We start from the raw sequence: 72,089 nt of genomic DNA, 5'->3' as shown, positions 1-72,089 counted from the left end.
CCAATACAGGAGCACCCAGATACATAAGGCAAGTTCTTAATGACTTACGAAGAGACTTAGACTCCCACACAATAATAGTGTGAGACTTTAACACCCCATTGTCAACATTAGACAGATCAACCAGACAGAAAATTGACAAGGATATCCAGGACTTGAACTCAGACCTGGACCAAGCAAACCTAATAGACATCTACAGAACTCTCCACCCCAAATCCACGGAATGTGCATTCTTCTCAGCACAACATCACACCTACTCTAAAATTGACCACATAATTGGGAGTAAATCACTCCTCAGCAAATGCAAAAGAACGGAAATCGTAACAAACAGTCTCTCAGACCACAGTGCAACCAAGTTAGAACTCAGAATTCAAAAACTAACCCAGAACCGCACAGCTTCATGGAAACTGAACAACTTGCTCTTGAATGTTGACTGGATAAACAATGAAATGAAGACAGAAATAAAGATGTTCTTCTAAACCAACGAGAATGAAGACACAACATACGAGAATCTATGGGACACATTTAAAGCAGTCTCTAGAGGAAAATATATAGCAAATAGTGCCCACATGGGAAGCAAGGAGAGATCAAAAATTGACACTCTATTGCCAAAATTGAAAGAGCTAGAGGAGCAAGATGAAAAAAACTCGAAACCTAGCAGAAGACAAGAAATAGCTAAGATCAGAGCAGAACTGAAGGAGATAGAAACACAAAAAACCCTTCAAAAAATCAATAAATCCAGGAGCTGGTTTTTTGAAAAGATCAACAAAATAGACAGACCACTAGCCAGATTAATAAAAAAGAAAAGAGAGAATATCCAAATTGATGCAATAAAAAGGATAAAGGGGATATCACCACAGATTCCACAGAAATTCAAACCATCATCAGAGATTATTACAAACAACTCTATGCACACAAACTAGTAAACCTGAAAGAAATGGATAAATTCCTGGACACTTGCCTACTCCCAAGCCTAAACCAGGAAGACGCAGAAACCCTGAACAGGCCCATAACAAGGTCTGAAGTTGAGGCAGCAATTAAGAGCTTAACACCCAAAAAAAGCCCAGGTCCAGACGGGTTCACAGCTGAATTCTACCAGACATACAAAGAGGAGCTGGTACCCTTCCTTCTGAAACTATTCCAAACAATACAAAAAGAGGGAATTCTTCCCAAATCATTTTATGAGACCAACATCATCCTGATTCCAAAACCCAGCAGAGGCTCAACAAGAAAAGAAAACTTCAGGCCAATATCCATGATGAACATAGATGCAAAAATCTTCATAAAAAACTGGCAAGCCAATTGCAACAGCACATCAAAAAGCTTATCCACCATGATCAAGTAGGCTTCATCCCGGGGATGCAAGGCTTGTTCAACATACACAAGTCTATAAATGTAATTCACCACATAAACAGAACTAAAGACAAAAACCATATGATTATCTCAATTGATGCAGAGAAGTCCTTTGACAAAATTCAACAACCCTTTATGCTAAAAACCCTCAATAAGCTAGGTATCGATGGAACGTATCTCAAAATAATAAAAGCTATTTATGACAAACCAACAGCCAATATCATACTGAATGGGCAAAAACTGGAAGCATTCCCCTTGAAATGTGGCACCAGACAAGGATGCCCTCTCTCACCACTGCTATTCAATATAGTATTAGAAGTTCTAGCCAGAGCAATCAGGCAAGAAAAAGAAATAAAGGGTATTCAAATAGGAAAGGAGGAAGTCAAATTGTCTCTATTTGCAGACGACATGATTGTATATCTAGAAGACCCCATCGTCTCAGCCCCAAACCTCCTGAAACTGATAAGCAAGTTCAGCAAAGTCTCAGGATACAAAATCAATGTGCAAAAATCACATGCATTCCTATACACCAATAACAGACTTAAAGAGAGCCAAATCAAGAACAAACTTCCATTCACAATTGCCACAAAGAGAATAAAATACCTAGGAATACAACTAACAAGGAACGTAAAGGACCTCTTCAAGGAGAACTACAAGCCACTGCTCAACAAAATAAGAGAGGACACAAACAGATGGAGAAACATTCCATGTTCATGGTTAGGAAGAATCAATATCGTGAAAATGACCATACTGCCCAAAGTAATTTACAGATTCAACGCTATCCCCATCATGCTACCAATGACCTTCTTCACAGAACTGGGAAAAACCACATTAAACTTCATATGGAACCAAAAGAGAGCCCGCATAGCCAAGTCAATTCTAAGCAAAAAGAACAAAGCGGGAGGCATCACACTATCAGACTTCAAACTATACTACAAGGCTGCGGTAATCAAAACAGCATGGTACTGGTACCAAAACAGAGATATAGACCAATGGAACAGAACAGAGGTCTTGGAGGCAACACAACATATCTACAACCATCTGATCTTTGACAAACCAGACAAAAACAAGCAATGGGGAAAGGATTCCCTGTTCAATAAATGGTGTTGGGAAAGCTGGCTAGCCATGTGCAGAAAGCAGAAACTGGACTCCTTCCTGATGCCTTACACTAAAATTAACTCCAGATGGATTAAAGACTTAAACATAAGACCTAACACCATAAAAACCCTAGAAGAAAATCTAGGCAAAACCATTTAGGACATAGGTGTAGGCAAGGACTTCATGACCAAAACACCAAAAGCATTGACAACAAAAGCCAAAATAGACAAATGGGACCTAATCAAACTCCACAGCTTCTGCACAGCAAAAGAAACAGTCATCAGAGTGAATTGGCAACCAACAGAATGGGAAAAAATTTTTGCAGTTTACCCGTCTGACAAAGGGCTGATATCCAGAATTTACAAAGAACTAAAACAGATTTACAAGAAAAAAACTAACAAGCCCATTCAAAAGTGGGCAAAGGATATGAACAGACACTTTACAAAAGAAGACATACATGAGGCCAACAAACATGAAAAAATGCTCATCATCACTGGTCATCAGAGAAATGCAAATCAAAACTACATTGAGATACCATCTCACGCCAGTTAGAATGGCGATCATTAAAAAATCTGGAGACAACAGATGCTGGAGAGGATGTGGAGAAATAGGAACACTTTTACACTGTTGGTGGGAGTGTAAATTAGTTCAACCATTGTGGAAGACAGTGTGGCGATTCCTCAAGGACCTAGAAATAGAAATTCCATTTGACCCAGCAATCCCATTACTGGGTATATATCCAAGGGATTACAAATCATTCTACTATAAGGACACATGTACACGAATGTTCATTGCAGCACTGTTTACAATAGCAAAGACCTGGGACCAACCCAAATGCCCATCGATGATAGAATGGACAGGGAAAATGTGGCACATATACACCATGGAATATTGCAGCCATCAAAAACGATGAGTTTGGGTCCTTTGTAGGGACATGGATGAACCTGGAAACCATCATTCTCAGCAAACTGACAGAAGAGCAGAAGATCAAACACCGCATGTTCTCACTCATAGGCGGGTGTTGAACAACGAGAACACATGGACACAGGGAGGGGAGCCCTACACACTGGGGTCAGTTGGGGGGAAATAGGGGAGGGACGGTGGGGGGTGGGGAGCTGGGGAGAGATAGCAAGGGGAGAAATGCCAGATGTAGTTGATGGGGAGGAAGGCAGCAAATCACACTGCCACGTGTGTACCTATGCAACAATCTTGCATGTTCTTCACATGTACCCCAAAACCTAAAATGCAATCAAATAAATAAATGGGAAAAAAAAAAGTAAATCTTACCATTTGCTACAGGATGATGAACGTGGAAGACATGTACTTAGTGACTTAAGTCAATCACAGAAGGAAAGTACTGTATGATTCCACTTTTAGGAAAGGTATCTAAAATATTTAACCTACAGAAGCAGAAAATACAATGGTGGTTGCCACAGCATGAAGGGAAGAAGAAGTGGGCAGTTGTTTTTGAGTGTGTATGAAGTTACAGTAATAAAAGAGGAATAAGTCCTAGAGATCTACTGCACAACATAGAACCTATAGTTAACAATACGGTGTTGTACACTTGAAAGTTTATTAAGAGGGTAGATCTCATGCAATTGTTCTTCCCAAAGAAAAAAGGAAAAGGGACGAAAGGAAACTTTTGAAGGTGACGAATATGTTTGATATTTTGATTTTGGTGATGGTATTATATGTAAGCACATGAACAAACTCATTATATTTTATATATTAAATATGCATAGTTTTTGGTATATCAATTATACCTCAGAAAAGTATAAATTAATTAACTGCTGCTTCAGAAAAATTCTTACAGAGCATTGTCATAATTTCATTTGCATGTTATGGCAACGCTAAGGGTTGAGTAATAAAATATTATTAGTGTGTATTTTACCTTCTGTACACAATTTCTTAAAGAAATTATTGACCAGGGGTGTAAATGCAGAAATGCATAGAATTTATAATAAAAGTGGACTTGTATCCTCTCTGCTATTAAATAACCGTGCAAATTACCAAAACAAATCTACCTTCTCAGAACATCAGTTTTCTCAAGTTAAAAAAGAATAACATTTCCTACCTGAAAGAATTGTTATAAAAATTAAAGATGATGAAAATTAATTTGTAAGTTATAATTAGTCAGAATTGGTTAAGTTTTCTGTAGCAACAATCAACTCCAAAAAAGATTTTATTGTTCACAATGCTTGACTCAGGCAAATTGACAGGGGGCTCTGCTTCATGTAGTCATTCAGGCACCCAGGATTAAGAAGCTCGACCATTTTAATAGCTGTACTGCCTGGAACATGTAAACTTCCGAGTCACCAGAGCAGAGGATAAAAGACTACAAAGTTACACATGGACATTAGCTGCTTAAGTGCATTGGTTAAAACTAGTCACATAGTCCTGCCTCACTAAAAGGAGCCCATTAAAGATAAAAGAAAAATGTTACATTGGCTAAGCAATACTGACAGTCCTATGGTTACAATTATTAACATTCCAAAAAATCATGAATAATCAGATTACTTTTTTATTGTTCATTTTATTTCCTACAAATCACTCCTCCCATATTTGGGGAAATTGTTATGTTTTTCCTGTACAAAAGCTTATTCCGTATTGGCAAAATTTACTTGTTTTTGGATACCTCAGATGGTACTGGAGAAGATTTGGAAAAAAGCAACTTTAGGGGTAGGGAATAAAGTCTTGTTTTGGGTATGTTTTACACACACACACAGACACACACATACACACACACAAACACACCCACAAACTACCAGCCAACTGAGAGCTGGCCTTTCTTCATCTCTCATCCTTCTTATTCTTTGTCCAGGGGCTTCTTTCTTTTCTTTCTTCTCTACTTCTTCAGTTCATATGGCAGGGGTCATGGCCTTGGACAAAATACAGGTTTCATATATTTTAGTTTTACTCAGTATACATTTTTTCATGTTTTTGGATTTAGCTAGTAAAGTGTTTTAGACTACATTGTATTTCACTAATAATATTCCCAGAGGAGGACTCTGATTAATTCAGTTTGGTTTAGATGCCAATGCATGTTTCAATGAAATGTGGCCTGGTAGAAAGAATATTGTATACAAATGACTACTCCAAAAGTATCCATGCTGCTGACACATGCACATGCACAATCCTAGCCTAAGAACCAGTCCAGTGAGCCCACCCCTGGCAAAGCCACACCCCGATTACTACAGTCTAACCCACTGAGACACTCACGAACACTACTAAATAGATTATAGCTGAAGAAACTGCTAAAGCACACTATTGTGCTTACCCGGAATCAAAGCCAGTGTACCCCTGCCCAGTTGACATCCTAGGACCCATTTATAATAATAATTCTTTCCTTATGAAAGCTACTCCAGTAAACTGAAAGAGGTAACTATTCCACCAGATGCACTGATAACATAGCAGCATGAGAAACATTAAAAAATTGAAAAAGAAATGATGTCTCTGAAGGATCACAGTAATTTTCCATTAGCAGACCTCAAAAAAAAAGAAAATTTATGGAATTCCAAAAAAAACAAAATAATAATCTTCATGAAATTTAGTGAAATACAAGAAAATATACATATATAATTAAACAAAATTAAAAAATTCATGATCTGAGTGAAAAAATTAACGAAGAGATAGATGTCATAAAAAAGTAATGAAAAAGAAATCTTGAATGCTAATAAAGTTTGGCTTTGTCCCCACCAAAATCTCATCTTGAACTGTAATTCCCATAATCTCTGCATGTTGTGTTAGGGGCTTAGTAGGAGATAACTGAATCATGGGGGTGTTTACCTCCATGCTGTTCTCAGGATAGTGATTGGATTCTCATGAGATCTGATGGTTTTATATGGGGGTTTCCTCCTCTTCACTCTGCACTTCTCCTTGCTGCTACCACGTGAAGCAGGACATGTTTGTCTCCCCTTCTGCCATGATTGTAAGTTTCCTGAGGCTTCCCCAGCCCTTTGGACTGTGCATCAATTAAACATGTCTCCCTTATAAATTACCCAGTCTCAGGTATGTACGTCCTTATAGCAATGTGAGACTGGACTAATATAGATGCAAAGAATTCAATGAATCAAATCAAATCATATAAACAAGTGAGAGCTTCGATAATAGATTAGATCAAGCAGAAGAAAGAATTTATGAATATGAATACAAGTCTTTAGAAATAATCCAGGCAGACAAAACAAAGAATAAAAAAGAATGAAGAACACTTACAGAGTTATGGCACACCACTAAGTGAACAAATATTCCAAATATTTACACTACAGATGTTAAAGAAGAAGAAGAGATGGAGGGGAAATGTAGAAAACCTATTTAATGAAAGAATAGCTGAAAATTACCCAAGTCTTGAGAGAGATATGAACATCTAGATCCAGGAAGCTTAAAAGCCCATAAATAGATTCAACCCAAAAGATCCTCTCCAGGTCACATTTTAGTCAAGCTTTTAAAAGTCAAAGAGAATTCTTAAAACAGCAGGAGAATATGTCAAGTCACATATAAGGGAATCCCCATTACACTAACATAAGACTTCTCAGCAGAAACCTTGAAGGTCAAGAGAATATAGAATAACATACTCAAAATGCTAAAAAAAGAAAAAAAAAAAAAGAGAAAGAAAGAAAGAAAAAAAAACCTGTCACCCAAGAATACTGTACCCAGCAAAGCTTTTCTTCAGAAATGATAGGGAAATAAAATATTTTCAGGAAAGAAAAGACTGAGGAAATTTATCTACACCAGACTGGCTTTACAAGAGAAACTTAAGGGAGTCTCACATCTGGAAGTGAAAGGACAATAACTACCATCATGAAAACACACGAAAATATAAAACTCACAGGAAGAGCAGATACACAAAGGAGAAAGAGAAAGGAATCCAACATTGTCAGTATAGAAAAATGCTAAACTGCAAAGATAAATAATGAGAGGAAAAAAGTTAAAAAGAGTATACAAAACAACCAGAAAACAATTGACAAAATGACAGAGGTCCTCACCTATCAATAATAATCTTGAATGTAAATAAATGAAATTATCTAATTAAAAGAGATACACTAGCCAAATTGGAAACAAAGAAAAAAAGACCTAACTATAGGCTATGGATCAAAAACTTAAATCTAAGATTCAAAACTGTAAAAATTCTGGAAGGTAACCTAGGAAGCCTCTTCGGGACATTGACCTGGGCAAAGAATTTATGACTAAGACCCCAAAACCAAATGCAACCAAAATAAGAATAGATAAATGGGACCTAATTAAACTTAAAGGCTCTGTACAGCAAAATAAATAATTACCAGAGTAAACAGACAACCCACAGAATGGGAGAAAATATTTAAAACTACATATCTAACAAAGAACTAATAACCAGAATCTACACAGAACTCAAATCAGAAAGAAGGAAAAACAAGTAATCTCATCAAAAAGTGGGCAAAAGACATGAATAGACATTTCTCAAAAGAAGATTTATAAATAGCCAACAAACATGTGAAAAAATGTTCTCACTAATCATCAGAGAAATGCAAATTAAAACCACAATGAGATACTACCTTATCAGAACCAGAACAGCCATTATTAAAAAGTCAAAAAACAATAAACATTGGCATGGCTGTGGCAAAAAGGGAATGCTTACACATTGCTGGTAAAAATGTAAATTACCTCAACCTCTATGGAAAACAATATGAAGATTTCTTAAGGAACAGAACAAGACCCTATCTCACGTATATATATATACTCTATATCTATATGTTTATTTATTTATAAAAATATAAATTTATGTATAGTCATTCTATCATATTATCAAAAACTAGAACTTAATTATTCTATCTAACTGTATTTTTGTACCCATTAACCAACGCATCATTTTCTTCCAACCCCACTACACTTCCCAGGTTCTGATAACCACCATTCAACTCACTACTTCCATGGTATCAATTTTTTAGCTCCCACATATGAGTGAGAACATGTGACAGTTATCTTTCTATGCCTAGCTTATTTCACTTAACATAATGTTCTCCAGTTCCATCCATGTTGCTGCAAATGAAAAAATTTTATTCTTTTACATGGATAAACAGCCATATAAAATTCCATTGTGTATATACACCATGTTTTCTTCATCCATTCATCCATTGATGACCACCTAGAATTCTATACTCGGTAAAAATATCATTTAATAATAAATTCTGGATAGACTTCTTCATATAAATTGAAGCTGAGTGAAATCGTTTCCGTAAGACCCAAACTATAAGAAATATTAAATACAAATATAAGCATACAGAAAATAAATATAAAAGAAATAGTGCCAAATGAATATTTTTATCTATAGGAAGGGGAAAAAACACCATAAAGAGTAAACATCTGTAACATAAAAGACTGCTTTTTCAAATTTTTAAGAAACTATTGATTGTCTAATTAAAATAACAATTTATGGTAAAGTTTATGACACATACAAAAGCAACATATATGTTAATTATAGCACAAAGAACAAAGGGAAAAAGTAAATGGAATTATACCATCATAAGATTTTTACACTGAACATAAAATGGTATAAAATTAACTCAAAGCAATCTATAATAAATTAATAATATGTATTGCCATTTTTAGAGTGACCACTATGTAATAAACAAAAAAATAGACATATATTGTCTAGAGATCCTTCCCTTGAGAGTTAGAGTCTACTTCCCCAATTTTTGAATCAGGGTTGTCCTACACTGACCAATAAATGTGGCAAAGTGATGTTGTATGAGTTCTGAGCCAAGGTCTCAAGAAGCCTTACAGATTCTGCTCTCACTCTCTTGAAATGCTGCTCCAGGCTTAGCATTCTTAATGATGAGACACTACCTGGAATGAGAGACCTAGCCAATCCAGCCCACCTAGCTTTGTCACCAGCCTATACTATGTGGAAGAGAAACTAAGGCACCCCATCTAATGTGATTCACAAAATATTACAAGTCAATAAGTGCATGCCATTTTAAGTCACTAAATCTGGGAGTAGTTGATAGTCGCCAAAAGGATGTATGTTGTAACTTAAAAGCAGATATTAAAAAAAAATGATACAACAAGTATGGCTAAAAAGACAAAAGACAAGCTAAAACAAAATACTAAGAAAAAAACTTGATTAATTCAAAATAAAGGAAAAGAGAAACAAGAAAATAAAGAGAAAATCTGGCAAATAGGAAATCGCCAGATTAAAAAAACTTAAACTGATTCATATCAGTAATTCCATTAGATACAAATGGATGAAGCAGATCAACCAAAAGATAAAGATTGCCATACTACTAAAAATAAGAAGATCCATCGATATGCTATTTACAAGGGACACAGTTCAAAGAAAAGGACACAATTGGGTTGAAAATGAAAGAATGGAAAACTATATGCCATGCAAACACTAAGCATAAGAAAGCCAGGGTGCCTATATTAATGTTAGACAAAAGAGACTTTGGAGCAAAGAATATAACCAGAGATAAAGAAAAACATTTCATGATGACAAGATGATGACTTTATCAGGTAGACACAACAACCTTACATATCTGTGCACCCAAAAACATAGATTCAAAATACAATAATGTATAATGTACAGAAATAACATGCCATATATTATACATATTATGTTACATATTATATGTTATATGTTTTATATATTATGTTATATATAATATATATGTTATATATTATATATAATGTATAGAAATATATATAGAAAAAGTAGGCAAAAACATCATTTAGGATAATAAGATTTGAGAAACACTATTAAGCAACCTTGCCTAATTGATATATAGGAAATGCTACATCCCAAACCATCAGACTTCAAGTTCCATTCAAGTGTATAGAATACTCACCAAAATGGATTACATGTTGGTCAGGTTTAATAAATCACAAAGGATTGAAATCAAACCAAATATGTTATTTTACCAGAATGAATAAAACTAGTAATATAAGTAATTAATAATAAAAAGAAATTGAACAACACACTCCTAAATAACTCAGGCATGGATGAATAAATCATGCACAGGAATAGGAAAATACTTTAAAATGAACACTAGTGAAATAAACATGAAAATTCATGGGATGATGCTGAAGTAGTGTTTAGAGTTCTAAATAACTATAAAAAAGGAAAGAAAAATCTAGAATCAATAATCTAAGCTTCCAACTCAAGAAGCTAGAAAATCAAATTAAATCCAAAGAAAATCAAATAAAAGAAAGAAGAATGAGAAAACATAAATAAAACAGTAAACAGATAAATGTCAATTATACCTCAACAAAGCTGCTAATAAAAATAGATTATTGAAAATCCAACAAAGTCCATTTTTGTTCCTTGAAAAGATTAGTAAAAGTCATAATAACCGAAAATATAAATGAAAAAGTGTTTTACTACAGATTCTATTTATATCATAGAATATGAGATAACTAGCATGACAAAAAATTTGACAACTTAAAGGAAACAAATTCCTTAATAAAGTTAACTTTCACAAACTAAAACAAGAAGAAGTAGAATCTGAATAGTCATATATCTGTTAAAGAGTCATATATCCTGTTAAAGAAATTGAATCTATAATTAAGAACACTTCACTCCCACTCCATCCCCATGGTGGGATAAAAAACCCTGGGTGCAGATGATTTCTTTTAAACATAAACGGAAAATGCCAGTTCTATACATATTTCTTCAAAAAATAGAAAAGGAAAGAACAATGTTCAACTTATTTTTTTAGTTAGCTTTATTGAGATTTAATCGATGTGAAGAGTTTTGCCGCATATATACACCATCACCACAATCAACATAAACGACATATCCATCACTCCAAAAAGTTTCTTCATGCACCTTGATAATCCATCTCCCTCCCATCTTCCATTTTCTTTTTTTTTTCCCCCATTTATTTATTTTATTGCATTTTAGGTTTTGGGGTACATGTGAAGAACAGGCAAAATTGTTGCATAGGTACACACGTGGCAGTGTGATTTGCTGCGTTCCTCCCCATCACCTACATCTCGCATTTCTCCCCTTGCTATCTGCCCCAGCTCCCCACCCCCCACCGTCCCTCCCCTATTTCCCCCCAACTGACCCCAGTGTGTAGTGCTCCCCTCCCTATGTCCATGTGTTCTCATTGTTCAACACCCGCATATGAGTGAGAACATGCGGTGTTTGATCTTCTGCTCTTCTGTCAGTTTGCTGAGAATGATGGTTTCCAGGTTCATCCATGTCCCTACAAAGGACCCAAACTCATCGTTTTTGATGGCTGCAATATTCCATGGTGTATATGTGCCACATTTTCCCTGTCCATTCTATCATCGATGGGCATTTGGGTTGGTCCCAGGTCTTTGCTATTGTAAACAGTGCTGCAATGAACATTCGTGTACATGTGTCCTTATAGTAGAATGATTTGTAATCCCTTGGATATATACCCAGTAATGGGATTGCTGGGTCAAATGGAATTTCTATTTCTAGGTCCTTGAGGAATCGCCACACTGTCTTCCACAATGGTTGAACTAATTTACACTCCCACCAACAGTGTAAAAGTGTTCCTATTTCTCCACATCCTCTCCAGCATCTGTTGTCTCCAGATTTTTTAATGATCGCCATTCTAACTGGCGTGAGATGGTATCTCAATGTAGTTTTGATTTGCATTTCTCTAATGACCAGTGATGATGAGCATTTTTTCATGTTTGTTGGCCTCATGTATGTCTTCTTTTGTAAAGTGTCTGTTCATATCCTTTGCCCACTTTTGAATGGGCTTGTTAGTTTTTTTCTTGTAAATCTGTTTTAGTTCTTTGTAAATTCTGGATATCAGCCCTTTGTCAGACGGGTAAACTGCAAAAATTTTTTCCCATTCTGTTGGTTGCCAATTCACTCTGATGACTGTTTCTTTTGCTGTGCAGAAGCTGTGGAGTTTGATTAGGTCCCATTTGTCTATTTTGGCTTTTGTTGTCAATGCTTTTGGTGTTTTGGTCATGAAGTCCTTGCCTACCCCTATGTCCTGAATGGTTTTGCCTAGATTTTCTTCTAGGGTTTTTATGGTGTTAGGTCTTATGTTTAAGTCTTTAATCCATCTGGAGTTAATTTTAGTGTAAGGTGTCAGGAAGGGGTCCAGTTTCTGCTTTCTGCACATGGCTAGCCAGCTTTCCCAACACCATTTATTGAACAGGGAATCCTTTCCCCATTGCTTGTTTTTGTCTGGTTTGTCAAAGATCAGATGGTTGTAGATATGTTGTGTTGCCTCCAAGACCTCTGTTCTGTTCCATTGGTCTATATCTCTGTTTTGGTACCAGTACCATGCTGTTTTGATTACCGCAGCCTTGTAGTATAGTTTGAAGTCTGATAGTGTGATGCCTCCCGCTTTGTTCTTTTTGCTTAGAATTGACTTGGCTATGCGGGCTCTCTTTTGGTTCCATATGAAGTTTAATGTGGTTTTTCCCAGTTCTGTGAAGAAGGTCATTGGTAGCATGATGGGGATAGCGTTGAATCTGTAAATTACTTTGGGCAGTATGGTCATTTTCACGATATTGATTCTTCCTAACCATGAACATGGAATGTTTCTCCATCTGTTTGTGTCCTCTCTTATTTCATTGAGCAGTGGCTTGTAGTTCTCCTTGAAGAGGTCCTTTACATTCCTTGTTAGTTGTATTCCTAGATATTTTATTCTCTTTGTGGCAATTGCGAATGGAAGTTTGTTCTTGATTTGGCTCTCTTTAAGTCTGTTATTGGTGTATAGGAATGCATGTGATTTTTGCACATTGATTTTGTATCCTGAGACTTTGCTGAACTTGCTTATCAGTTTCAGGAGGTTTGGGGCTGAGACGATGGGGTCTTCTAGATATACAATCATGTCGTCTGCAAATAGAGACAATTTGACTTCCTCCTTTCCTATTTGAATACCCTTTATTTCTTTTTCTTGCCTGATTGCTCTGGCTAGAAATTTTAGCACTATATTGAATAGGAGTGGTGAGAGAGGGCATACTTGTCTAGTGCCACATTTCAAGGGGAATGCTTCCAGTTTTTGCCCATTCAGTATATTGGCTGTTGGTTGGTCGTAAATAGCTTTTATTATATTAAGATATATTCCGTCAATACCTAGCTTATTGAGGGTTTTTAGCATAAAGGGCTGTTGAATTTTGTCAAAGGCCTTCTCTGCATCAATTGAGATAATCATATGGTTTTTGTCTTTAGTTCTGTTTATGTGGTGAATTACATTTATAGACTTGTGTATGTTGAACAAGCCTTGCATCCCCGGGATGAAGCCTACTTGATCATGGTGGATAAGCTTTTTGATGTGCTGTTGCAATTGGCTTGCCAGTTTTTTATGAAGATTTTTGCATCTATGTTCATCATGGATATTGGCCTGAAGTTTTCTTTTCTTGTTGAGCCTCTGCTGGGTTTTGGAATCAGGATGATGTTGGTCTCATAAAATGATTTGGGAAGAATTCCCTCTTTTTGTATTGTTTGGAATAGTTTCAGAAGGAAGGGTACCAGCTCCTCTTTGTATGTCTGGTAGAATTCAGCTGTGAACCCGTCTGGACCTGGGCTTTTTTTGGGTGTTAAGCTCTTAATTGCTGCCTCAACTTCAGACCTTGTTATGGGCCTGTTCAGGGTTTCTGCGTCTTCCTGGTTTAGGCTTGGGAGTAGGCAAGTGTCCAGGAATTTATCCATTTCTTTCAGGTTTACTAGTTTGTGTGCATAGAGTTGTTTGTAATAATCTCTGATGATGGTTTGAATTTCTGTGGAATCTGTGGTGATATCCCCTTTATCCTTTTTATTGCATCAATTTGGATATTCTCTCTTTTCTTTTTTATTAATCTGGCTAGTGGTCTGTCTATTTTGTTGATCTTTTCAAAAAACCAGCTCCTGGATTTATTGATTTTTTGAAGGGTTTTTTGTGTTTCTATCTCCTTCAGTTCTGCTCTGATCTTAGCTATTTCTTGTCTTCTGCTAGGTTTCGAGTTTTTTTCATCTTGCTCCTCTAGCTCTTTCAATTTTGGCAATAGAGTGTCAATTTTTGATCTCTCCTTGCTTCCCATGTGGGCACTATTTGCTATATATTTTCCTCTAGAGACTGCTTTAAATGTGTCCCATAGATTCTCGTATGTTGTGTCTTCATTCTCGTTGGTTTAGAAGAACATCTTTATTTCTGTCTTCATTTCATTGTTTATCCAGTCAACATTCAAGAGCAAGTTGTTCAGTTTCCATGAAGCTGTGCGGTTCTGGGTTAGTTTTTGAATTCTGAGCTCTAACTTGATTGCACTGTTGTCTGAGAGACTGTTTATTATGGTTTCCATTCTTTTGCATTTGCTGAGGAGTGATTTACTCCCAATTATGTGGTCGTTTTTAGAGTACGTGTGATGTGGTGCTGAGAAGAATGTATATTCTGTGGATTTGGGATGGAGAGTTCTGTAAATGTCGATTAGGTTTGCCTGGTCCAGGTCTGAGTTCAAGTCCTGGATATCCTTGTTAATTTTCTGTCTGGTTGATCTGTCTAATATTGACAATGGTGTGTTAATGTCTCCCACTATAATTGTGTGGGAGTCTAAGTCTCTTTGTAAGTCATTAAGAACTTTCTTTATATCTGGGTGCTCCTGTATTGGGTGCGTATATATTTAGGATCAGTAGCTCTTCTTGTTGTATTGATCCTTTTACCATTATGTAATGTCCTTCTTTGTGTCTTTTGATCTTTCTTGCTTTAAAGTCTAATTTATCAGAGATGAGAATTGCAACTCCCGCTTTTTTTTGCTCTCCATTTGCTTGGTAAATCTTTCTCCATCCCTTTATTTTGAGCCTTTATTTGTGTATCCTTGCATGGGAGGTGGGTTTCCTGGATACAGCACACCAATGGGTTTTGGCTTTTTATCCAATTTGCCAGTCTGTGTCTTTTGATTGGGGCATTTAGTCCATTTACATTTATGGTTAATATTGTTATGTGCGAATCTGATACTGCCATTTTGGTGCTAGCTTGCTGTTTTGCCTGTTAGTTGACGCAGATTCTTCATTGTGTTGATTCTCTTTACCATTTGGCATGTTTTTGGAGTGGCTGGTACTGGTTGTTCCTTTATATGTGTAGAGCCTCTTTCAGGAGCTTTTGTAAAGCTGGCCTGGTAGTGACGAAATCTCTGAGTACTTGCATGTTCACAAAGGATTTTATTTTTCCTTCACTTATGAAGCTTAGTTTGGCTGGATAGGAGATTCTGGGTTGAAAGTTCTTTTGTTTAAGGATGTTGAATATTGGCCCCCACTCTCTTCCGGCTTGTAGGGTTTCTGCTGAGAGATCTGCTGTGAGTCTGATGGGCTTCCCTTTGTGAGTAACCTGACCTTTCTCTCTGGCTGCCCTTAGTATTTTCTCCTTCATTTCAATCCTGGTGAATCTGACGATTATGTGCCTTGGGGTTGCTCTTCTTGAGGAATATCTTTATGGTGTTCTCTGTATTTCCTGGACTTGAATATTTGCCTGCCTTGCTAGGTTGGGGAAGATTTCCTGGATAATATCCTGAAGAGTATTTTCCAGCTTGGATTCATTCTCTTCATCGCATTCAGGTACACCTATCAAACGTAGATTATGTCTTTTCACATAGTCCCATATTTCTTGGAGACTTTGTTCATTCCTTTTTACCTTTTTTTCTCTATTCTTGCCTTCCTGTTTTATTTCATTGAGTTGATCTTCGACCTCTGATATCCTTTCTTCTGCTTGGTCAATTCGGCTGTTGACACTTGTGCATGCTTTGCGAAGTTCTCATGTTGTGTTTTTCAGCTCCATCAATTCACTTATATTCCTTTCTATTTTGTCCATTCTCATTAGCATTTTGTCAAATCTTTTTTCAAGGTTCTTAGTTTCTTTGCATTGGGTTAGAACATGTTCTTTAAGTTCACAGAAGTTTCTTACTACCCACCTTCTGAAGTCTGATTCTGTCATTTCATCACACTCGTTCTCCCTCCAACCTTGTTCCCTTGCTGGTGAGGAGTTGTGATCCCTTGTAGGAGGAGAGGTGTTTTGGTTTCGGGTGTTTTCATCCTTTTTGCGCTGGTTTCTTCCCATCTTTAAGGATTTATCCACCTGTCAGCTTTGTAGTTGCTGGCTTTCAGATTGGGTCTCAAATCTTTCAGATTGACGTTCTGTTTGTTGATGATGAGGTTATTTCTGTTTCTTGGTTTTCCTTCTGACAGTCTGGCCCCTCTGCTGTAGGTCTGCTGAGGTTCACTCCAGGCCCTGCTTGACTGGGGATTACCTGCAGCAGCTGCTGAACAGTAAGGGATGTTACCAGTTTTCTTCATCTGCTATCTTTGTCCCAGAAGGTTACCCACGAAATGTCAATCTGATCTCTCCTTTATGAGGTGGCTCTTTGGATATACAGGGGTCAGGGTGCTGCTTGGGGAGACGGTCTTTTCTTTATGGGAGCTCAAATGCTGAGTTGTGAGCTCCGTTGTTCATTCAGAGGTGCTGGGCAGGTACGTTTAGGTCTGCTGCAGCAGAACTCATAAACTGTTTTTTGTTCCCAGGTGCTCTGTCCCAGGGATTTAGGGCTTTATGAGTTTCTGTTATGCTGCTACCTTCTTTTTTTTTTCCTTCAGAGCTGCCCTGCCCATCAAGGAGGCAGCCTAGTCACTGTCTGCCTGTAGAGGCTTTGCTGAGCTGCTGTGGGCTCCGCTCAGCTGCCGAGTGAACTTCCCTGCAGTCCTGTTTATATGGGTGTAGTTAGAACTGCCTGGGCAATGGTGGGACACCTCTCTTAAGGCAGAGTCTCTGTGCAGTGGCGGGTTGCCTTGGCAACAGCGGGGTGCCTCAGCACTGGCTGACTACCTCCGAAGTGGTGGGCTGCCTTGGTAATGGCAGACACCCCTCCCCCACAGAGCTGGACCGTCCAGGGTTCAGCTGCACTTGCTGTGAAACTCTCAATCCAGAGAGTTTCTGATGCTGTTCTTTTGTGGGGGTGGGACTAGCCGCGCCTGATGGCCTGGCTCCCTGCCTCAGAGCCTTTATTTATTTATTTATTTATTTATTTATTTTTAAGTTGGTGTTCCAGTCGCCTGTTCAAGAGGCACCATGGTCTGTGTGTTTTCCCCTGCGGCAAGTCACTGCGCTGGCTTAAACAGCAGCATTGAGATTCGTGGCGCTTTTTTTGCCCTTGAATCTACTTTCCTGGTTCCCTGCTCAGTCCCCTTTTTAAACAGACGAATGGACGACTTCCCGTGGCTCCAATTGCCAGCCAAAAGGGCACCCGGATGGGTGTATTTTGTACGGAGAACTGCTGCTCTGGGGCGCCAACAAAGCAGCCATGCGGGGCAAAGCAGTGGTGCCGGCCGGCACAGCCGTGCTGGCTGAAACAGCCGCGCTGGCGACCCATGGAGCTCCTCCGCCTGGGAATTTCCTAGTCTGTGGGCAATAAAAATGCGGCGTCCACTCACCCTCTGTGCTTTCACTGGGAGCTGCAATCCTGAGCTGTTCCTAAATGGCCATCTTGGATCGATCCCAAGATTTTCTTTTTTAAGGCTGACTAATATTTCTTTTTTTGTCCATACCACATTTTGTTTACCAATTCATCTGTTGATAAATGCTTGGATTGTTTCCATATCTAGGCTATTGTGAATAATGATGCAATGAATGTGGGAGGGCAGATCTTTCTTTGATATCCTAATTTAAGATCTTTTGGATATATGCCCAGGAGTGGGACTGCTGAATCATTTGATAATTCTATTTTTAATTTTTTGTGGAAGCTCTCTACTGTTATCCATAGTGGCTGTACCATTTAACATTCCCACAAACATGTTCCATCTTCCTGGACACCGGAACATGTCCAAGGATTTCAATTTTTGTATATTCTCACCAACATTTGTTATCTTTTTTATGGTAATGGCCTTCATAATAGGTGTGAAATGATATCTCATTGGAGTTTTGATTTGCATTTCCCTTATGGTTAGTGATGCTAAGCATATCTGCTGGCCATTTGTAGGTCTTCTTCGTAGAAATACCTATTCAGTTCCTTTGTTCATCTTTAAATTGGATTATTTATTTTATTACAACTGAGTTGCAGGAGTTACATATATATATTTTAGCAGTTAACTTTTTATTAAACATATGGCTTGCAAATATTTTTCCTATGGTTTGGGTAGCTTTTTCACTCTGATGATTATTTTCTTTGCTGTGCTGAAGATATTTGGTTTGATGTAGCGCAACTTATCAATTTTGGATTTTTTTTTTAAAAGTAACATTATATTAAAAAGGTAGGACATGGAGCATTCATTGCCCCCTCTCAGCAGAAAGCGTCTTGAAGCCAGAAGTTGTGGTGGCTTCCTGACTTGTTTGTTTGTTTACTTACTTATTCATTTTATATTGTGGCAGAGGCAGAAATGCTTTTGAGGTCAGGTCCTTGGAGTTCAGCCTGGAGTCTGATTCTTTAACCTTATCAGTTTGTAGTTTTTGGTGTTATTATCTATGGAATTATTGCCAAGACCAATGTCATAAAGTTTTTCTCCTATTTTTAAAAAATAATTTTACTGTTTCAAATGTAATTAAAAACTTACATTTAAGATTTTAATCTATCTGATTTTTTTATATGCATAAAGATAGGATCCAATGCCATTCTTTTGCATAAGGACATGCAGTTTTCCTAACACTAGTTTTTGAAGAGATGGTCTTTTTCCCCAGTGTGTATTCTTGGCACCTTTGTCAAAGATCAGTTGACCATATACGTGTGAGTTTATTTCTGGGCCATGTATTCTGTTCCATTGATGTGTGTGTATATATATATATATTTATGCCAGTACCATACTGGCATATTCAAATTTCTATAACTTCATAACATATTTTAAAATCAGAAAATGTGATACCTTCAGCTTATTCTTTATCAAGATTGCCTTGGCTATCCTAGGTGTTTTATTATTTCATATACGATTTCTATTTTTCTGTTTCTCTAAGAAATGCCATTGTGATTTTGATAGGAATAGCATTGAATCTGTAGAATGCATTGGATAAAATGAATATTTTAGTAATATTAAGTTTTCCAATTCATGAATGTGGGATACCTTTCTATTTATTTGTCTCTTCAATTTCTTTCATAAATATATAGTGGTTTTCAGTGTACCAGAAGCAGCAATATAGAAGAAAGTATTAAGTGAAGCATTATGACCCTATCCTCAAGGAGTTCACCCTCTGCTGTGGACAGTACTTACTTCCTTCTATAATCATAGAGACTATTTTTAGCTGAGAAAGTAATATCAGTTGAGACTATTTGCTACAGATCTGTTATTGTTGAGTTTGCAGACCCTGGGAATGAGTCTGAAAGCAGTAATTGAAACGAGGCAGGCACTGTGTTTAGGAGGAGGAAAAATAAAGAATTTGGAGACTCGGAATCTAGAGAATTGTCACTTAATAAGAAATTATAGTCCTGCAGATCAGAAACCATTTAGGAAGACATTAGAGGAAGAGTAGCCAAAAGAAAGCACCCTTTCCTGAACTACTCTGACTTTTTCTGTTGAGAAATGTCACTGGGTTCACAGGTTCTTTTCATTCACTTCATAATGAGTTAGCAGGCTATCCATACCACAAAAAACACCTTATTCTTCAATTAGTACAATTTATAGCTATAATTTTTCTACAAAGAGTAAAAAGTCAGTGTCAATGAGCACAGTAAAAAAAGAATAAATAAGAGCAACTGAGAAACCCAAGCATGGCTGAGTTAGAAAGGGAGGGGGTTGGATGTGGTGATCAGTTCACTTATGACTATGCTACTTTTTATTTCTGTGATGCCAGGGAGTAGCACTAGAACCCACAAAGTTTGAGAGGGCTAAAGAGAGAGGGGGTTAGAAAATGGAGGGAGAGGAGGTCATCCAAACAAACATCATGAAACTTGTACTTTTCTCTAAGGACAGGTAGTTCCTGCACACTTCCAGGTGCTGAAGAAAACTACCTACTGTACACTGTTGGGGGAAAGCACCAGCTGGTGTTGATGCCCATTGGAATATGAAGACCTGGAGAAAAGATGGGTCACAATGAAGGGCCCTTACTGAAAGCTATGTTCCTTGGAAACTGGAATTTGCCAATGACTTTTCTGAATGCAGCTTTTACATCTTTGTTCCTCAGAGTGTAGATCAAGGGGTTCAACATAGGGATGATTACAGTGTAAAAGACAGACACTATCTTGTCTTCCTCTGAGGATTTGTCAGAGTTACTTCTCTGGTACATGAAGGCAAGTGTCCCAAAGAAGAGGACAACAGTGGTGAGATGGGATGTGCAGGTGGAGAAGGCCTTGGCTCGCCCACCTGCCGACTCCACCCTCAAAATGGCTCTGATAATGAGCATGTAGGAGATCAGGATAATCATGACATTGGCTAGGAACATGAATTTTGCAAAAAAGAGAATGACAATCTCAGTTTGTGTCATGCTGCTGCAGGCGAGTTTCAGCAGGGGTGGGAGGTCACAGAAGAAGAAGTTGATCTGATTGTCACCACAGAAGGAGAGGGTGAAGGTGCATGTGGTACGCAGAATGGCCCCTGACACCCCACAGATGTAGGCCACGGCCAATAAGACCCTGCATGTACCTGGAGTCATGATCATGTTGTAGCGCAGTGGATTGCTAATGGCAACAAAGCGGTCATAGGCCATCACTGACAGCAGGTAACACTCCGTGCCTGCACAGACGGTGAAGAAAAAGAACTGTGCAGCACAGTGGCCATAGGAGATGACCAACTTGTCTGTGGCCAGTGTGGCCAGAATCTGAGGGGTGATTACTGAGGCAAAGCAGGCATCCAGGAAGGCAAGGTGGCTCAGGAAGAAGTACATGGGGGTGTGGAGTTGGGCATCCACTTGGATTAGAATAATCATGCCTACATTCCCCAGAAGAGTGACAAGATAGGAGCTGAGAAACACTATGAAGAGAGGAACTGCCAGTTCAGGGTGACCTGTGAAGCCTTCAAGAATAAACTCTGTCAAAGTGCTGAGATTTCTTTTGGCCATAAGCTCAATATAGCTGGTCGACCTGAGGAGGAGAATGAAATTGAGATTTCAGAACTGAAGGTCTTTGGTTTCTTCAGCGTCAGGTGTTAAGTAAATGTCCCAGCCTCTGCTCAGAGAGAGAAAAAAGTATTTATCATCTTAAGAGTCCACAGCTGGAAGTTACTATGGAGAGCTTTTACCTATCTCTGCATCCCACCTGAAACCGGACCTTGGTGCAGTCTTTCTTCAAATTCACTTGCTTATTATTGTCTGGGATGTTTTCTTTAAGACCAGACAATGTTGGACAATCAAGATTGGAAGGGACCAATAAGGGGTCTCTCTGTGCTAGAATACTTCCCATAAATTGTCATCTAGCCCAGGTGTGCTACAGAGCTGCCTCTATGCGGCGTCTTAGGCTGTGCCTGTGTGATTCCAGGCAGGGCCATTCATACAGACGTCCTGTGAATGGTGCCTCCAGGGTTGTCAGAGGCAGGGCCCTTTATGTGATGGGGGCTTTCTATCCAGTCTGCCTTTGGAAAATTCTGCCTGGTTAAGAAAGACAGATTGCTCTTTCTATACCTTCTACGCATTAGTATTATGCTTGGCTCTGCATGTTGGATAAACCCAACTCTCTTCTAAGACAAATAGTGGTAATGCCTACTTTTATCTAGACTTTTCTCCAAGTCAGACATTCCCAGCTATCTCAACCATTCCTTGTGAGTACTTTCATAATCTGTTTTTGCTCTCCTATGAACCAGGTCATCGCCTGCCTTGAATTTCTTTTCTTGTGGGACTGTGAAGGAAGGTGATTCTGTGATCATGGAGCCCTTATTCTGTGTTGAACATTTCTGCATTAACTTACTGATTCCTCCCAATAATCCTAGTAGAGCTGTTATGAGTTTCACTGTTGAAATGTGTTATCTGAGGTTCAGGAAATTAAAGTGACTTGTCAAAGAATAAATTGCAAGTGCTGAAGCCAAGATCAAACAGTCATAACAGCAAGACATTGCTTGTATCCTACACTGGTTCTTCTTGACAGTACACCTTGTACTTTGTTACCTCTGTACTCCAAAGGTAGTTCATAGAAAAGGTTCACAGTGTTCAGTAGAATCAGTTTTCTGCAGAAATCACGTTGATTCTTCCCTTTTGGGTAGTGGAGTGAGTTCCTTTGTCAGCTACTGATTGCTCTGGGCTGTGCTTTCCAGGATGATACCCCTGGAGAGTAGGTGGAGGCTGCTCCATCAGCGATGGAGCAGGTTGGAAACAGGTTTAGGGACTTGTTTGTGAAATATGAGGTCCTACCAGACATAGAACTTCCACAAAATCTTTCATGGCTGCCTATTGATTTTGGTCTTAGGGATTTCATGGCTCATGAGCCAAAACCGAAATCCTAGTATTCCAGACTTGGAAAGAATACCAGATTCACCAAATTCCTAATAATTAACAACTCCACTAATGTGTGGGAATTGGTGCATATAAAATCTCTTGATTAGTGTTAGCCTTGGCAGGGACAACCCTGGTTCTCCTATTGCTCTTACCTCCTTTGGCCGAATGGAGGCAGATCTAATGGAAACTGAAGAGTGGAAGGGAGTACCAGAGTACTGAATTTAAGGAGATGCTCAGGATCTTAAGAGCAGGAGTTTACGCATCTTTCTTCCAGAGCACTGCTTTTACTGTGATTGTTCTGTGCTCCCAGTGTCTGCTCCTTTCTAATCCACTGTCAAAGGAGTTTCCTATTGTTTTAAAATCTTCTCTGCTTTCTCAGGAATTTGGCTTATCCTTGGCTGTGGCTCATCACCTCATGGAGGTCCATCACCTTTATTTCTGTTGAAACAGAACAATTATTTCAGGGTTTCTTAATTCAAATACCTTGAAAAAGAGATTTTTATTTATTCAGCTGCTTTTTTTTGTAGTAGCCAGTACACAAATTAGAATGTTGAAGGTATAGCCAACCCACATATTAATTCTCTACTGTGTCCAAAGGGACCATATGTGACACAAAACATGGCTCATGCCTTCAGCCTGGTTGTGGTTGGGACTGACACAGGGCATCTCTTCTAAACTTGTCCTTACTATGACCATGACTCATTTTGAAACTTTCTAGTGTAGACATCTTGAATTGTCACTCCAATCTATTATCCTATTCTATGACTTAATAACTCTTCCTGAGGTAGCATTTTCCATGATTATTCAGCCACAGAGTCCTTTCTTGGGGGGGTATGGAAATTTTGAGGTGTGTAATCTATGCTTTAGGACATACTTGACTAGATAAACTCCCAGGACTCTCTGCTGTGCCTGTCTCTGAATCATAAGATTATAAACATGGGCTGGGTGAGGTGGCTCACAACTGTAATCCTAGCACTTTGGGAGGCCGAGGCAGTTGGATCACCTGAAGTCAGGAACTCGAGGCCAGCCTGGCCGACAAGGTGAAACCCTGTTTTACTAAAAATACAAAAATTAGCCAGCATGGATGTGTGTTCCTGTAATCTCAATTACTTACCCAGGAGGTGGAGGTTGCAGTGAGCCAAGGCCCTGCCACTGCCTGCTAGCCTTGGTGACATAGTGAGACTTTGTCTCAAAATAAATAAATAAATACAATGTTTCTTTGAGGCTCTTAAAAGATTACTTCAAATGTTTCAGTATGTGAACTAAATAACCACAGATTCAGATTTCTAAATAATCATATGCTTTACAAACTGATGGTGATATCTCACTAGCTAGTTGGATTTATGCTGTTATGATTGGTCAACCACAGCACCTTTTTTTCCTAGAAGGGCCATGACCTTTTAGTTCCACTCTGGACATGTCCTGCTGGACTTGCATAACTTTGTTCATGCAGCCTGAGAACAGATGCTGTCATGCTTTCTCTTTTTGACCTCTTTTGCCTAGAGGAATACATTCATCTGTCCGCTTTCTCCTGGAGAGTGGTAGCTACAACTTGGAATGTCTCAACCATGCAAGTCAGTGATTTTCTCAATGGGAAAACCTGCACAATAAGAACATTCCTGGAAACCCCAAGCTTATCTGTTAGTTTCTGTGCCCACGTATGTCTGATGCCCTACATTTGGATGTGGCATTATGTCAGGCAAGCACCTGAGTGACATGTTTCTCTTTCCAGTGTTTAGAGATCACTCATTGTGCATATGGCTGTCAGGGTGGGCTCAGCAAATCCCGACACACTGGGAGTGGTGGCTCACTATGCCCCTCCCAACACTGGTTGAAAATACCCACGATCGCCCCCAGAGACCCAGGACTTAAGGACACACAGAACCCTAGAGTCAGAAAGGACCTTGGTGATGTGGTTCTGTGGTTTTCAGCTGTGTTTCTCAGCCTCAGCCTTCCAGGGCTGTCTCAAGGAGACACAGCAGTGAGATGTGAAGGGAAGGCTCAGCAGGTGGGTGCTGCCATTTAAACAACGAGGTTCTTCATTTCATTTTGCTTAGAAGCAGGGCTCTACTGTTTAAAAAATTTAATGCACCTGGTCGACTATATTTTCTTCATTTTGTAAAAGAGAAAATGGAGCCCGGAGAAGTGACTTTCACCCCCTAAGTCAAAAAACATTCCCTCTAAAACCAATCTTGGTGGGACCTCAACACTAGTGTCCCATTTGGTGCCTCAGGAAAGGCAACAGATTCATGAAAGTACAAACCAGAACTAACAAGTCCACGACAGGACCATAGAGTGGGGAGGACTTGTGCAGGACAGCCAGGGTACTCAGAGGTCAGGAGACATTTCCCAACTCATTACCTACCTCATTTTACTCCCTCTTCCTATAACATTTATTTCCACATTATCTTCTCAAAAGATTCTTGTTACAAATGTCTTTCTTACAAATATCACCAGCAGGGACAACCTCCTCAGAGCTGGCTGGATGATTCTCTGTTCATGCTCTGAGCAGTGGGTGATGGTGTGGTGTAGGGGAGTCATAATATAACTCGCTGCCAACTATTGTTCCCTGCACTTGACATATTTGTTACTGATTACAGCCTCTGCAAGGTGTGTCTTTCTGTGCCTGTTTTATGGAAGACAGAATTGAAGGTTGGGGAAGATAAATAACTTGTCTAAAAGGTCGAACAAAGTTTATGTTCGAAAATTGGAAAGCACATTGAATAGTCTCTGGAATGTATTTTATTTTCAAACACAACATAATTTTAGAATTTACATTACCTCATAGGGAAAAAGCTGGTCCTTGTGCTCCTGTGAGGAACTCTTGTGAGGCACTGTTAATCTTTCTCCTGTTTCTGAGTAGGTCCAAGGAGAATGAGATTGATGCTGTGAGAATCTGAAATCCATAAAAAATGCAATTACTAAATCTTCTTCTGGCCAATTTTATGCATATGCTAGAAACCCATCTTTGAACACACCTGCAGCAGGTAGCAGGGCCAGAGAGTATACCTGGTTTTACACAGCATTGCTGGGTAAAATTCAGAGCCTGGGACCTCAGAGTTCCTCTAGGCGCCCAGCTGTTTTGCCTTCTTGCCCAAACAATCCAATCTGATCCAATTGAATCCTTGGATGGTTTTATCATCTTGTGTACAACACCTAAGATGATGCTTATGCACAAAAATGATAATGTTAAATGAAAGAGAGACTCTCCCTTTTTCTCTGCAAGTCACTGTGATGATTTACCTGCCCTCAGTGGGGGTTGTGTGAGTCCACTCTTGCCTGCAAACCATTAATTAATGAATGTGACAGGGGTTCCAATTTCTGGGAGAAGCCTGCTCCCTTCAGTTAGAGCTGACTGCAGGAATATTAAATCCTCCTTTCTCTTCATCTAGGTAGGCAAACAGTGGGCCAGGGGATTAAAAGGCTCAGGAGGGTAAGTGGCAGACCCCGAATGACATCATTTCCCATGCTTCTCTGTGTGCTCTTCGGGGAGTGAGCACTGCCACCTTTATACTACTTCCTTCAGAGCTAGAAAGAAGTGAAGAAATAATCCAGATCTATTAGGTTGGTGCAAAGGTAATTGTGATTTAATACTTTGACACATTACAGATGAAGAGGCAGACCCATGGGGTTGCGTGTCTTACTTGATGTCACACAGCTTCCCCAATGGCAGCTAGAGGTTGTGTGGGATGCTCAGAGAGGTGGTGAAGGCAGTCAGGAGGAGGAGACGGGGACTCCTCCTGGATTCTAGGAATAGATTCATTTATTAGCCTGGATTCTAGGAAGCCTGACTGAACTCATAGGCAGTTCTTCAGACCTCAGTAAGCCCACATGGCTTACCTGTCCATTCTATTCTGTGGCAGAACATTAAGCACCAGGTGTTTTTCGGTTTAATCACCTGCTTTCTAAATATTCCCTGGGATAAGTGTTCAGTCATACAGGATATTTAACTTTGACATAAAGAAAAACTGCTTTGAGAATTGAAACTTGAAAATAGCTAAGAAAGTAGTTTTAAATGTTCTTACCACAAAAAATGTATATTGTAATTAACAATAACACAAATATTGTACATATTGATATATGTATGCATTGTAGAACTACTAAATCAAGCTAATTAACATGCAATAACAAAAATGTTACTATTGTGAGACTTTGGGTAAATGATTTACTTCCTCAGGTCTAAAGCAAGTATAACAATTCCTAATTCAAGAGGATATTGTAAAAATTAAATTAAAACAATAAATAAGAAGTAGCCAGGCACTCACCGGGTCTATGCATATTATTACAAATTAGCTTGATTATCCCCATCAAGCTACCATTGATCTTCTCCACAGAATGGGAAGAAACCACCTTAAACATCATATGGAATCAAAGAAGAGCCCACATAGCCAAGACAATTCTAGAAAAAAGAACAAAGCTGGAGGCATCAAGTTACCTGACTTCCAACTATATTACAAGGCTACAGTAATCAAAACAGCATGGTACCAGTACCAAAACAGAGAAATAGACCAATGGAACAGAACAGAGGCCTCTGAAGTAACATCATACATCTACAATCATCTGATCTTTGACAAACCTGACAAAAACAAGCAATAGGAAAGGATTTCTTGTTTAATAAATGGAGTTGTGAAAATCGGCTAGCCATATGCAGAAAGCTGAAACTGGACCCCTTTTTTACGCCTTGTACAAAAATTAACTCCAGATAGATTAAAGATTTTTTTTTTTTTTTTTTTTGAGACGGAGTTTTGCTCTTGTTACCCAGGCTGGAGTGCAATGGTGCGATCTCGGCTCACCACAACCTCTGCCTCCTTTAAACATAAGACCTAACACCATAAAAACCCTGGAAGAAAACCTAGGCAATATCATTCAGGACATAGGCATAGGCAATGACTTAATGACTAAACCATCAAAAGCAATGGCAATGAAAGTCAAAATAGACAGATGGGATCTAATTAAACTTAAGAGCTTCTGCACAGCAAAAGAAACTATCATTAACGTGAACTGATAACCAACAGAATGGGCAAAAATTTTTGCAGTCTACCCATCTGACAAAGGGCTAATATCCAGAATCTACAAAGAACTTAAACACATTTATAAGAAAAAAACAACCCCCTCAAAAAGTGGGTGAAGGATATGAACAGACACTTTACAAAAGAAGACATTTATGCAGCCAATAGACATATGAAAAAATGCTCATCATCACTAGTCATTAGAGAAATGCAAATTTAAACCACACTGAGATGCCATCTCATGCTAGTTAGAATGGCGATCATTAAGAAATCAGCAGACATCAGATGCTGGAGAGAATGTGGAGAAATAGGAACATTTTTACACTGTTGATTGGAGTATAAATTGGTTCAACCATTGTGGAGGACAGTGTGGTGATTCTTCAAGGATCTAGAAATAGAAATACCATTTGACCTGGCAATGCCATTACTGGGTATATATCCAAAGGATTATAAAGCATTCTATTATAAAGACACATGCACATGTATGCTTATTGCAACACTATTCACGATAGCAAAGACTTGGAACCAACCCAAATGCCCATCAATGATAGACTGGATAAAGAAAACGCGGCACATATATACCATGGAATACTATGCAGCCATAAAAATGCAAAGGTTGAGTTCACATCCTTTGCAGGGACATGGATGAAGCTGGAAACTATCACTTTCAGCAAACTGACACAAGAACAGAAAACCAAACACCGCATGTCCTCACTCATAAGTGGGTGTTGAACAACGAGAACACATGGACACAGGGAGGGGAACATCACACATGGGGCCTGTTGGGGGCAGGGTGGGAGTTGGGGAGGGGTATCAGGGGCTAAGGGGATTAGGGAGGGATAACATTAGGAGAAATACCTAATGTAGATGATGGGAGGATGGATGCAGCAAACCACCATGGCATGTGTATACCTATGTAACAATCCTCCATGAGCTGCATGTGTACCCTAGAACTTAAAGTATAATATAAAAAAAATTAGCTTGATTTAGTAGTTCTACAGTGCATACATATATCAAAGCATGATGTACACTACAAATATTTACAGTTTTTGTCAATAAAAAAATAAAGGGCTGGCATGGTGGCTCACACCTGCAATCCCAGCACTTTGGGAGGCTGAGGTGGGCGAATCTCAAGATCAGGAGATCGAGACCATCTTGGCCAACATGGTGAAACCCTGTCTCTACTAAAAATACAAAAATTTGCTGGGCATGGTGGCATGTGCCTGTAGTCCCAGATCCTTTGGAGGCTGAGCCAGGAAAATTGCTTGGACTCACGAGGCAGAGGATGCAGTGAGCCGAGACTGCGACACTGCACTCCAGCCTGGTGACAGAGTGAGACTCCATCAAAAAAAAAAAAAAAAAAAAAGGGCTGCTTTAATGGTGGAAAATTAGTCAAAACAACAAAGCAGACAAAAGCCATAACTGAGGAGGAGTCTCCTAACTCCCCTTGAATTCCACTATGTTGTTGCCAAGGAAAGAGGGGTATGTGCCACTGTCTGACATGGTGATAGAACCCAAGACTTAGGCTTCCATGCTAGTTTAGGAGTGCGGTGGGGTCTGCATTTTTACTTATTTGTATTTTTTAAAGAAATATAATACATATACAAAAAAGTGCCTTAAAATGAATATGGTTTATCAAAAAACTTAAAAAAAAATACTCAGGCAATTGCTATCAGACAAAGATAAATAGAACACTTCTCTCTAGAAGTTCGTTATGAGGTCCTCCCCCTTCACAACTCTCCTTGCTCCTGTATCTTGGCTATGGTTATAATAATTTACTTGTGTGGTTTAAAGCTTTGTCATATGTGTATATATCCCTATATTATGACATTGTTTAGCCTATTTTTCAAAAAAATTATATTGTTTCTAGTTATTTTCTTTAATAAGATGAATGCTTCTTTCTCGCATAAAAGAGACCCGTGGATAGGCAGCCCAGGGCCCATATGGTGGATTAAAAAGGTCATCAGGGACTTGGGCTTCTCTTTTTCCCTGCTCTGCTGTTTTCTATGCATTGCTCTCATCTTTAAAGTCACTTTATGGTCCACAATAGCTTCTAGGCCTCCAGCCATCACATCCGTTCCCCAGGCCAGAAAAAAGAAAAACCAAAGGAAAGTGTTTTGAGGTTTGTGCGATTACAACAATACTTCATGAACATTCTGGACGCATATCCCAATGTGCATGGGCAAGAGTTTCACCAGTGTGTATAGCTAGCTCATTGGAATAGCTGGGTCATTGCTTGTCTATTTTTATTCCTAAAGGATTGCCAAATTACTTTATAAAGTTGTTAAACCCATTTATACTACTCATTTTTCATATCTTTGTCAACGTAGTGATGTCATAGTTTTAAATTTTTGCTAACTTAGCAAACATATTGTGGTATTAAGTGTGCATGTTCCTGACAATTCTCATGAGAATAATCCTTATTCTCAATTTTCAATGAGAAGAAGCAGCTCTTCCTACGTTTAGTAGTTATTTGGGTATTCTCTACCTTTGTCAATCTGGTTTTCTATTCTGAATCTCTTTTACATGTTCAACTTCACAGTATCCATGAAAAATTTTTGTTAGCCCAACATGGATCAGGTGCTTATTTCTGAATCTGTCCATGAAAAATTTTTATTAGCCCTACATGGATCAGGTGCTTATTTCTGAATCTGTCAACTACAGAAGTATGGTGAATAATAATAATAATAATAATTATATTATTATACTTTAAGTTCTGGGTTACATGGGCAAAACATGCAGGTTTGTTACATAGGCATACACGTGCCATGGTGGTTTGCTGCATCCATCACCCCGTCATTTACACTAGATATTTCTCCTAATGCTATCCCTCCCCTAGCCCTCCACCCCCTGCTATCCCTCCCCTAGCCCGCTACCCCCTGACAGGCCCCAGTGTATGATGTTCCCCTCCCTGTGTCCATGTGTTCTTACTGTTCAACACCCACTTGTGAGTGAGAAAATGTGGTGTTTGGTTTTCTGTTCTTGTGTCAGTTTCCTGAGAATGATGGTTTCCAGCTTTATCCATGTCCTTGCAAAGGACATGAGCTTATCCTTTTTTATGGCTGCATAGTATTTCATGGTGTATATGTGCCACATTTTCTTTATCCAGTCTATCATTGATGGGCATTTGGGTTGGTTCCAAGCCTTTGATATTGTGAACAGTGCCACAATAAACATACATGTGCATGTGCCTTTATAATAGAATGCTTTATAATCCTTTGGATATATACCAGTAATGAGATTGCTGGATCAAATGATATTTCTATTTCTAGATCCTTGAGGAATTGCCACACTGTCTTCCACAATGAATTATTTTAATAAAACTGTTGTTTCCATATGGAGAGACAATGAGGATCAACTTTTCATGAAATCAAAGTTGGGTAGAGGAGTTCATATATTCATAAAATAACATATTCACTTAAAATACATCCTTTTATTATCCTTGACTATGTGGGACATAGATACATGCACTCCACCTATCCAGTTAAATACTCACTTACTTTATTCCTTGGTACAAAGGATTGAGTTATACATTTTCCTCAGTTAATCACTTTCATTGACTTTTACCATCATTGCTTGGTGATCTATTTTTCTTTTGTCAATGGCCATTAAACTCTAGCAAGGGTCCAGGGTTGACATCAGAAAGTGAAGGAAAGGGAAGAGAAGACATGAGAGCAATCTATATTGAACGCCTGATTAGTGTTGGCTATTTCTTATTCATCATTTTATTACAATATCCTCTTGAATTGGGAATTGTTATACTTGCTTTAGGTCTGCAAAATTAAATCATTTACCCAGACCTCATAATAAATCAGCGGTGGAATCAGGATTCAAATTCAAGTCTGACTCCATGACTTGTCTGCTGCTGTATACTCTGAGTACTTACTCTTTGACTCATGAGGAAATACTTCCTTAATTGCAAAATGGGAATTTTACATTAAACCATGTTTTTTCCATTTGCAATAGAGTTACCAGAAGGCTCAAATAGAAACAAGCATGTACTAAAAAATTCTTTCAAAAGGCTTTGGACTTAGCAGTGAAGAAAACATTCTGTTCTCAAGGGTTTTGCAGTCTGGTGCAGGAGTCATGATGACTTTCCCCTCTTACCAGATCTTCATTAGAAAGTGTAATATGGGGTTCAGTTGTCTCTCTATTTATCTGTCTGTGCTCTGTGATTTGCTCTTCCTGGAAACTGGATACTTGGTAGGAGAGAACTGTTCATGAGACAGGCAATAGGGCGAGGAGGGGAAGAAATGCACCATGGCCTTCAGAAACAAGAGACCTTGAGGAGACATTCCCAAAGGTAATATGGTTCAATTCATCTTGAAGTTACCAAAGTAACATGAAAGCAGGAACAACAAAACCAGTAAGGTGCCAACTGATAAGGAAATTTTTAAGCTCCATTGTTCCGGTCTGAGCAAGAATGAAGACACTCTAAGGGGGTAAACTTCTGAAAAGAGAAGCTCATTTCTCAAACTTCCTTCCCTTGGCAGATTGGGGACTGAGTTTTGCCTTACACGATACTCCCTGCTTAGTGAGGTGATCAGTCCTTCATATTAAAAGAAAAAAAGGACCAATTTGTACAATTCACAGAGCTCCCCAGATACAGTCTTTGACACAGAGGAAAAGGTGGGATTGATGGGAGCAAAAACAAGAGGGAAATGATGGCAAGCCAAGGCCTGAATGCAGAGAGTATTGGGGTGGAATGAAATAAACTCAAGACTCCTGGGACCTGAGATTCTATAAGTTGTGACATTAGAGAATAGCAAGAGACTGCTGAGTGCTAAGGAATGGATTGAAAGTGGAAGAAGGGGATAGGAAGAAAGAACATGGAATTGCTGGAAACTAATTTCACCACAATTGTAGTTTTTCCTGTGTGTCTGGTGGTACCTACCTTCTATCTGCCCTCTATTTGTGGGTATAAGTTGCATTTAATAATGGTGCCTATTAGGATATGTTGATATGGGAAGAAAGTGGACTAAAACAAGAACTCCTCTCACTCAGATCTACATACTCAGGGACACCTGGAGTCTCCTAGTGACCTTTCTGAAGGTGTCTTTTACATCCTTGTTTCTTAAGCTGTAGATCAGAGGGTTCAGCATGGGGATGATCACTGTGTAAAAGACAGACACGACCTTGTCTTCCTCCAGGGATTTGCCCGAGCCACTTCGCAGATACATGAAGATAAGGGTCCCAAAGAAAAGGGCCACAGCAGTGATGTGGGAGGCACACGTGGAGAAACTCTTGACTCCGCCACCTGAAGACTTCACTTTCAAAATGGTCTTGAGGATGAGCAGATAGGAAATCAGGATGATCGAGGCATTGGCCAAAATCACAAAATTGCCAAAGAAGATGATGACAATCTCTATGTTTGCTGTGTCACTGCAGGCAAGCTTCAGCAGGGGTGGTAGGTCACAGAAGAAGAAGTTGATTTTATTGTCATCACAGAAGGAGAGGGTGAAGGTGCACGTGGTACGCAGGATGGCCCCTGACACCCCACAGACATAAGCTCCTACCACCAGGCTCCAGCAGAGTCTGGGACTCATGGCCACGGTATAGAGCAGTGGGTTGCGAATGGCAACACAACGGTCATAGGCCATCACTGCCAGCAGGAAGCACTCTGTACCTGCACAGATGGTGAACAAAAAGAACTGGGCAGCACAGCGGCCATAGGAGATGGCCATTTTGCCTGTGGCCAATGTGGCTAGGACCTGAGGGGTGATGACTGAGGTGTAACAGGCATCCAGCAGGGAGAGGTGGCTCAGGAAGAAGTACATTGGGGTGTGGAGTTTGACATCTACTTGGATTAAAATAATCATCCCCACATTCCCAAGAAGGGTGACTAGGTAGAAACTCATGAACACCAGGAAGAGGGGAATCTCCAATTTGGGGTGGTCTGTAAAGCCCACGAGAATGAATTCAGTTACTGTGGTGAGATTATTCTTGGCCATGGAGACAATGTGGACCGTTGGTCTGAGGATGAGAATGAAATAAAAAGAATTTCAGAATTGAAGGACAGAGTGTTTCCCTCTGTAGTAGACATTTTGATTTATAATTCTGGGCTTATTTTTAGAGCTTATTTTTAAGCAATTCTGAAACTGGCTGATTTTCCTTGGACATCTCTTGCATTTTATGGAACTGAGCCTTAAGCTGGTATTTCTGATTCAAATTAATTCGAGTTTACATTTGGAAATTTCTGTGAAGATAAGAGGCACACAATTCTCAGGTTTGGAAGAGACCTAGACAGCATCTGCTCGAATCCCATCTGGGGCTGGAGTCTCACTTACCACATGCCCACCACACGGTCACTCAGTTGCCATATGAGCTTCCATCTGCGAACAGTTCCACCTGTTGATTCTATTTGTGGACCTGGGCTCTCTCCTTCTGTACCTTTCACACACTAGTCTTGGTTTTACCCCTTCTAGACACTCACAGCAATTTTAATCACTTCTCCTCATGAAAGCCTTTCACAATTTGAAAGCTTACGTCTTCAACATCTTGCATTCTAAAGTTGTTTGGTTGTTTATACACGAGGATTATAAATAATATGTTCAAACTCGTGGGCTCACTACCTTTATATGACCTTGGGTAAGTTACCTAACATCTTTGTGCCTCAATTCGTTATTCATAACAGAAATATGCCTATGTCATAGGGCTCTTTTAATTTTTTTAAGGAAGAGCACATAGGTTTATTATCTTTGTTTTGAATTTGAATATAACTTTATTTTTTATTTTCATAGGTTTTTGAAAAACAGATGATATTTGATTACATGAGTGAGTTCTTTAGAGGTAATTTGTGAGATTTGGGTACATCCATCACCTGAGCAGTATACGCTGAACTCAATTTGTAGACTTTTAAGTATTAAATAAGTTAATACCTGTAACTGATGTAGATCAGTGCCCGGCACATAGAGCTAAATAATGTTGGCTGTTTTTGTCATTACTATTATCATCAATTTTAGATAGTAGCTATTGATTTTCTGTTCTGAAACAGAATCCATTTACCCCACATAAACTTTGTTACTATTGTGATCTTTGAGCAATATATTTGTATCTTTAGTTCAATACTATATATAAGTTATTTTTTTCACTAATTGACTAAGTTTGACTCTCACTAAGTAAGATGAAGAAATTATTCCCTTGTTCTTTCCTCTCTCCTCCCTTCCATCCCCTTAACAAAAAAACAGTCTTTTATCCCAGTCATATGGCAATGCTTGCTAATTTAAGTCTTCTCTATATTTTGATGATGGGTTGATTCTACTGTCAGTAGGTTGTGTTTCTCTATTATGATTATGTGCATGCCATACACAAAAAGACTACATATTGTGACTGGATACACAGAAGAGGAGATGTCGCTAAACTCCTGCTTCTAGGAGAAGCTTTCAAACATCAAGTCAAATGAGTGCTCCTTTCTTTTGCTCTACCAAACTGCTTAAAATAATTATGTTTAGTTTGCTTTATATTTGAGTCATGGAAATTTTTCATTTCCTAAGATTTCCTCTTGCCATGTGATACAGATCTGAGTCACCTCATATACTGCATAATACCATGTTCCAAGTCCATTCAGGATACTCATTAAAATGCCTAAAAGCTTCCTGGGGGCCTTTGCATGGAAGGTCAGGTCCCCATCTCTCTATTTTTTTTTCTGAAGGTATCTCTACACTCCCAGGATATTCCACATACAATACCTTATGGAAATCTGTCAACAATCCTACTGGAGAGGTGACATTAGTCTTGTTTGTGGTTGAGAAATGGAGATTAGAGACATGAAACTATCTGTTGACCCACATTGTAGAGGAGCCAGGATCCAGACCCAAGATCCTAATTCCATTATCCTACACTGCTCCCCTTGAACCATTTACCTGACCTCCCTAATCTCACACCCCGAATTCCCTCAGGTTGGAATCGTCAATTCAGAGTTCTTGAATCTAGAACTATGTTTGATAAAGTGATGAATATAAAAATTAGATTGTTAGGAAACTTTTCCATGTAGCACAACTAGGAATTTTCTTTGCTATGGCAACATGGACATCGCTATTTTTGATAAAATCCATAGCAATAAGAATGCATCATAATACCTTTTTCTACTTCCTTTCATACATTTTATATCCATAAATGTCTGTGATTGCCTCCACACCCCTGTGAAGTGGGCATGATTGATACTGTCATTATTTTGGCATTGAGAAAACTGACAGAGAGGTTTATGACTTGCCCAAAAGTCAAATAATTAGTTGTTGGCAGACTTGGGGATAACAGGCAGGTCCTCTGGCTTCCATGGGATCCCTCTTTTGCTTCCCTTTCACCTAAGGTTTAATTCCACTGGGACCTGCCAGGAAGAGGTTTTGAACTTGTGATTAGTCCCCGCCTACAGAATCATTGTGATTGCTTTATTCACTACATGGGTAGAGAGAGACAAGCAGCCCACACTGTCATGAAAGGGCTCATTGTAGCTGTTCTTGGGTCTGGAGCTTACTTCGGCTCTAATCAGGGTCCTAGTGGGAGAGAGACATTGACAGATCAAGTCAAGCATGTTGAAGGGCTATTCTGTCCACCTTGCTCCAGCAGCAGGGGCTGGGGATGAGTCAGCTTCTTTGGAAGGCCTTCATGGTATGGTTTAAACTCTATGGTTGTCACCTCTATGACAGCTGCTCACTAGCTGAGTAACCCTCAAAAGTTTATTTTCCCTTCAACTTGGGCTTCACTTTCTCTTCTACAAAATGGTAGAGCTAGATTATATGACCACTAAATCTTTTGTTTCTCACAATCCATGATTTATATGTCTAGCTATATAGGCTCATTAGCTACTAAATACTGAGTATATAAAGCAATGCAGGCACTAATTCAAGTAATTTATAGTTACTTAAATATAATATTATGGGATCTTGGGTAAAAAATTAAATGACCCTTACTCCTCAGTTCCTGATAAACCATCATCATTGGTTTATCCAAGATAAACCTTTACCCAAGGCTCTTTTTCATTTTATTTTATTTTATGTTTTTTGATAGTCCTGTCTCATCCCTACTCCTTCCCCTGCTTCTCTTAAGTGTGCACTCTAGTGTATTCAAATATATATCCTTCCTTGTTTCTTCTTTTCATATGTATTTAGAAATATATGTATGTTAAAAATGTAGTGGCTGTGGCATGTTTTAAAATTTGTGTGCATGATATTGTGACATAAATCCCATTTTTTTAAGCATACACTATATTTTCATTATTTGTTTATGAATTTTGGTAAATTTAGTTTGTTTGTTTCTGATTTTGTTATGGTCTTCCTTGGTATGCTTATAACATATTTTATTTATTGATTCCACTAGAGACTGTGAGTGCTTCACATATATTATTTAATCCTGAAAACAGCCGTTTAAGCAGACATTAGGATCTTATTTTTACCAATGAGGACTTTAAATCTCTGAGAGATTACTTTGTCTAAAATTACCTCCTGGTGAAAGTAGAAGCAGAAGAGTTAGTTGGTGGGAAATCCTCTGCTTTTAACTAGAAATTTGTTTTGTTGTCTCCCTACATCTTTCTTATATCTTTATAATCTATGGAACCAAAGAAATCTCCCTGCAGTTAATCAGGTCTTTTTTAACCTTCAAATCCTGAGATAACTTGGTTATTTCAACACCTTTCTCAGCATCTAATTCTGAAATTGTTATAGTCCATCTTATGTCTAGCTATGGCTATTTCCTGATTAGAGACAATTGTTCAAGGCTCCTGACCAGAGATTAGGTGGCAGATTGTTGGGGTGCAGATGCAATCACACTGAGTTTGTGGTACATGAATGTGAGGCCTGTTTTATACATTAGCTCTAGTCTTTCCTGCAGCCCTCCAAATAGCTACAGCTATTTTATGGATGAACAAAGTGGAATTCAGAGAGGTTAAGAGAGTTGTCCAACTTGTTATACACCTGGGAAGGAACAGAAGAGATATTTGAACCTAGGACTTTCTAACTCCAAATTCTATATTCTTTCCATCATATCATGCTCTCTTCTTAGGGGAAGAGAAAGACCCTTTCTTAAGACCCGAGCCCCAAACTTTTAAAATCAAACTGCCTCTCTAAAACCATTAGGCAAATACTCAACTTCTATGGGAGTAAATTATAAAGATTGATTTTGGGGTACTTTGTGGACCATGTTTTTTCTTCTTTTTCTTTCTTTATAACTTGAGAGAGACTTAGTTGGATCATGTCCTTCTCAATATGCTCTTGGAAAATGGCTCAACCACTTGGAACCTCAATTTTTTCAAAAATAAAATGACAACATAATAACAATTTTTGAAAACTTAGAATGATTTTTATCTATTATGATAGAGTTTGCTTATTTCCAGAAAGGCAATTTTCAAAATATTTCCCAGAGGGAAAAATTTTAGGACCAGACTGGTGACACCCAGTTTTGTGTGATCTTGTTTAAGAAGGAGATTGGGGTAACATCAGCTTGGGTAAGTTCCAGAGTAGAGAGACAGACAAGTGACTCCCTGAACCCAGGGCAGTTTACAAAAGGGAAAGCAATGGTTTATGGCCAGTGATCCTTTTAAGAAAGATGAGGAACACTATGGATTGATATTATTACCTGCAATATATTTAAATTATGATATGTGACATAGAATATATGACCTTATGTGACCTCTGGATGGCATAGGGAAAGTTTCCTCTGATTCAGGAGGAACTCTTTACAGAAGAGATGGTCCCTAACCCTCGTACTTTCTTTAACTTGGAACCTTCTCCAAACTCTTCTTCATTTTGCCTCCAAAGATTGAGCTCCTTGGGAGAGTGAAGGAGCTTGACCAAGTCAACGTTTCTTACCTTACTGAAATCGCTGTCTCAAAATATTGTTGTTAAATTAACATTTACCAAGCTCAAGTCAGGTAGATGCTAAGCACTTTAAAGGTTTGTATTTCCTTTCAACCTGACAATAACATTATGAGAGAGAAACATTTATCTTTATTTTACAGATGAGGAAACGAAGGCTTAGAGACATTAAGTGTTTTGCTTGAGGTTTCACAGCTAGAAAGAAAATATATTTAGATTCTAACCCTAGTTCTCTGACCCTGGAGTTGGAGTGTTGAACCAATATGCTGTGCTGCTTCTCTTAATCCTGGCAGCCATTTATTGAACATCTTCTCTGTGCTGATCAAGATATTATGCATTGTGCACACATTAGCTCATATAATTCATACAAAGATCCTATGAAAAAGGTATTGTTTTGTCCTGGAGGAGACTAAGACTCTGAATAGTTAAGTAACTTGTCCAAGGTCATATGACTAGTCAATGAAAAAGCCCAGAGTCTAATCCAGCTCTATCTCTATCTTGTTCCAAAGCCAGAGTCTTAGCACATATGATTAATTCTACTCCAGCATAGTTACAAAAAGTATAGTCGTTTGCAGGAAAGCCTCTTGTCTAAGCTCTGCAGTCTGATACCACACCTCCCACATGAAACTATTTATATTTTCTAAAATTTACCTAGTGACACAAAAGCCCAAAGAGATTAAAGCTGTAGGTTTCCCGTCCCCCAAAACTGATCCATTCTTACTTGTATATTTCACATAATAGCTGAAATCTGAGTCTGGTCATGGTCTTATCAGATGACAAGTTCTGATGACAAAGGCAAGATTCTCTGCCCAGCTTCACTTTCCCTAGTTTGCATGGACCTTACTTCAGAGCCAAGGTAATAATTAAGTCTTAATTACCTGGTGGAATAATTCAGTTGGATTCATCTTGGGCTTGCAGTCAGACTAATCTAAGGTTGTTTAAGCATTTTGTAGAAAGCAGCTAAGATTGCTCAAATAGATGTATGTACCTGACTGACTTTAGGTTTTCTTACTAAGCAAACCAGGGGGATATTTAAATTGTCTTTGGGGATATTTTATGGGAAGGATGAGGTGATCTCGGTGGTTTTCCTTGAAGCATGAATCAGCACCTGGGACAGCCCGTGGGGCCCCAGAGAAAAGCCAGCCCAATCAGGGAGAAGCAGAAGCTCATTATCTCTGCTTCTGTACACTTCTGAGAGGATAAAAACAAATCTAATGGGAGCTCATGACAACTCTTAAGTCTTGTTAGTCTCAAAGCTCATCTCCAGACTCTGCTGGGAATGAACTTGGTTTTTCTTTGCCACTTGCTCCCCATTCCCAAAGTTACTCAGTGGTAATGTCAGGACTGGAACTCAGATCTTAGGACTCCTGGTGATGTTTTCTTTACAATGCACTCACCCTTAGTCCTGATGTCAAGTCCCATATCAGGGGCTGAAACCTGGCTGGATTGTCTGCTAATTTCAAGGAAGAGCGATTATTGGCTCAGAAGGGTATGAGTCTGTGGTGGTCTAAACATACTTCTTTCACGTCTACACTGAGGAGCTTGTCAGCTCACCTTCCTTAAAGATCTATTTCCAGGGTTTCTATGGTCAACTTTCTTCAACCATGCCAGCTCTTGTCTCTTCCCTGGTCTCTGAAACCCACGATCTCTTTGTTAGAACCACATAATTTGCAACTGAATTCCACTTGTCTTACATTGTCCATAGTTATTCTTTAGTAAATAGTCCCATCTCCTCTGCTGGACTATGGGTTCTTGGAGAACCTATCTTTCTTCCTACTAATAACTTGAGTCCTGATTCAGTAGAACCACTCTGTATCCTGTAAGCTTTCATCTGCTGATTATTGTAGGATCAGAGCTCTTCCAGCAGAAGAAATCTCAAAGAGGCCATGTGCTCCATTTGCTTCTAAGTAACGTGGCTGGGATAAAACCCTTTGAAAATCAGCAAGCATTCAGCCTAACAAGGGTGGTTTTTGTAATTGCAGATGCAGATGATGCAAGAATATATTATAAAGGATGGTGGAAGCCACAGATTGGGACTCCTGGCAGTTAGCATAGGAAATCCTAACTTCCAATGGATTTTTGGGTAATATTTATTACCATTGCCTATAATTAAATATCTATTGAATAACTGTGTGGTAAGAGTATGTGTAGTGTATTCAGATGCTTCCTGGATTGGTATAGAAGGTAGAATGGTAATTGGGACAGGGTGGAGGAATATGCCAGTAATAAGACTATTCCATCCAACATACCTTGGGGAACTTGTAGAATGGGGTAACTATATAGTAGATATTACTTTCCCTCCTTTTGACATATTGAGAGATCTAGAGTGCTTTGATGTATAACGCAATCATTACTATTGTTTTCATCAATAGTGTTCTTATTGTTATTGTTAAGCATCACGCCAGAGTCTCGCTCTGTTGCCCAGGCTGGAGTGCAGCGGTGCGATAACGGCTCACTGCAACCTCTGCCTCCCAGGTTCAAGCGATTTGTTCACCTCTGCCTCCCTAGTAGCTTGGACTACAGACACACACCACCATGCCCAGCTCATTTCTGTAGAGATGGGGTTTCACCATGTTGACTAGGCTGGTCTTGAACTCCTGACCTCAAGTGATTCGCCCACCTTGGCCTCCCAAAGTGCTGGGATTACAGGCATGAGCCACCACGCCGGGCCTCGTGCCAGAACTTCTGTTTGGACTTTTGGGAAGAGATGCCTCTTAGGTTAGCTTCCTTAAAAAAAGACCTGAGACAGAATTTTGGGCAAGTGCTTTGCTGAGGGAGTGCTTGAAGGAGAACCTGTAAATAAGTGAATAAAACAGGAAATAGCTAAGCAAAAATGTAGTTTCAGCTGGAGTCTAGCTTTGGCCTGATTCTTAGGGGTCTCTGGAATGTGAATTATGTCACGGGCCTAGTTCTGCCTCCAGACAAGGGATTTGACTTTTTGCAGCCCACACCAACCATCCATTGCCTGTGGGCTGCCTCCAAGTGGTGTGACTTCCCAAGCATTCTGGGAGAAGTGGATCCCTTAGCTAATGGCAGTTCTCCAGAGAAGAAGAGCTGTGAGCGGTTAGCAGCCAATACTCATAGCAGCTGCAGGTGGGTGTACTGATCTGTTAACTGGGATACTTAAAGATGCTCTTTTTTCTCTGATGGACTTCTGAGTATTTATATCTAGGGTTTCTGATGCCACTAAATGAGTGAAAATAGCCCATAGAGAAGTTAAGAGAGGGAGAAAGGAAGACTGAAGTCTGATGATGTTTGGCATTCTGCAAAGCCCCAAAGTCCAGGACTGAAGCCTGAGGATATTTGAATTTCTGAAGCAAGTCTTGCCTGGAGCCATCCAGATAAAGTGTTTTTGGTTACATAGACAGATTTTATTTTTTAATTTTCAAGTCAATTTTATTTGGCTTTCTACCATCTAAATTGGAAAAATTTTTGACACCAATGCTGAAATATTCATGGGTTTATATGTTTATATAGACGCTGGAATATCTGGAAGAATGTACACCAAACTGCCAAAATGAGTATCATTAGATATTATGAAAAGGGTGTCATTTTCATAATCTTTGTGTGAGGATTTGTTAGAAAAATATATCATTAGAAAGAAAATGTTTCGATATTTATAGTAGAATAGTAGGGGTAAATGGGGTGAAAACAGCCAAGAAAAACTAAAAAAATAAGAATAGTTGGGAGAGAGCAATTAACCTGCCTGATATAAAAGCTTACTATAAAGCTTTAATAATTAAAACAGTGTTTTTCAGATGCAAGAATTGGTAGATACATCAATAGGACAAATTGCAAAGCTCAGAAACAAATCCAAGTATCCAAGTATTATATACCAGAGAAGCTGGTATATAATAAAGGTGGTATTTTGCATTAGTGGAGAAAGACACATTTATTAAATCAATAATATTGAAATGATTGTTACCTATTTGAGAAGTTTGAACTGTATCTCACAGCTTATATCAAAACAAATGTCAGATCTATCACATGTTGTAAAGAAAATATAAGTGAATCTTTGTGACTTTGTTGTCACTCAGAATGGGAGATGTACTTAACATTAAAAGACATTTGTGGAAGTGCCCATCAACAGATGAATGGTAAAGAAAATATGGAAATGTGCTTTTAAAACCTAAAAATACAGAAAGATACCATTAAGGTATATGTATGTGTCTACATAAAATGTTAAAAATTCCATATGTCAAAACATCACATAAAAATAAAAAAGGCAAATATAATACTAAATTTTATGTGTCTATAAAAATGTTAAAAGTTTTGTGTATCAAAACAACATGTAAAATTGAGAAAACAAATAAAATACTAAAAAGATATTTATGACATATGTGGAAGGCATGTCCTGTTAGATTTACTTCATAGCATCTTAAATTCATTCATTTCTTTTTATTTTCCACTATGCAGGTTTCTCAGCCAGATTATCCTTGGTTATGCTGCACTGTTAGATGGCATAAAAATCTCAGTGCTTAAAAACAGCACAGGTTTATTTCTTGCCCCAGGTACATATCCCTCAAAGTTTTGCTTATCAGGGTATCTCAGGAACCCAGATGGATCTACCATCTCCATGGCCCATCTGCCATCTCAACGGGGGTGGTTGCCACACTGTCTGATTAAACCAACCACAAAGGGCCAGGCAGTGCAATTCTAGTGTGTGTGTGTGTGTGTGTGTGTGTGTCTGTCTGTGTACAGGTAGAACATTAGCACTACCTCTTCTGGTGTCCCTCGTCCGTGGACACTCCCACAATAGCCTCCTGAATGTCTTTTACTCTTGCTTCTCTATTATCCATTTTTCTCATAGAATCAAGAGAAATTGTTAAAACCTGCATTGGATTCTGTAAGTTCCCTATTAAAAACCTTCCACTGGCTTCCCATTGCACTTAGACTCAAACCTGATATTTTTACTGTGGCCTATGTGATCTGCCCTCAGCCTCCCTCTAGTCTTGATCTCCTACTGGTCTTCTCTCTGTTTCTTGAGATCCCAGCATACTCTGGCCTCAGAGCCTTTGCATTTACTGTTCCCGCTGCCTGAAATGCTCTTCACACAAGAAGATGCCCTGTGTCTTCTTTTCATGCAGATCTCAGTGTAAATATCCCATCAGCAAGACCATTTCTGACCTCCAGGAGTTCCCATTCGCTGTCACTATTCCAAATAATTTCTGCCACAGCGCCCTTCTCTATTTCTTTATAACATGAATCTCTCTGTTGCTGCCTATTAGAATATAAGCTACACAGGGCAGGGATTTTTTTTTCTGGTTTTTCAAATTTTTTTTTGCTGGCATGCATAAATGCAGGTGAGCTTATTTTATTTTATTTTACTTTAAGTTCTGGGATACATATGCAATATGTGCAGGTTTCTTACATAGGCATACAGGTGCCATGGGCTCTACTGGACCTATCAACCTGTCATCTAGGTTTTAAGCCCTGCATGCATTAGGTATTTGTCCTAATGCTCTCCCTCAAGGGCAGGGATTTTGTCTTCCTTATTCACTGCTGTATCTGTAGTGCCTAGACCAGCTCTTGGTTTACACTAGGCATTCAATAAATATTTGTCAAACAATGAGAGGAGAGAGCCTTCATGTTTCTGTAATTCAATCAGAAAAGTTAAACACTTCAATAGAAAAATGTGCAAAATATATGAGTGCCGAATTTACAAATAGAAATGGCTAAATATATAAGAAAAATTTAACATCATAGGCAATAAAAATTACAAAAAATTAATGTAGTCATGAGATACTTTTTGCTTATATAATCACCAAATATTTGAAAGAAAATTATATTTATTATTAACAGGAGTGCTGGCAAACAGTTCCCCTCCTACACTGAAGTGCTGGGGAGTATCTTGAAGTCAGTTGGCTAATTCACATGCAAGTCCTTAAAAGTGCCCTTTTCCCAGCTGGGTGTGGTGGCTCCCTCCTGTAATCCCAGCACTTTGGGAGGTCAAGGTGGACAGATTGTTTGAGGCCAGGAGTTTGAGACCAGCCAAAAAAAAAAAAAAAAAAAAGGAAAATAAAGATTAGCAAAGAAAAGAAAGATTAGCCAGATGTGTTGGCACATACCTGCTATGCTGGGAGGCTGAGCAGGAGAATTGCTTGAATCCAGGAGGTTGCAGTGAACTGAGATTACGCTACTGCACTCCAGCCCTGGTGACAGAGTAAGACTGTCTCCAAAAAAAAAAAAAGCCCTTTTCCCCATAGTTCTGCTTCTAGGAAATTAATTCTAGGATAAAATCATTAATGTCTATAATCATTAATGTCTGTAATAGGATATAATTATTAATGTCCATAAAGGATATAATTATTAGGTCTACAAAGATCTATAATCATGGTACTGTTATTTCATAATAAAAAATTGAAAATACCAAAGTGATCCAAATTACTTAGGTGCAATAAGATATTTTGGATGTGAGGAGCCTGGAGTTTGAATGCTGTAAATATTTCCCTGTGTACACATGTGCTCTTAAATGCTGCAGGGCTAGAGCTCAGAAGGACCACCAATCTACACAGGAAGCTGGGGAATTTCCGCTGTGGTAAGGGATCAAACTTAGATCTCCACAGAGGTTGAGAGATGCAAATTATTCTCAGCTGGCCTGGGTGGGAAGCCAGCCTGTATGGAAACCACCATAAAGGACTGAAGGGTCTTCCTGGTGGACAGGACTGTGTCATCAGTGGTGGCTGTTGGTGTTAGACATAGCAAAATAGCAGGATTAGGAATCTACATTCTTTTGGGATATAAATTTTCTTCATCACATTTAAGGATAAGAAATATATATATCTTTATTAATAAGTTTTCTAAATTACATGTGTCAAAATTGCCTGTCAAGATTAGAAAGATATATATCACAGTGTTTCATATAACATTTATAACATCTTATAATGATGTTTTATATAATTTCATATATATATATATATATATAATTATTTTTGTGGAGGTCTCTCCTTTACCTAAGAGTTTTGAACATTTCCACGTTTCTAAAATGTAGAAATCTCTTGCTTTCAGGTTATGATGACTACTCTTGAGTTTGTTCAATAGCATGTGGTATATTAGAAGGCTATCTCATCAGCATTGTGGCAAGATTGGGAGTTAGTTTTTTCTTTTCCTGTGGTCGCCTAGACTTTTAGGGCATGGAGTCTCAGGATATGGTGTTCAATGCCCCCAACATTTATGAGCCCTCCAATGAGAGATTTCGATACTTTTCAGGGTATTGGGGTGGGTTATAGGCCTCTCCCACTTGAGAAAGGTTATAACAGTTATTTTTCTTCTTAACTCACCCCAAAGGAACAGTATAAAAATACAATATGAACTTTGATTTCAATTTTTAAAAAAACCTGTAAATGCCTAGAGAAGAAAATTCTGGAAGGATATTAATAATAGTAATAGTTTTAAAAGTAATGGCAACCACAATTACTTTTGCACCAACCTAATACTCGGATGTTCTGAGTTTTCCTATGTATCATCTTCTTCAACTTTCATGATCATCCCAGGAGGTGGGCACAGAAAAGTGACATAACTCTCTCAAATCCGCAAGACAGAGCAATCTACTTGCAGAACTTATGTTCTAAATAACTCTGTTCTAGTGTATTTACTTCAACTGTTAACAGTGCTTATTGGAATGGTTCAATGGTTTAAATTTCATCTTTTAGACTGTGACATTGTACAAGTTTTCTATACGAAATAATTTGTGTTTACAATCAGCTAAATGACACCAGGAAACACAGGATAGTGGTTAAGAATAAGGGGTCTGGAGCCAGCCTCCCCTAGTTCCAGTCTCAGTTCTTTTCTTATTACCTGTGTGACCATGAGTGGTTACTTCACCTCTCTGAGTCTCAGTTTCCTCACTTGTAGCAAAGAATAAAAATAGTATTTACCCCATAGGATTGTTGTAAAGACTCAATGAGTTAAACAGAGATAGGACAAATACGATGTACCAGACACTGCTGAGTACTTTATCAATAGCTAATTAAATATTAGTTGAGTAAATGAGTAAGCAGGCTGCTTCACACAGTCACATTCACCCAGGTTCTGTAAATGATATTGGTCAGAAAGGGTTACCTTGGGTCGATGACAACTCCTCAGAGAGCCGAACACAGTGGTTATCTCCTTCATCCCCAAGGTGAGGTTGGATTACGGCGCAGGGCTGCTGGACAAGGTGAAGGTTGAGTGAGGAGGAATTGAGAAAGCAAACTTTGCAGAGGCTCTTTTCTGAAGATTTCTTTCCGCTGGGCATTAGGAAGCCTAATTAGAAGCTGAGGGCCTGATTAGAAATCCCAGTCAGTAGTAAATCCCTTTGCTCCAGTCTTCTAATTGCCTTCCTGGAGTGAAGGATCCAGCCTAGGATAGGGCAGAGTTCCAGCTTCTATTAATCCAGCTCCCCTGAATGCTAGGCCTGTGAGCTGCAGGGGCTGACGATGTCTATTTCTTTGGCCCTCCAAAGCCCCACTAGACACCACATTCTACCTGAGCTCAGCCCAGCCTTCCAGACTGGGGAAGGGCATTTTGGTCCTGCTGAAGGTAAGCATGGTCATAGTAGATCAGAGAGAAAATGAACTACAGTCCAGACTGGAAATGCGTTCGATAACCTGAATTTCAGTTTCCTATGAAATGGGGTTTTCTCTTCGTTGCTTTTTTAAAAAATTTATTTATTTAACTTTAGGTCCATACTATATCTGGCATTTCTCCACATGTTATCCCTCCCCACCCTTCCCTCCCTCCCCATCTCCCCTACCCCCCCCAACTGCCCCCAGTGTGTGATGCTCCTCTCCCTGAGTCCACATGTTCTCATTGTTCGACACCCACCTATGAGTGAGAACCTGTGGTGTTTGGCTTTCTGTTCTTGTGTCAGTTTGCTGAGAATGCTGGTTTCCAGATTCATCCAAGTCCCTACAAAGGACATGAACTCATCGTTTTTTATGGCTACATAATATTCCATGGTGTATATGTACCACATTTTCTTTGTCCAGTCTATCATTGGTGGGCATTTAGGTTGGTTCCAGGTCTTTGCTATTGTACACAGGGCTGCAATGAACATACGTGTGCATGTGTCATTGCAGTAGAACGATTCATAGTTCTTTGGGTACAGGGTCAAAGCTACATGTGATTATCTGGAAGCACAACGTGCTGGGACTTAACACTTCTGCTTCTCTCTTGCAGTAATGCCAGGCACTTAGCATCTTTGTGTCTCAGTTTCCTCATCTATAACATGGAACTGATAACGCCTCTCATACCTACTCCACGTGATTGTTTTCAGAATCAGAAGAGAATAAATAGGTGAGATCACATGGAACAGTGGGGAGGCTATTTACACGTAAGTGTAATATTGAGAAAGTGGAAAGGGCAAGCAGCAACTCTTGTCGAATTTCTAAGAAACTTGTGAAACGCTGGCAGATGTTGGGAATGATTCATCATGATGCCTTTGGCATTATAGAGAGAGCTGGAAGCAACAGGTAGGCTCTAAAACAGAACAGTTTGCTTTGTGGATGAGTAATTTCCCCATCTTTGGAATTGTTCAGTTCCCATAGGTGTGATTGGTCAGAATGGGTCACTGCTACCTCCAAGATCAGCTGTCAGCAATGCCAGAGAAGGTATTTCTGCTCTGGGTGGAAGTGAAACCTCAGATTCCTGCAGTTCGGAGTCTATGAAGATACTTTCTGTGAGTGCTTGACTGAACTTAATTGAGATCTTTCATTTAGAAACTGCTCAGCTGGGCCCTAACTTTGGGAGAAGCTCTAAGGAGGTTGGGCGTAAAAGGGCCCCAGCCAGAGATAAGGAGGCCTGATGTCCATGTTCATGCTTTGTAAGGCTTGTTCTACCTAGGGATTCCCATCATTGAGGCTCTTCTACCTAATCCCCCTTGAAAGAAGAGAATTTCATCTGCTCCCATTAGTCTCTGAGAGGCAGAGAGCACGAATAGCTCTGGTCATCAGAACAGCTGTGCTAAGACTGACAGGAGGAGCATCCCAGGTGGTAGAGAAAGCACCTCACCAGGCTGCAGGAGACCTGGGCTCTAGTCATCCCCAACTTTTCTCATTGGCTCTTTGTATGTGGACAAGCCCTCCTCATCTCAGGGACTCTCTTGCCTCATCTCTAGGATGGGGCTGATGCTACTTTATCCTCCTGGATACCATGTGTGGAACCATGAACTGCAGAGACTCTAAGTTCCAAGATTCTACTGCACTGTCAGTCTGGAGAGCAGATAAGTCAGAGTAAGACGGCACTGGGGAAGGAGAAATCAAAGAGATTTAGGGTCAGCATTTGTGCAGACTTTATATGCCCTTCTAGAAGTTCATTGCAGGATTGCAAAATGAGGAAGAGCCTCAGGATTCCAACTTTCAATGTCTTTCCCTGTGACCTCCCATCTTCAGGCAGAGTGTCCATATTCCTACAGCACCTTAGTAAGGGATTTTGTGATATGGTGGAAGGGGTCTAGGTCCCAATTCTGGCTGCTTTTCTTCCTAGCCATATGACCCTTGGACATGTCAAGTATTGACCTTTCTGATTCCAATTTCGTTCATCTGAAAATGGGTTGTGTGGAGATTAAATGAAAATGGGTGTATAATGTTCTAAAGTGAGGGATTACGAAAGTAATTTGTAATTTTTGGGAGAGGGAAGTCACATCTTCCCCGTGTGCAACAGAACCAACCTTTGTTGAACACACAATATGTCACCTCATTTCATCCTCACAACACTCCTGTGAGTTAAGTGATATCATACCCATCTTATAGATGAAAGAACCGGAATCCAGGGAGTTTAAGCAACTGGCTGGGATTTGACCCTGCTGTGAGAGAGCTTCAAAGCATTCGGGCTCCTTGACACCATGCTGGTTCTGCCTTTCTGCTATTTTCAATGTAAATGTATTGCCAGAAAATATTTTTCTATGTCTTTGTGAGTTTTTATTCAACTAGAAAATGGCCAACTAAAGTTTTCTCCAAACAAATTTTGAGGGAAACAGAGTGCTCTTGAATAGAGACTCTATTTTCATCTCTCGCTTGAACCACTTTTCTACCTGAATACAGACAGCATGTGGGTGGAAGGAGATGCTCTAGTTTTTCACCATTTAAACATTCAGAGTCCACTCAAGTCCACCCTGACACATTGAATAGCAGCCAAGGCATCTTATACCTCATTCCTTTTCCTTCTTTCCTCTTTAAGTCAGCGCAGGCAGATGATACCAGTTTGATTTTAGTGGCAGAGAGAGAATCACTGTTATCCCTGCCTGTTTCGTTCTATATATTCCCAGTGTCCAGAATCGTGCCTGGCACAGAGCAAATAGGCAGAGACTTTATACATTTATAAATGTTGTATAATCCCAGCCAAGAGCACTGGCTACATAACTTTGGGTGCACTGTACAAACTTTATGCCTCCCCATTTTTAAATAACTTTAAACCTGACCTGGTAGTTCTAAGTGGATTAGTTTTGCTGAGCTACATAAGTACTCTTCAGATCCATGTCTGTATATTTCCCATGGTGTGTACTGTCTTCAAGCTGATCTCTGGGCACTTACAGAAATCCCTTGCAAGTGAACAGTTTCACTTCCCGAATCATCTTCCTATGCACTTTCTTGTTTGATCCATAGTAGCCTTTTGGTTCTTAGCCCAGTTCTTTCGCTGCCCAAAGGACGACAGATGGAGCCTATTAAAGCCTGCTGGACTTTCTCTTCACTGAAATCCCCATTAGTTTTCTGAGATGTAGTGGAGATTTTGGGGAGCATTAATAATTTCAAAGAGCAGACGATCTGGAGGTCTTTCTCCTTTAGCTTTTGGATAACCAAACAAATCTTGGGCATGTTTACTACTGGCTGATATAAAAATGAGGCTGTGGGCTTTGGACAGACATAAGTAATGTGGGGGAAAGATAACCCGGAGTTACAAACATCCACCAGGGGAGGCCTGTCTGGAAGTGAAATGTTTCTGTGCCTGAACCACAATTAGATAACAGATTGCTGAGAATGTTAAATGCTAATATTGCTCATGGAGCATGTTGGTTTCATGATGGCGTTAAGGATGCACTTTCTTCCTGTGCATCTTTCAAATCCTGCAGTTTCAAGTATTTCAAAACCGTTGCTTCAGTGTTCCATTCACTTTCCCAGCAACTCAGCTGATCTAAATCATCTGGGATCAAATATTTTCTTTTGAGGCCAAACGAATTCATGTTTCCTCTCCCTGCCTGGAAATTTTAAGGAGATGCTGTTTGTTCTCCCTAATCTTAATCACTAAGAAATTGATTGGAGGTTCTATCTAGAATTACAAATCATTCCTGACCACTTTAGGAATTTAGGCAATGTATCATATGGCAAGGTAGAATGGATTTTGGAGAGAACAAAACTTTTTAGGTCCTCTGAAGATAAGCAACCATTGGGCAACCTTGGTCTTTAAAATATTCCTCTGCCTGTTGCAAAATGGACAGAGTTGAAGCTCAGATGGATCTCATTAAAGCAGACTGTGAGTTAGAAGACCCTCTTCCAATCCTCCTCCAGGCTGTTCACTGTCTCAAAATGAAAGCCTAGGTCATGATTTTGGAATTTTGATTTACAAAGACTTCAGGAGCTAGCTGTAGTAGGACAGACCTGGAGACCTCCCTAAGTGTTTCCATTTTCTCCCCTGAGCATCTGCCTTTTTCTGCCCTCCATAGATTAGTTTGATTTAGGTTGAACCACTGTCTTTCCAGAACCCATTTGGCAAAGTACTCTGGCGGCATTGTTATTGGTCTGATGCAGAGAGGGCTGATTATTCTGACATCTGGCAAATGGGCGATTTTATTTTGTATTTATTTATTCATCAATACCTCTTTCCAAAAGAGATTTAAAGTGGCTTATAAAAGTGCATAACATGTAGGAAGATAAAATAAATTAAAAATGAGGAATGAGATTTGGGCAAAGGGGAAGTACAGGTGGGCAGACAGTAATGAGAAGCCAGAAGCAAGGTTGGTTCACTTGACTTCTGTCCTGCAGCCTAAATCTGTGCTGGAGATGATATGGCCCTCAGGGGGTGCAGGCTCCTTGTTACAGTTTGATGCTGATAAGACCCTTGAGCATCTTTCCTACCCGCTCATCCCTACAGATAAGACATGAAGAATAAAAATGACGCTACAAAATGAGAACACGGCAGTGTTTCCAACTCAGAATTGTGGGTCATTTGCCAAAGTCTTTATTGAACATATATTACTTTCCTCCTTGTCCAAGTGTAAGAGGAAAATATATGTAAAGCCACTAGAAAAGTCCTGGGCACGGAAAAGTGCTCAGTACAGGGCATTATTAATAACTCTCATCATTACTGTAATCATGAGTCGTGAGACAGTGGCTGGGTACATGACCCTGGAGCTTGACAGACCATAGTTCAAATCCCTGCAGAGGAATTTACCTAAACCAAGTTTCTTAATCTCTGCAAGCCCCCGTTTCCCAGTCTATAAATAGGGATAGTACAGATATATCCTGTGTTGGGGTATTGTGAGAAGTAAATAAAGCAGTTTACATAAAAAACCTAGAATAGTATTTAACACATAGTGACTACCCTCTTAATGTCAGTCATTAGTACTCATAGATAGTCTTTCCCTCTGCCATTAGACTTTTAAGGGAGAAGAGAGGCAATAGTAAAGGATGCAGCATTTGAGGTCTTTCAGTGCCATCTTTTTATATGAGGGTGCACATTAGGAGATGGGAGACACTTGCATTAGTGGCAGCACCCACACTTGAATCCAGACCTCCTGGTGCTGTTTCTAGCCTTCGTAGTACATGCTCTCTCTGGCTCATCATGGTCAACTGCCATCCTCCAACCATGTCACTCCCCCAACCACAAAGGAAAATGCTTCCTCCTCCTTTTCCAGAGCAGAGACCTAAAAGTGTCTCATAGGGCAGTTGTGGAATGAAATGAGTCTCCTGACTTGTGCCTCCCCAGCTGGGGCTGCCTGAGGCTGGGCAGGGGCATCCCAGTTCCCGGGCCAAAATGATGATCGCAGTGTAACTTAAAGTTAAGGACAGTGAATTTGGAGCCGGAAGAACTGATGCCATTTATTGACTGACCTGGGGAAAGTAGCTTACCCACTTTGAGTCTTATTTTAGTGATCCAAAAAGTGGGAATAAATTAAATTTGGGAGCAAATTAAAAGCCTAGTGTTTGACATATACTTTTTGTAACAATTTCTTGTCCCCTTTCTATCCTTGAAACAAAAACTGAAGTTGAAAAACATCTTGTAGAATGTTAGATAAATAATAAAGCAAAACCTTGATCAATGTTTGAATGTTTACTCTGTAATAAAAATACAAAAAGTAACATCTGAATGTTACTAGGCATAGAGTATGCTGTTTCTATTAATTTAAATTATATTTTTTTCTTCTCATAGCAGAGCAGTGCTGTTTTTTACAGTCATACATGTATTTTTTATTTTAATTGACAAATAAAAATTGAATATATTTATGCAGTGCAATATGATGTTTTTATAAATGTGTAAAATTTGGAATGATTGAACAAGCTAATTAACGTATCTATCACCTCACTTAACATTTTTTTTGTGGTGAGACATTTAAAATGTACTCTTAACAATTTTGAAATATACATTATTAATAACTATAGTCACCATGCTGTACCATAGATTTCAAGGATTTATTCTTCCTAAATGAAACTTTGTATCATTTGACCATCATGTCCCCATTTCACCCCCCAACCTCTGTTATATATGTTATATTTTCTAGAACAGAAGAAGGAACCAAAACAAATTCAATTTGCAATAGAGTAAGCTAAAGAAAGAGGGGAGTCAGAAAGACAAAGCAGGAGTGGGGCCCTGGGAAGATGGGGAGGGGGGAGGGAGAAAGGAAAAGGGAAAAGGAAAAAGGAAGAAAGTGTAAACAGAAAATAAAAAAATAGCAAATATTAACAAAACCAAATTCTGGCCCATCAGAAAAACTAAGGGGGCAAATCTCTAGCACAAATAAACAATATTGCATAAAAAGGAGGATAACCTTAAATACAGGATATTTTTAATTTTTTTATTGCATTTTAGGTTTGGGGGTACATGTGAAGAACATGCAAGATTGTTGCATAGGTACACACGTGGCAGTGTGATTTGCTGCCTTCCTTCCCCTCACCTATATCTGGCATTTCTCCCCATGCCATCCCCCACCCCCTGCTGTCCCTCCCCTATTTCCCTATTTCCCTCCAACAGACCCCATTACTGCCTTCCTCCCCCTCACCTATATCTGGCATTCCTCCCCATGCCAACTCCCCACCCCCCGCCGTCCCTCCCCTATTTCCCTATTTCCCTCCAACAGACCCCAGTGTGTAGTGCTCTCCTCCCTGTGTCCATGTGTTCTCATTGTTCAACACCCGCCTATGAGCGAGAACATGCGGTGTTTGATTTTCTGCTCCTGTGTCAGTTTGCTGAGAATGATGACTTCCAGGTTCATCCATGTCCCTACAAAGGACACAATCTCATCGTTTTTGATGGCTGCGTAATATTCCATGGTGTATATGTGCCACATTTTCCCTGTCCAGTCTATCATCAATGGGCATTTGGGTTGGTTCCAGGTCTTTGCTATTGTAAACTGTGCTGCAATGAGCATTCGTGTGCATGTGTCCTTGTAGTAGAACGATTTGTAATCCTTTGGATATATACCCAGTAATGGGATTGCTGGGTCAAATGGAATTTCTATTTCTAGGTCCTTGAGGAATCGCCACTATCTTCCACAATGGTTGAACTAATTTACACTCCCATCAACAGTGTAAAAGTGTTCCTATAAAAACCGTAGAAGAAAATCTAGGCAAAACCATTCAGGACATATGTGTAGGCAAGGACTTCATGACCAAAACACCAAAAGCATTGGCAACAAAAGCCAAAATGGACAAATGGGACCTAATCAAACTCCACAGCTTCTGCACAGCAAAAGAAACAGTCATTAGAGTGAATCAGCAACCAAGAGAATGGGAAAAAACTTTTGCAGCTTACTCATCTGACAAAGGGCTGATATCCAGAATTTACAAAGAACTAAAACAGATTTACAAGAAAAAAACAAGCCCATTCAAAAGTGGGCAAAGGATATGAACAGACACTTTACAAAAGAAGACATACATGAGGCCAACAAACATGAAAAAATGCTCATCATCACTGGTCATTAGAGAAATGCAAATCAAAACTACATTGAGATACCATCTCACGCCAGTTAGAATGGCGATCATTAAAAAATCTGGAGACAACAGATGCTGGAGAGGATGTGGAGAAACAGGATATTTTTTTCTTCAACTTTCATTTTAAGTTCAGAGGTACGTGTGCAGCTGTTATTGTCAGTGCCTAGATGTTGACGCTGAGACTCGAGGTCTTATACAAGGACTTGCATAAGGTCACACAAATTGAAGTGCCTGAGTCTGAGTTTGGAACCAACTCTGTCTTCAGGGCTGATTTTCTTAGCCACTGTGTATGTTTGTGGGATTCCAGACTTACCTTTGTGCCAGGTGAGCTTAGGTTGATTATTGAGCTTCTAGCATCTTAGGGGCTAAGATTCTCTCTGTTATCAGGAGGCTAACACTTCTGATCAGTGTTGCCTGGAACATGTCTCCCAAACACCTGAAAACCTCCATACATTTTGTAATGGGAGCAGGTGGTCCATTGTTGGTGGTTTATGTTTTTATTTTCTATTAGTTGTGGCTAAATGACATATGTAAGTACATACAAATAGTTACCTGATTCCCAGAATTTCTGCTAAAATGTCACCTTTTCAATAAATCTTTTTGATGGTCTTAATATCCTTCCCCTTCCTTTGATATTTTTAAGCATTTTTTTCTATAGAACTTATTAACTTCTATCATGGTAGAAGAATATATTTCTTCTGTTTTGAGCATATATATGCCGGGCTCCACTAGAATGACCACCCCACGAAGGCAGGAACCTTTGTTTTGTTTAATGCAATAAACAGATGAATACAGACTCTTTTTTCCTTTGGCTGGGATGATTTGAATGAACTCCTCTTAAGAACATGGTGAATCATTGTTCTGGGAGAAGATCGGGATAAGATTTGGCCTTAAGTAGAGGAAAACAACCTACATATTGACACTCTCAAGAACTCAGTGGGGGGAAAAAAACTCCTACCAGATGCTAAACATTATTCCATCATTAGATCAGCTTTTGCCAAACATTGATCAAGGTTTTGCTTTATTATTTACCTAATGAGATCTTTTTCAAATTCACTTTTTGTTTCAAGGACAGAAAGAGGACAAGAAGAATCACCACTGAAGTCCACATTCACTATGTTCATTGCTCTAAATGATCAGTCTTCAAAGGCACAGGGATAGTATTTTTCCAATACCTGGCAAGAACCCCATCTGTATTAGAATTCAAAACTCAGTGTGATGGTTTTGTCTGTTAATGAGTTTTTCAGGCTAATTCTGGAATAGCTTGATTCATGTATCTCACTGATTGATGATGATGTGGCATTAAAAAAATTAGGACAGATCCTTTGGAATAAGCGGAGAACTTGGAAGCCAGGCCGTGCTGCTTGGCAGGAACAGAAAAGAAGAGGCAGCTTGGCAGGCAATCGGCTACAGAGGTCCGAACAGTGCTTGTTCTTTATGGCTCACTGTCTAGCATACAAATCCATTGTGCACATATGCACATTGGAAACAACCCTAAAAAAGGTGGAGTTGATGCTGGAACTCCAGGTGGCTGTGGACTTGGAAATGAGATGATTCTAGAATGTATGTGAACCGAAGACCATGCCACTCATATTATCTCAGAATTTAGAAAAAAATAATTCTAAGTGTGTGTCAGACCATGTGCAGCATACTATGAAAATTATGTCCTACACAATAATATTATGACTTTGGCAGTGTAATCCTCATTTATTCAAGAAGGAGGCTGAGGTTCAGAAAGGTTAATTAACTTGCTCAAGGGCTGAAGGTATTCAAACCTCCACCTTATTTCAAAGCCCATGTCTTTTATACTATATCACTAGGGGTTTTCCAACAAAGTGCTTTCTTCCTCCATGTGAGGTTGACTAAGGTTTCCAATTTGAGACCTGTCAGTTTTGGAAGTGCCTAAGGAACTGAGGCCTAACCTAGGAATCTTTGCCTGTTTACTAATTGTGAAATCTGGGTCACTTCACTTCTTTGACCCTCAAATTCTTCTGTAAAAAATGGGGTTAACAATATGTTTCTGAAGGAACAGAAAACCAAACACTGCATGTTCTCACTTATAAGTGGGAGCTGAACAATAAGAATACATGGACACAGGGAGGGGAAAAACAAATGCTGGGGCCTGTTGGGGGACAGCAGGAGGTGGGAAGAGGATTAGGAAAAAGAGCTAATGCTTGCTGGACTTAATACTTAGGTGATGGGTTGATAGGCGCAGCAAACCACCATAACACACATTTACATACGTAACAAACTTGGACATCCTGTACGTGTACCCCAGAACTTAAAAATAAAATAAAGAAAATGAAAAACAATATGTGTTTCCAAGGATTTCTGAAGGGTCAAGTAAAATACAGTGTGTGAAAATATAAAGTGCTTTACAGATCTAAAAAATTATTATCATTACTGAGCAATGATCAAGCCAAGCTATTACCACCTTAATGTATCCTCAATGAGACTTTATTATTATTTTTTAATTTCAGTGGATAACGTTGGCTTCATGGCAGAGAATGGCACCATGGTGACAGAATTTGTTCTGATGGGGTTCCGGTTGCAGGCAGAGCTACAGATAGGTCTCTTCTTTGTGTTTCTGGCCGTTTTTCTCATCACCATGGGGGGCAACCTGGGCATGATTGTGCTAATTCAGAGTGAGCTTCGGCTTCAGACTCCCATGTACTTCTTCCTCAGTCACCTTTCCTTCCTGGACATTTGCTACTCTTTTGTTATTGTTCCTCAGTTGCTTGAGACTTTGGGGACTGATAAGATGATCATTACCTATGAGCGCTGCACCAGCCAATTCTTCTTTTTCACCCTCTGTGCTAGCACTGAGTGTTTTCTTTTGGCTGTGATGGCCTATGACCGCTACATGGCTGTGTGTAAGCCCCTCCTCTATGCCACAGCCATGACACCACAGACCTGCCTGGGGCTGGTGGCTGGGGCATATGCTGGTGCCATGGTCAGTTCTGTGATCCGCACTGGGTGTACCTTCTCTATCTCTTTCTGTAAGTCCAATCATGTAGACTTCTTTTTCTGTGACCTCCCACCCCTGCTGAAGCTTGCCTGTAGGGAAACCAGGGAGTGGGTAATCTACCTCTTAGCTTTTGTGGTCATCACAACCAGCATTTCAGTGATTCTTATATCCTACTTACTCATCATTCAGGCCATTCTGAGGATTCGTACAGCAGGTGGCAAAGCCAAGACCTTCTCCACCTGTGCTTCTCACATGACTGCAGTGGCTCTCTTCTTTGGGACACTCATTTTCATATACCTGAAAGGCAACATGGGCAAATCCCTTGAGGAAGACAAGGTTGTGTCAATATTTTACACTGTGGTGATCCCCATGCTAAATCCAGTGATCTATAGCCTGAGAAACAAAGAAGTGAAGGAGGCTCTGAAGAAAGCTTTCAACAGGATGAGGGTTTCCCAAGCAGATTAACTCTTTAGCTCCATTAATCCAGAAGTTTCTGCAAATCCTACTCTGGGCTTTTGCCTCATCCCCTTAACACATGAACCAGATCTCATAATTACAAAGACATATTGAGGGAGAAAGAGGTAGATTTGGGTTCCAGTATCTTCTTTACTGGCTCCATGATCTTGAGCCAGAAATGCTCCATTTCAGTTTTCTCAACAGTAAAAATTTCTGCCTTGCTATGGATAAAGGTCAAGAGATCTTCAGCCAGGATCAAGAAAGAGGGAATGCCAATAAGCTATGTAAATAATAGCATGCTATAAAATATAGATTTTTTTTTTCTTATCTGTCCTGGGTATTGAGAAGCATTTTCTCAGCTATTTGAATTTTTTTCTATTAAGCTTGTTTTTGTGCCTAGCATGATTACAAAACAGTAGCTCATTGTTTACACAGTATAGGGAAGTCATATTTTTGGTTGTGGATCATAGTGTGGATATCGGCCTTGATGAAAGAAAACTTTTTTAAAATATTCAGTCATACCCAATTTGGGATTTGTCATGGAAAATAAAAGCAGCTAAACAGAAGAAGAAAAAATAAAGAAAGGAAAGGAGGTGTGTTAGCCTGCTTCCCAAGATGGCATAGAGGATTCAGACACTGTGGGAAAAAAAGAAGGATGTAATGATTTGCATTAATTATTGGAAACAATTTGGTCTTGATGCAGGGCTGAAGTGAGTTGCCTATATAACTTTGTAATATTTCTTGATCACCAAAGGTCAGCAGCTCTATTTTATTTCTGAAGCATTGTTCATGGACCATCTGCTTCAATTAACTCAAGTTATTTCCTATTCTCCAGTAATGAAAACCATTATCTACTTTCATCTCCTCTAGGACATTTACTATATTGTCAGAAGATAGATAACAATGAATCTGACTGCCATTTTTTAATGACCTCCTCATCTGCTAGAAATATTACCTGGGAAACATCTCCATGGAGACCCCACAATTTTATTCATCAATTCAGCAAATATATACTATCTGCTGTGTATCAAATATTAAGTTTATAATCTAGTAATAAATAAGATAGATATGGTTCCTTTGGCACAGAGATTAGAACTTAGGACACAGGCAGATATTCAACTATTGCAGTTAATTAATTAATTATTATTTGTTACAATATTGCAAAGTGAAACAAAAGAAGAAGCATGGGGTATTGTATACTGTACAATAGGGTTCCAACCTAGTTTGGTGTGGTCAGAAAAGGCTTCCGAGAGGAATTAACATTGAAGCAGAGGCTTCAAGAATAAGTATGCCATAGTCATGGGTTGTGAAGACTCTTCTAGACAGAAAGAGTTGCAAATGCAAAGGTCTGTGAAAAGGGATGCCTTGAGGAACTGCGGTTGGCTGTAACATGAGGGAGCGGGGCTTAGTGTGAGATGCAACTGGTGAATTCCAGAGAAACTGGGTCACAGAGCCTTGCAGATTTGCTTAGGGACTTGTGGACTTTATTTCAAAAGTAGAATGTGAAATGGTCAGATATGAATTTTTAAAAGATTTCTTTGGCTGCAGTGTGATGGGTGGAAAGGAGGCTGGTGGTGGCAGAGACAGAGGGAAATAGAACCACTTTGTCTGTTAAATAACACTTGGTGCATCCCAGTGCATGGCATTTGATTTCCATGCTATAGTGGAAATTCATTCTAGGATGCACGTTATGTTAGAGAACGCTAGCAGGTGCATGACTTTGATGTTGGTTTAGGACTGATTCTTGGCAAAGTGGCAAAATTAGGGAAATATGTTTTTGGTGATGCCCACCTTTTCATTGGTGCACTTTTCCTTCCGTAAAGTGTGACCTTTCTCAGGTAGACACAGGTATACATTAACTGTGCCTTCATCCAAATGATCATCAACTACTCCTTCTTAAGGGGTCAGCATGTTTTCATTAACCACGTACTCGATGCCAGACTGAGTTAATGAGCTTAAGAAACCATCCCTTAAAGGGCTTCTTCTGTGTTTAAAGGCAGGGAAAGCCTTCAAATGTAAAAACAAAGAAATCGGCAAAATGCTAGACAGTGGGTTCACTGTTTTGATAGTGGCAGGAACAACCTCATACCCCTACGAATTTCTGCTTTGTGGGTGGCAACCAATTCTGCCTATAAATGAGTGATCTTTGATACATCTGCAGTATTTTATATTTATACAATTGCCTCATGTATGCACCAAGTGGATAAAAATAAAATGAAGTTTTAGTGTGTTTTAGGGAATTATCTTCTGATTAATGTAAAAACCACTGGAGATTGGCGTATGTAGTATTGCTAATTACATATATTAATAAATGCATAAAAACATTCATAAATCACCTAATTTGTGTCAGATTCTGTGCTGACTTTTCACTTATCTCATTTAAAGATTTCATTCTTAAAATAAAAAAAAGTCTCATCCTTAAAATAGATTCTACACACACTGTTTTAGAAATAGAATTCAGTCAGGAATTCTGGTGTTGTTTTCTTTCTTACCCTCTCACTTCTAAGAGTATTTCTTTTGGGAAGTAGGCTTTGGAATTATACATTTTTAGCTATAATATTTTGGCCTTAATTTACCAACAGTGATATTGGAAAGATGAAAAAAAGCAGGCCTTCAAACTCTGAACTGACCCATGAAAATTAATCCACCAAGAGGCCAAAGTACTATGTTCTTGATCACTTAGAGCGACACCAAAACTTTTATTATGGATTTGTATTTTTCACATGCCTTAAGTTGATTGAGTGTAGGGATAAAGCCAAATCAACTAGATTATCAGCATAAGGGCACGGGACTAGGATAGAATGATGGAGCATAAACCATACAATACATAATCTAGGGCCTTTGGCAGAAGCATGTATGTATGTATTTACTTTTTGTGTATGGGAATGCATTTTGTCTGGGGGAGCCACAGTGCTTCAGACAAGAGCAAAACAACCACACACAATTTTTCTTTTGTCATGAAGATCAATTCCAGACAGATAGAAATACTTATCAGATTTTTTTTCTCTTTGCTCCAGTTCTATTTGTCTAAGCTACAGAGGAGGGAAAATGCCATCAAAGGCATGTGCAAATGACCACAAGAGCAGAGCTGCTCAAGTCCCAGTGCCACCATCCCCATGGATCTTCCGTGCCTTTTTGGTGGCTATGGGCTAAAGGGCAAAAAAGAAACAAAGCATTTTGGTTTGAAGGTTTTTACTTGTGATGAGTTCAAAGAAGGTTAGGCAGCTCTGGTTTTTGAATCTCATTTTGCCTGATGCTGAATGCAAACCTCAAACTAAATTTTCTTCTGAATCTTACTTAGAGAATGTGGGGAGGATAAATCACCCGAGAAATTGGGGAGAGCTGACAGAAGTTGAAAGGAAAGTAGGCTGTCTGCTTCCCTGTAGTGAATCCATGAAGTTGCTTGTGGAGATCAAGATGCTTCACAGACATTATACAATTCGTCCTTTTAGTCCTGTTGGGAAAGAAACTCTCAGCTATTTCCACTCATCTCTTCTTCAAAAATTATGAGTTTTTCTGAAAATAGTTGAAAAGAACATTGTGTCTTTTTCTTTTTCTCAACATCTTTGTCCTTATTTAAAACATAATAGTGAAACACAAAAATAAAAAATGACAGCAACAGCAGCAAAAAAAAGTGCTGTTGATCTTGTAACGGAATGAATATCTACACTGTTTCTAATTCTACCCTTACTAAATTTGCTTCTTTGGGGATTAAAACCCCTGAAAAAAGTACTGTAAAAATAGCCTATCAACATCTGTTGTTTTATATATAGACAGAGCCTAAAATATTTTATTCATTAATTAAATAAATTAGCTCTTTATTGAGGAGCTAGTATATGCTGGGCACTCTGTGTGGGCAGGGACGTCGCTCCTCACTGTATTCCTGTTGTGTACCTTAATACTTGGCACACAGATGGCACTTAACTAACTTAACAAAAATTCCCTTTAATTGTTTAAAAGTTTTTTTGGTACACATAATATTGAAACTTAAGTGGTTAAAATAAATTTACTATTTTAACCATGTAAGTACATAATATAGTGGCATTAAGTACATTCATATCATCTTACAACCATCACTATGATCCCTCTCCAGAACTTTTTCATCATCCCAAACTGAAACTCTGTACCCATTGAATCACTCCCCATTTCCCTGTCCGCCTACCTCTGGCGATCTCCATTCTAGTTCTGTTACTATGGATTTGCTTCTTCTAAGTACTTTGTAAAAGTGGGATCATATAATATTTATCTTTCTGTGTCTAGGCTTCTTTCATTTAGCATAATGTTCCCAAGGTTCATGCATTTTATAGCATGTATTGGAACTCCATTGCTTTTTATAGATCAATAATAGTCTATTGCATGGATATACCACATTTTATCCATTTATCTCTTTGTGGACACTTGAGTGGTTTCTACCTTTTGGCCATTGTGAATAATGTTGCTATAAACGTGGGTGAACAAAGATTTGTCTAAGCCCCTGTTTTCCACTCTTTTGCATAGTACATACTACTTAAAAGTGGAATTGTTGGCTCATATGGTAAATCTCTGCTTAACTTTTTGAGGAACCACCTACTGTTTTTCACAGCAGCTGCACCATTTTACATTCCTACTGGCAATATATAAGGGTTCTAAGATTTTCACATACTCAACACTTATTTTCCATTTTTTTTTGGTAATAGCTATTCTAATGGGTATGAAGTGGCATTTCACTGTGGTTTTGAATTGCATTACCTAATGACTAGTGATGTTGAACATCTTTTCATCTTCTTATTGTCTTATTTGCAATTTATATATCTTCTTGGAGAACTATCTATTCAAGTTCTTTACTCGTATTTAAATTGGGTTGTTTGGGCCAGGTGTGACAGCTCACTGCTATAATCCCAGTGTTTGGGGAGAACCCCTGGTCTCAAGCTATCCTCCTACCTTGGCCTCCCCAACCACTGGGCAACATGGTGAGATCCTGCCTCTACAAAAAATAAAAATAAATAGAGTTGTTTGTTTTTTAATTGTTGAGTTGCATGAGTTCTTTATATATAGTCATGAGCCACATAAGGATATTTCAATCAATGACGGATCACATCTCAATGGTGTTTCCATGAGGTTATAATGGAGCTGAAAATTTCCATCACCTAAGGCCATCATAACATTATAGGACAACAGATGACTCACATGTTTGTGGTGATGCTGGTGTAAACAAACCTACTGTACTGTCAGCCATATAAAAGTATAGCACATACTATTATGTACAGTATATAATTCTTGATAGTGATAATAAGACTATGTTACTTGTTTATGTAGTTACTATAGTATTTTGTTGTTATTTTAGAGTGTATTCCTTCTAATCACAAAAAGCAAGTTAACTCTAAAACGGCCCCATGCAGGTCCTTCAGGAAGTATTCCAGAAGAAGGCATTGTCACCATAGCAGATGACAGCTCCATGCATGTATTTGCCCCTGATGTCCTTCTAGTGGGACAAGGTGTGCTTTTGATATCATACCTAAAAAGTCATTGCCATATTCAATGTTATGAAGCTTTTCCTCTATGCTTTATCCTAAGAGTTTTGCCATTTTAGCCTTTATGTTTACGTATTTTATCCATTTTGAGTTCATTTATGTATGAGTATACTACATGAAAGTTAAGGACCCAGCTTTATTCTTTTGCGTAGGGATATCCAGTTTTCCTAGCATTGTTCGTTGAAAAGAGGCGCTCAACTTTTACTGAGATCCGTAACACAATGAGAGGAGATACCGTAAAATAAAAAAGTCTCAGGATTAAGAGAAAAGAGGTTTCAAACTCATTTTCAGGCCCACCCTTCTTCCTTCTCATCTATTGTTTGTTCGTTTTTACTAGTAGGGCAAATTAAGCCTCAGATAGTTAAATGACCCCAGGTGCCCTGTCCCGGTACCACAGTTAAGTAGCAGCTGTATCTTAACTTTGCTTTTGAGAAGGTGGTATTGTATCATTTACTTTCATAATTTACCCAGGGAACGGGATTTTCCTCAGGGAAGGCAAATCCAAATCTGTAGAAGAGTGAATGACAGTTTGAAAAACTGTGTTTGGCATGACTCTTGTTTCATAATACAAACAACGTAAAGTGAAACTCTTCTGTTGAAAGCTTGTGGGACTGCCCAGACATTGGAGTGCAACTGTGGCATGACTGTGAGCTAAAAATGTTGGGGGGACACAGGTCTAGCGGGTATTAGCTCATTACAACCATGTGTGCACAGCCAGTCCTTATTGAGAATAGACATTTCTAGATGATAAAGCCAGTTAATTTATGTCTTACTTTTCAGCTCCTAACTTTTTAACCTTGCACACAGGATTACCCCAGGCATAATAGTGACTGCCTTGGTCCTGAAGTTACTCAGTCTCTATCGTTGCTCTGGGTGCTCACATTTCTTTTCCAGTTATGATACTGTAGATAAGGGGATTGGGGTAGAAAGACACTCCAGGACAGTTTAGACTGTGTCTTAATTAGGAACTTTGACATAGAGACTACTGAGTTAACCAGACCACTGATGCATTTCCCAAGAGCTCTGATAGGCTCTGGGGAAATCCTCACAGGCCGGGAGAACAGCAGTCCTGAGTTCCAGAAATTACAGATCGAGTAGTGATTCTACAAGCCAAACATCAGGAGCCAAATAATTCTACTCAATTTGTGACTGGTATTACAAGAGGATTGGTGTGACAAGAGGATTGGTATGAGGACCCAGGGAGATGCAGGTGGGAGCTAGTTCAGAAGCCATGATGTGACTCAGGGATGGGTGGGATGAGAGGATAAAGAATAGGAACAAATAAAATGGCAGAATCAGAACATTTATTTTATTTTTAAAGTGTTATTCATAATTCACAGATAATATTTTTATGTATTTATGAAATTCACGACATTAAAATAAGGGAATCACAGAATTCCCTCCAGAAGGGCTGTTTCAATGTGCAGTGAATGAGAATGCTGGATCCCCTATACCCTGACAGCACTGGGGAGCATACTTTTTAAAATATGGCCAGTATTTACTTGGAAAGTGTCTCATTATTTTAATTTGTATTTCTTTGATTATTAATGAGGTTCAGAATCACCTCATTTGTTTGCATCATTTATATTTCTTTTGTAAATTTCTTATGTGCTTTGTTGATTGATTTGTAAGAGTAACTTGTATGTTGGTAGGGGGAATGGCAGTGGAGGAAGGGCTTACACTTGAAGCCATAAAATGGCTGCAAGTACTGGGAACAGTAAACTGAGGCAAACTGCGTTGGGCCTTTGGGGCGGCAAACTTTTTTGAGCCTTTTTGTTTAGGTGCAAAGTAACCTAAACTTTGTTACAGCACATAACATGCTTAGGGGCTTAAAACTCCTTATGTAGCATTACAAAGGAACTAAACTTGTAGGGTTTTTGTAAAATTTGCTTTTACTAGCCGCACTGTTCATTAATAAGCATATGCTTTTAGTTTGTAAAAAAACTTACATAAACTACCACTGTTAGTAATTTTATGTTTAATGCACAGCCTTCCTTTACCAATTTACCCTGCCACCTGCACTATAAAAAATAGTAATTGGGCTTAATAAATATTGTAAAAACCAAAGCTTGGGGCCTTCACTGCCTCTAGTAAAAAGTAATGGTCCCGTGGTCCCACTCTCTCTCTTAATCTGTCTTTTTCTCATTTCTTTTTTGCCACCAAACTCAGGGTACCCATGGGTGGGGTGTGGGGCTGGTTCCCTATAGTACATGAGAAAAATCAGTCCTTTGTCTGTCATTCGTATTGCAAATATGTTTACAAGTTTGCCTTTTGAGTTTAATTATGGTACTTTTAGCCTCCAAAAATGTTAAAATTTGATGTAGATTTATTCATTTTTTTTTCTTTTATAGCTTGTAGGGTTTCTATTGATATTAGAAAGGCCTTTTCTCCAAGATAATCAAATTATTTACCTTTTTTTAAAAAAAAGATTTGCTATAATTTCATTTTTTATGTCTCACATCTTGGATTCATCCTGAATTTATTTTGCACACATGACAGTGCAACTTTACATTTCTCTGGGAGATTGCTGGGCAACATGTCTCCCTCTGGGATCTGAGCTCCAGGAGGGCAGGCACTTAGCTTGTGCTGCTTGCCAAAGTGATGCTGGTGCCTGGCACAGAGCCTGCCACCTGGTAGGCACTTAGTAAGCTCTTCTTTAATTAGTATATGATAAAATTCTAGAAGATAGAGGGATGAGCTGAATCTAGTAGGAAAAAAAAAAAAAACCTTTATTTATGGATTTTATCCTCTAAAAAAAATAGAAAAAGACTGAAGCAAGCCCAGAAAATGAAAACCAAGGTGGCGAAGGAACCAGAAACCAAATTAGAGGAGGCACTGCGGATGCTCACTTTGGAGAAGACTCAGTGAGGAAATGTCTTCCTTTGTTTAGTGTTAAGGAGATGGATGCCTTGGCTTTTAGAGTTTAAGGAGGAGGTCTGGAAGGAACTGTTCAAAGAGGGGATGGGTTGTCTTTGGAGACGGTGAGTTCTCTTTCCCTGGGAGTGCTCAAGGGTAGATATATTGTTTCTTGGGGACTGTTGTGAAAGATTCAAACATCAGGAGCCCAGCAGACGAGTGATATGGACTAAGGGTAATTCAATAGGGAAGAGCAGGCTCCATAGGAGCAATGAAATGACCTCTCAGCTCTAACCAAGTGTTGCCATGTGTTGCAAGAAATCTGTATTTTTTTTTCAAGAGAAATTTGAAAGTGAATTAAAACAATAGAAAGTTTATTGATTTTTAAAACTTGGGTTTTAAAATCCTGATCTGATGTCTGGATTTCTCTTGTGGCCCAGAAGTTTGTAATCTCTATCACAGATAAAAGTGGACTTATACATAGAAAGTAGCCCAGTTTCCGGATTATATGACCTTTCAGACTTCTCTAACCTTGGCTCTCTGATTTCCTGAGCTATATAAATGTAAGAGATTATTAATAGCGTCACTATATCACTAGAATATGACTCAGCATATGAGAAGAGCAGATTTGATGTAGGAAGAATTAGGATTTGATGGAAGGAAGGCAGTCTCTGGAATTACTCTACTCTATATACAACCTATCATCATTTTATGCCAATAAATATTAATTGTTGGTAATAATAGAGTGTGAGGGTCATATAAGCAAGTCATAAGGAGAGAAAAGGCCAGGAAGTGGTATTTAAAGTGATGACGGAGAGAGACAGAGACAGAGAGTAAGAGAGCAAGAGAGAGAGAGAGAGAGAGAGAAAAGAATAAGAAGAAGAAGAAGGAGGAGGAGGAGGAGAAGAAGGAGGAAGAGGAAGAGGAGGAGGAGTAGAAGGAGGAGGAGGAGGAGAAAGAGGAGGAGAAGGAGAATAGAAAGCAACTTTGAACTGAACCTCCCTTGTGTATAAAAGGAAATTAAGAGTTTGAGAAATCTACTCTTGCCCAGTGGCCTGGAGACACAGGGTCTTCTGTAGGCTGCTTTATCCACTAATAAAATTAAGTGTTTTGGCTTATCAATAAAAATCAGTGCCATGGATTTTTTTGTTCTGTGATGAAGCTGAGAGAGTTGAAAACGAATGGGAATTGTTACTGTTTCCCCATCCAACATTATTTCGTTGCATCATTATAACTACTATTGCAGAAGTTTGAATGCACAGCAAAAAGAGATGGCTTTTCTTCATTTACAGTAGGGTGACTATAGTTAACAAAAATTAATCCTATTAATCCTATTTCAAAATAGCTAGAAGAGAAGATCTGAAACATTCTCAATACAAGGAAATGACAAATGTTTGAGGTGATGAATATTGTAATTATGCTTTGATCATTACACATTGAAGGCATATACCAAATGTCACATGTACCCCATTAATATGTACAATTATTATGTATCAATAGGAAAATTTAAAAAGAAAGTTTCCCAAGGTCACGTAACATAGCCAGCAGCTGAGCTAGGATTGAATGTTGGCAGTTTGTCTTTAGAGCTGCATTCAGCCATTGTGACGTTCACCTCCCACCACACTGGGCTCTTTTATCAGGGGGAGCTGTTAGATGTCTGCTTTTTTTTTTTTTTGAGACGGAGTTTCGCTCTTGTTACCCAGGCTGGAGTGCAATGGCGCGATCTCGGCTCACCGCAACCTCTGCCTCCTGGGTTCAGGCAATTCTGCTGCCTCAGCCTCCTGAGTAGCTGGGATTACAGGCTCGTGCCACCATGCCCAGCTAATTTTTTGTATTTTTTTTTTTTTTTAGTAGAGACGGGGTTTCACCATGTTGACCAGGATGGTCTCGATCTCTTGACCTAGTGATCCACCCGCCTCGGCCTCCCAAAGTGCTGGGATTACAGGCTTGAGCCACCGCGCCCGGCCCAGATGTCTGCTTTTAATTACTTAGATGATAGTGATTTTAAGGTCTTGTATCAGCCAGGTTTTCTAAAGAAACAATAGAAAATATATTTTTATCTACACACAGCATTTATATTTCTACCTATCTTCTTGCCTACCTACCTACCTGTCTACCTATCTATCTATAATTATTTTAGAGAATTTGGCTCATATAATTGTGGGGGCTGGCACGTCTGAAATTTGCTGAGCAGGTGGCAGGCTGAAGACTCAGGGAAAAGATGATGTTGTAGTTCTCAGTCTTAAGTTACGTGGAAGAAGAATTCATTATTTTTTGGGAGGCCTTAGTCTTTTCCTTTAAGTTCTTCAACTTATGGGATGAGGTGGACCCATATTATACAGGGTACTCTGCTTTACTCAAAGTCAACTGATTTAAATGTTAATCATAGAAAAAGAAAAAATACCTTAACAGCACTACTTAGGCTGGTGTTTGATTCAATAACTGGGCACCATAGCCCAGCCAAGTTGATACAGAAAATGAACCATACAGGTCCCTTAAGATTATGTGGTTCAGTACTTATTTTAAGGAAGTGCTCACTCTCAGAGTCATACAAGTGCAGGGTTAGTAGCTGACAGTGAGAATCTCCTGAAATTTTGTGCTTCTCTTGCCTCACGCTGGTCCTGGCCCTGCTTTCCACAAAAGATTCAAGATAATGTCTTTAACCTGGGTCTTCTTTCAGTAGTATGAACTGGGAGTCAGACACACCTGGATTTGAATCCTGCCTCCGTTATTCGTATCAGATATTGAACAAGTGGCATAATCATGCTGAGCCTCAGTTTGCTTAATCATGGAATAGGTATAATAACATCACCTGCTTTCCAGGGATGTTGGGAGGTGACAGAATATCAGCTCAGACACAAGGGTGAAGAGTATGATTTGTTATGGAAAATTCTTTTTTTCATTATAGCAGGCTTTTTTTTAGCCTTTGTTATAATTTTGGCATGTGAAATGGCCAAGTGTTGCCTTTCTTTCGTGCATTCCTTGATGCTTCATCTTGATTTATAAAGCCCAGAAATTCAACAAAACAAAAAGCACAAGCCTGTCTCCAAGCCTTGCATAGAGGGAAGAAGACTGACACACACAAACAGAACCATGAGACAGTGTGATCTACTGCTACCTTGTGTGGGATAGTCCTTAAGTTAATTCATTAAAACAGTGGGGAAGGCAGCTTCAAAACTACTTTGTGAGTAGTTCAAATAAAAGCTGATGTGTAGGTAATAAAATAGGAGTTCTGTAATTGTATCTTTTCCCTAATTCAGACTGGTTTTCTTGGTTAGTGAGATCTTAGGATACTAAGAAAAAAATTCGTCTTGTATGTCTATAAAGATACAGGTATTGGCTGGGCACAGTGGCTCAAGCCTGTAATCCCAGCACTTTGGGAGGCCAAGGCGGGTGGATCACGAGGTCAAGAGATCGAGACTATCCTGGTCAACATGGTGAAACCCCGCCTCTACTAAAAAAATACAAAAAATTAGCTGGGCATGGTGGTGCGTGCCTGTAATCCCAGCTACTCAGGAGGCTGAGGCAGGAGAATTGCCTGAACCCAGGAGGTGGAGGTTGCGGTGAGCCGAGGTCGCGCCATTGCACTCCAGCCTGGGTAACATGAGTGAAACTCCGTCTCAAAGAAAAAAAAAAAAAGATACAGGTATTTTATTTATGGCCATATGGATTAAACATCTATTTTCTTTATGATATTAAACACATTATTTAACAAATGGAACAACACTGTAATATCTCACAAATATTTTGGAGACAAATTTCCCTGAGACTTCTAGTGTGTATTGAGCTATGCTCTCTCTCTCTCCATCTTTCTGTCACTTTTTATATCTGTCCATACATTTGATATTTTTTGGCTCATTTCCTGGATAGTAGAGCCCTTTGCTAGAGTTAGACTTTACATTTTGCAATTTCAGTTGCAGAATAGTTTAATAAACTATTAGCACATGAGAAATAGGGAAAGGCTGTGGATGATGACGAGCAGGAAAGTTTGAACTTTTAAATATCACAATAAAGCAATTTCCCTTTTACACTGTTGGTAGGAGTGTAAATTAGTTCAACAATTGTGGAAGACAGTGTGATGATTCCTCAAGGATCTAGAACCAGACATATCATTTAACCGAGCGATCCCATTACTGGGTATATACCAAAAGGTTTGTAAATCATTCTACTATAAAGACACATGCACAGGTATGTTTATTGTGGCACTGTTCACAATAGCAAAGACTTGGAACCAACCCAAATGCCCATTAATGATAGATTGGATAATAAAAATGTGGCACATATACACCATGGACTACTATGCAGCCATAAAAAAGGATGAGTTCATGTCCTTTGCAGGGACATGGATGAAGCTAGAAACCATAATTCTCAGCAAACTAACACAAGAACAGAAAACCAAACACCGCATGTTTTCACTCGTTAGTTGGAGTTGAACAATGAGAGCCCATGGACACAGGGTGGGGAACATCACACACTGGAACCTGTTGGGGGATGGGGGTTAGGGGAAGGATAGCAGTGGGGTGGGGACCTGGGTGAGGGATAGCATTAGGAGAAATATCTAATGTAGATGACAGGTTGATGGGTGCAGCAAACCACCACGGCGCATGTATACCTATATAACAACTGCACGTTCTGCACATGTAACCTAGAACTTAAAGTATAATAAAAAAAGGTAATAAAGCATCTTCCTTAATAACCTGTGAGTCAACCTGATGCCTTGGAGCATATGGTTTCAGTTGGTCTTAAACTGAAGACCAAAATCCTGAACCTGACCTGTAAGGCTCTATGTAATCCAGCCCAACCAACTGCTAGGCTTGCCTGTTACCATACTCTCCTTAGCCCTTCCCTGGCTTAAAGGCTCTTTCCAGTCGCTCAAATACATGAGTATGGCTAATTCCATCCTGTCCAGGATCTGCTTAGGCCACTCTGCACCCTCTATAAATTTTCTTACCAGGGTCACTCCTACTGACATTCAGATCTCAGCTCACTTTCTCGGTAACCCTCCCAGGCCTTCCCTAATGAGGTCTATGAACCTCTTATTCTCTTTCCTAGCTTTACATATCTCTCCTTTGTAGCACTTAACATAAATGTAATTTTACATTTTTGAGTGATGAATATTCAATTACTGTCTATTTCCCTAATAGGATTGTAAACATCATGAGGGCAAGAGCTGTGTCTCTTTTGTTCATTGCTGAACCTTTATCCTCTAGTAATAAAAATAATGCCTGAGTCAAAAAAAAGAAGAAAGAAAAGAAGGAAAGAAGGAAGAAAGGAAAAGACAGAAAGAAAGAGAGGAAGGAAGGAAGATTATGGAGTGGTTGGGGTATTCTCTGCTTAATGCTACGCATCAGGCTTAGAAGTTCTGTTTGATGACCTGTAAGCCAGGTGAGGATAGCCCATCCTGTCTAGAAAGAACTGTGTATTGCTGTTTCAATGACTAGCAGCCTCTCACCAGCAGGTCCTTTTCTAATGAGGCTCGATATATAGATGGAAGGTTTTTAAAGGACTCTGAGAACTTCATTTTCTAAAAACTGGAGAAGCAGACGTGAGCAGGGAGGTGCATTAGCTGTTGCTTTTCTGAGCACTACAGCTAAATGGCAGATGAGACTTTCTCCCACTCCTCAGGCTTCACTCCTTATT

The 72,089-nt window shown here is 39.2% G+C and overlaps 3 protein-coding genes and 1 long non-coding RNA gene across 4 annotated transcripts in view; 1 reads left to right on the top strand and 3 right to left on the bottom strand.

The window, feature by feature from the left end:
• Positions 1–39,345, bottom strand: part of LOC116555004 — a 47,147-nt gene extending 7,802 nt beyond the window's left edge. Inside the window, exons 1-2 of the long non-coding RNA XR_004270342.1 lie at positions 39,260–39,345; positions 25,503–25,617 (exon numbers count right to left, since the gene is read on the bottom strand). This is a non-coding gene — a long non-coding RNA (uncharacterized LOC116555004). The remainder of the gene's footprint in view (positions 1–25,502; positions 25,618–39,259) is intronic.
• On the bottom strand, positions 20,168–21,356 carry LOC116555002 (olfactory receptor 9I1-like). The gene has a single exon (XM_032283327.1). It carries the CDS (start codon positions 21,354–21,356, stop codon positions 20,388–20,390), a length of 969 nt encoding a protein of 322 aa, XP_032139218.1. The 3' UTR covers positions 20,168–20,387.
• LOC116555003 (olfactory receptor 9I1) lies at positions 32,309–33,695 on the bottom strand. The gene has a single exon (XM_032283328.1). The coding sequence runs from the start codon at positions 33,679–33,681 to the stop codon at positions 32,737–32,739; it is 945 nt and encodes a 314-aa protein (XP_032139219.1). The 5' UTR covers positions 33,682–33,695; the 3' UTR covers positions 32,309–32,736.
• Positions 39,346–57,156: 17,811 nt separating the features above from the next.
• On the top strand, positions 57,157–58,092 carry LOC116554532 (olfactory receptor 9I1-like). Its single transcript, XM_032282461.1, has one exon. It carries the CDS (start codon positions 57,157–57,159, stop codon positions 58,090–58,092), a length of 936 nt encoding a protein of 311 aa, XP_032138352.1.
• The last annotated feature ends 13,997 nt before the right edge of the window (positions 58,093–72,089 follow it).

This window comes from Sapajus apella, unplaced genomic scaffold (assembly GCF_009761245.1).
Source record: "Sapajus apella isolate SASKATOON/1434 unplaced genomic scaffold, GSC_monkey_1.0 scaffold14, whole genome shotgun sequence".
Lineage (NCBI taxonomy): Eukaryota > Metazoa > Chordata > Mammalia > Primates > Cebidae > Sapajus > Sapajus apella.
This window is presented reverse-complemented; position numbering and strand designations above follow the sequence as displayed.

What these genes read in the sequence shown, in the direction of transcription:
- LOC116555002 (XM_032283327.1), bottom strand. Translation starts at nt 21,356, where the DNA reads ATGGCCAAAAGAAATCTCAGCACTTTGACAGAGTTTATTCTTGAAGGC.
- LOC116555003 (XM_032283328.1), bottom strand. Translation starts at nt 33,681, where the DNA reads ATGGCCAAGAATAATCTCACCACAGTAACTGAATTCATTCTCGTGGGC.
- LOC116554532 (XM_032282461.1), top strand. Translation starts at nt 57,157, where the DNA reads ATGGCAGAGAATGGCACCATGGTGACAGAATTTGTTCTGATGGGGTTC.